Source organism: Nicotiana tomentosiformis, chromosome 12 (assembly GCF_000390325.3).
Source record: "Nicotiana tomentosiformis chromosome 12, ASM39032v3, whole genome shotgun sequence".
Lineage (NCBI taxonomy): Eukaryota > Viridiplantae > Streptophyta > Magnoliopsida > Solanales > Solanaceae > Nicotiana > Nicotiana tomentosiformis.
In genome coordinates, this window is record NC_090823.1 from 120,636,003 (window position 1) to 120,708,091 (window position 72,089).

At 38.4% G+C, this 72,089-nt stretch overlaps 1 protein-coding gene and 2 long non-coding RNA genes across 4 annotated transcripts in view; 2 read left to right on the forward strand and 1 right to left on the reverse strand.

The window, feature by feature from the left end:
• The window catches only part of LOC104117693 (uncharacterized), a 6,834-nt gene extending 3,508 nt beyond the window's left edge, over positions 1–3,326 (reverse strand). Inside the window, exons 1-2 of the long non-coding RNA XR_011412778.1 lie at positions 2,218–3,326; positions 1–557 (exon numbers count right to left, since the gene is read on the reverse strand). The exon at positions 1–557 is cut by the window's left edge and continues 3,508 nt beyond it. This is a non-coding gene — a long non-coding RNA (uncharacterized lncRNA). The remainder of the gene's footprint in view (positions 558–2,217) is intronic.
• Positions 3,327–5,564: 2,238 nt separating this feature from the next.
• LOC104117694 (uncharacterized) lies at positions 5,565–9,236 on the forward strand. Of its 2 annotated transcripts, XR_691111.4 has the most exons (3): positions 5,565–5,674; positions 6,384–6,522; positions 8,833–9,236. It is a non-coding gene; the product is annotated as an uncharacterized lncRNA (long non-coding RNA). The 2 variants fall into 2 exon arrangements; XR_001973529.3 differs by lacking the exon at positions 8,833–9,236 and having other exon boundaries at positions 6,384–7,039.
• Positions 9,237–17,954: 8,718 nt separating this feature from the next.
• On the forward strand, positions 17,955–57,279 carry LOC138903311 (uncharacterized). The gene is made up of 2 exons (XM_070191257.1): positions 17,955–18,380; positions 57,268–57,279. The coding sequence occupies exons 1-2, from the start codon at positions 17,955–17,957 to the stop codon at positions 57,277–57,279; spliced, it is 438 nt and encodes a 145-aa protein (XP_070047358.1).
• Positions 57,280–72,089: the final 14,810 nt, after the last annotated feature.

The following is a 72,089-nucleotide window of genomic DNA, read 5'->3' on the forward strand; positions in this document are numbered from 1 at the left end:
CTTGTAAATCTGACTATTTTTGAATTTCTCCCTTGGCTATTTGGCCTGAAACTTCAGTCCAACAAATAACTTTATTTCCTTTTTCTCAACCAAATTAAGTTGTTCCTGGATAAATCAATGTGTCACTTCCCAGACTTCCGAGTCCCTAAAAAAACAGTTGTGTAAAACCACCTATGGATAAAAAAATAATTCAGCATGTAATTACTATGGACCACTTTAAGAAGCAAAATGCAAAACCATCTAAATATTTTTGAATGGGAAAAATCACAAAATGACCCCAATTTCACATAAGGGACACTCAACTATATCCTATTCATTCTTTAGCAAAGAAAAACTTTCTCTACTCCAAAGTAATACCATTTCTTGCCTCTTAGAGCTAATGCTGCAACTGGATTTTAGTATCGATAAATGAATTAGTTGTAAAGCCATATTGTGATGTAACAAAATATGCCTTTTGCTATTTGATTTGTCCAAGGAATGTTCGTTATTCTCTATGGTTTAGGTGTTCCACTATATATATGACACCAACGGGAGCCATGGATAATACCTAATAATGCCTAAAACAAATTAAAAAAGAAATTAATTAACACAAATCCATATACTAAAAGTGAGCATAAGCATTCAGGAAGTATTTTGGTCCAAGGGCAAACGATAGATATTATCGGGTTAAAGGAATATATGTATGATACCAACTTGAAACTTGGCTGCACACATAAAGTAGGAAGATAAATACACTTAAGGAAGTGCAAGGTCATACTTAAGATTTAATAGCAGATAGAACTAAACACCAAAATTTAGATAATACCTTACTGACGCTAAGATACAGTAGCTATGCATAAGAGATCCTGGTATAGTTAATAAAAATATTCAGCCCAAAGTAAATATGCCACACTACACACTACATTTGCTGTATGATTAGCATTATATTTAACTTTGAAAAGGAAAGAAGAAAGTCGGGTAAATATTTGGAATATTCAAACAAACGAAAAAATGATTGAGAGCTTCCACTAATACCACTTAAGAGTTTCTCGGACTTAAAATTCAAAATCAAATATTCATGTATATAACTTATCCTCAGACATAATTTTAGGTGTTTCAGGACCAGAGGCGCAGCTCGGAAGACAACACTAACAAGCAAGCCATTGCACTCTAAATAAGTGAGTTAAGAGGTCTACATATCCTTGCACTTGAGCACTTTAAGAACAACATCTTCAATTTATCGAGTACTTTTATCAGCTTCAAGAGGTATTAACAAAAAATTGAGATAATTTCAAGTTACTACGATTCAATCAAGGACAACATAAACTATATCAATTGAAATCAACAAAAGCTGTCACCTACTGGATAGTCTGTGATCTCTAGAAAATTCTTAAAGTTTCTCATATAAAGGTGAACAAAAATATTTTATATAAAATGTGGACCTTTTGCCATTTTCCCTTGGAAATATCTTAGTGGAAGAGTTTAACAAAATCAAAAAGTTTTATAGAACTTTAAGTAGTTTACTGTAATAGATGCAATAATCTAACAATTAGAACTTTTATAAGATGCAGAAGCTGTGATAACCGTGTGGCTTATTCTTCAGGGTTGGACTCATCATATACTCCTTAGGCTATTTAAACTCAAAACTTCTTTTACATCCTTTTCACCCCTATTCTGCATTACCTAAATTAGTACTAAAATCCAGCAACTTAATTAACTAAACAACAGAGCAAAGCAAAGCAAAAAGAAGAACATATAAAATTCATGAGAGAAATTCAATATTATTGCAAACTGGTTGGAGAAAAGCTATTATACTATGTTAACTTTAACAGAGAGCACATTGAAAGTATGAGTACAATGAAAACTTCCACTCTGATGGTGAATTCATTTTCACTAATGAAACTATTTTCTAGCTTGTAGTTGTATCCATTTTGAAAATTATTTCCACTCCACTCCTATTCTGTATCGCTTACTCATATAACATGTAAATATCATCTCCATTGTTTACTATTTGTGATTATCAACGAAGCTTGCGTTTCATTTTCTCTGTTCAACCAAATAAGAAAAATGACTTGGCAAGTAATATCTTTAAGTAAAATATTTTCTAAAAGAATACTTTACACACATACACACATAGTCGCTCGCTCGTGCCATACTGATATGGGTATGTGTGCATGCGCATATAGGAATATAACAATTAAAAGATACACAAAATATAAGCCTAATATTAGTCCATACCTAATTAACGTTCAGCTATCAAGTCAGCATCACCTTGGCAATAGTTGTTTGATGTCATTTTCTTCGATTGCCTCTCCTGCCCCTTTTTCTCTTTTTCGATTATGACCAATGTTTTTTCTGCTGCTCTAGAATCTCCCTCGAGTTCATACTTTCTCTCCCTATAAGCATGCAAACAATCTGATTCGCATCTTGATAAATAAAAAAAAATGCATATGAAAGAAACCCGATCTAAATTGAGTAAGAAAATTATAAAATAAAGCCGAAGATATAAAATGGAAAACAATGAAATTACATAGAGGGAATACACTGACAAAAGCTTACCAATCAACAAAATGGGAATTCAAAGTGCAATCAGTAGTAGAAATCAAGTTGTACTAATTTAATCAGTGTCCATTGATATGTAAAAAGCTTGATTGATTGCAGAGAAGAGGTCAACCGAATTGTTGAAACTATCTTCTTTACATTGGAGAATTTCATCAAATACATTGGAATTTCATCAAACATATTGGTTGCATTAAAACTCTTCCGTTGTTAGTTTATTTTTCTCCCAGTGGCAATTTTCTGTAGCCGCTGTAGGGGAGCAGTCAGGTTACCAAAGCTGAAAATTTTTAAAGAGGCATTTTAAAAAATAACCACATGTATGAGTATGACAGAATCCATAAAGGAAACACGAAGAAAGAAGGAAAGTTTAATATCAAAATCAATCATCTCTAAACAAAATAGAATCAAATATTCATATGCTCATCAAGAAAGAAGCACTGAGCACAAAAGAAAACTAAGCAGAACTTAGCGAACCACACACATTTCGGAAAAATAGAGAAATTTTGAAATGGATCTAGAAGCCAAGGCCAAACGCAGCTGGAGCAGAAAAGCAAAAACAGAGGATGAATGATTAAAAGGGAAAATAGTTTTGTAGCTGAAAATCTTGAATACGAGGGAACCAAATTTTTCATTGAAGACATCTAGTGGAATTCCAATATGATCCAATCTTCCGGTTCTCTATCTTGGAAAAATCTAGATGAACTGATGAAATTATCTGTGCTGGACACGTAGAGTACACGTGTTTCTACAACAATTGAGTTCAAAAGGGAGCAGGTACTTTTGTCAATTTAAAAAAGTGTATACGCACAATTAATGCAAAATGTACAATTGGAAATAGCTTTGTTCGTCCTTTCCTTCACATTTATATTCTATTTTCTATTTCTTTTCACATCTTTCGTACCTCTGACTTGCGTTGACTTTTTTGAGTCCAGAACCAAAATGTAATTCTTTTGGACTCAAAGAACTAAAATGTGTGAAAAAAAATATAGAGACCCAAATATATATAATGCCCTTTTAAAGGGCGCTATACCTTAACGGTCATTTGCTCGTTAAGGTATAGCGCCCTTTTAAAAGGCGCTATAGTTGAACTTGAAAAGAGCGGGAAGATATAGCGCTTTTTATTAAGACGCTATAGTATAGTATCTTAATAAAAGTCGTTATACCCACATAAAAACATATCCCCTTCCCTTCCCCACCAAACGAGAAACTCCCCCCCCCTCCCCCAAAAAACAAAAAAAATAGCGGTCCTCCCATTATCAACGAAATTTTTTTTGAGTGGAGCCCATCGGTCCCACAAAAGTATAGATTCTCGGTCCCACATCTAGCTAAGGCGTATTCTAGTAGTGGGTTGCTCGTTTCGGCTCCAAATCTTCAACTTTCCAAAAATCTTAAATCGAGGTATTCTAACTTAGTTTAGGTTAAAACTCGTATAAAAAATGCATATTAGTTGTTTTTAATAGTCTCTATGTTATTTTGTGATTGTTTTGCGATTTAACTAATTTGTTATTTTTTATCCAGACTATAAGAGTAGTGTGCTAAAAAAATTAGTAAAATAGAAAAATTGTTATTAGTTGTTAAAAAAATATTAATTAGTTACTTTTTACTGTGGTATATGTATTTTCGTGATTGTTTTTTATTAAATTAATTTGTTATTATTATCCACTTTAGATTATTTATTTGCTAAAAGACCAGTAAAATAGATAAATTGTTAGTTTAGTTCCCTATAGTGGTATCTTGTGGCCTAATGTAGTGCTCATATTTGTAATGTAGTGCCCTTTTAGCGTAGTAAAATGTAGTGTCATTTAGCGTAGTATTCTTGTAGTTATTGAAATTAATCATTTAAGTATCTCTTATACCCAAAAATACGTCAAAAAACTGATAGTTCAAACACAAACTTTGTCCAATTCTAGTCAACGATCAAAAATTAATTATTTAATTTTATTATAGTCAAAAATAGGCGAGTAACAAACAAACATATAAAATAATAAAACTAACATGTAAAATAATAAAACTAACATATTAAAGTAAAATAATATAATTAATATTTTTCAATTAACAGTAGCCGACATGGAGGTTCCACTTTTGCATCCCGGACCTGCCACGCTAGAGCTACTGTTGCTATAGGGCAAGTATAAGTCGTCCTACATATAGGAGGAACAGTTACTGGCCCAGACTTTCCGCGCTAGGAGAGTAAATGATATGTGAGACTTTCTTAGAGCCCACCCTCTCTATCCCCGTATTGTCAGACGCCTCCAGGATACAATTTTTTATAGGATTGTAGAGATCGGCCGGCTGCAGCTGGATTGGTCATTGATCACGGCCCTGATAGAGCGGTGGCGGTCGGAGACGCACACATTCCATTTGTCCATTGGCGAGGCCACTATCACGCTTCAGGACGTGGAGGTCCGGTATGAGCTGCCCTTTGATGGACACCATGTTGCTTTACCGAATGCCATTAGAGAGTATACGGGTTTGTAGTACTTGGAGATGCTGCAGCGGCTCGCCGGTTTCCAACCATCGGATGAGACTGCATTGATTGGGGCCAGTCATTTGTAGTTGATGCCCGTCCGACAGCATTTCGAGGTGATGCACGCTGACATCACAGATGATACATCGGAGCTTCATATTCACCGATACACGAGATTGATGTTATTGCTTATGTTTGGAGGGATTTGTTCCCGAATACTACGGGAAATCTAGTTAGCTTGAGATTTCTTCGTTACATCATTACAGGTGGGTGCTGCCACACTCCAATAGTACAATCTAGAAACCCCTACTATGATCACTGATCATCGTTATTTGTGAGACCTTGAATTCGTTTTCTTACACATTTTTAAATTTGGTTCCAAGTTTTCATTTCTCTGTTTCTCAATTTGTGTGAGTTTTTTTACTTTTTTTTTTAGTTGGAGTGTACGAACAGGAGTAATTGGGTAATTATGAATGTTCGTCATGGGTATTTTGGAACTTTACTCTCCAACTAGAGTCCTTACTTTTTCCTCATTTAACAACACGTGCTAGCCCTTTTTGTTATTTGTATGAGACAAGTTGTCATCTATTATCATTTCTATTTTGGTGTCATCTACTCTTTCTTGGTTCTTCAATCTCTTCATCTAAAAGATGGTAAATTTCTCACCAGGTAGGCTACACCACACCGTTTGCAAATAGTTGGTGTGTACTCAACAGTCGCCTTTTGTGTGCTTTAATTCGGCTCTGTTTCGGGTCTCTTCATTATTACTCCGTCTCTCTCACTTTTCGCTTTTGGTTAGATTTTTAGATTTTCTATTTTCTATTTCTTTTCACATCTTTCGTACCTGTGACTTGCGCTGAGTTTTTTCGTTTTTTAAATATATTGCACTAATTCCTTGGCGATGGAGATATCTGTTAATTAGTTTTCCTCTTATTTTAAAAATATTTGGGTTATATTTTACATGCATGTCACTATTTTTACCTCTTCTTCACATGTTTGGGAATAAAATACTTGGGTGCATGATCTGTGTTTTCTCCATATGGGGAAAATTGATGCCTAGGTACATGATTTTGTACATTTGATGAATGGAAAATCAGATTTTGTGGTAAGCAATCTGATTCTTTTTGCACACTGATGCACCCATGATGTTTGATGGAATGCCTAAAAGAATAAGTAATCATCTAATTGCAGTAAATAAATAGTAATGTTAAATTAAGAGAAACATCTATTTACGGTATAATACTCAAATATATTCTTTCGGCTTCATCAGATATAAGCATTTTGATGATCCAACTTTGTTGATATGTCCATAATCCTATAAAGCTTTCAGTTTTACTTCACTCTAGATGCATTATGAACGGAAAGCTTGATTTAACAGGTATTGTCCGCTTGATGAAACCTTTTAATTCACAACCACTCCACCCTTTCTTTGGTGGAGACGAGACACTTCATGGACCAGTGGTGATTGGTGTGAGTTGGAGTTAATTGATTAGCATGAAATTAATAAAGAGTCGCAGGTATATAAGTTTTCTTCTAATTTTGATGCAGCTACCAATAAGTAAACTCTCTATTTCATGTCATTGACCATCTTTTATTTGGAAATTGGGACTTACTTTCCCAATTAATATGTGCTTCATTTCCGGACTTACCCCAAATGTCACTATAGATGAAACTGGATTTCTGAGAAATGATGGTGCTAGGCGTAAGATTGAATTGTTTAGTTTTTGATAGATATCTATGTTAATTCCTAATTCACTTGAAATGTCAAAAGGTGATACATGATAGTATCTGCTCATTTGTTTTAAAAAGGCAAATTATAATGCTCTCTGATGTGTAATTAGATAGCATATGTGCTTTGTCTACAATCCCTCAGGTACATGGTCACTTGTTTGCGACTTACTCATGAATCTGATTAAATGTTCTAGGGCAGTAATATGTCATGTTTCGCTAGAAAGGAACATTTTAAAGTTAGTTATATTATTAGATATGTTCAAAGATTAATACAGTCCATAAGATGTCTAGGGAATTTGAAAAGTAAGGTGTATGAATGCAAAAAAAAGAGAAAAATATCTAAGCTCTTCTAAATTCTGTGTTTCTGGGTGATGAATTGCATGAAATGGTGGAGTAGGATTCCTCTGTTAGTTGAGACTGCCCGCTCTTTATGTGTCTTATACGACATGGAGGGAATTAAAGGTATATATTGATGCATGATGTCACGACCCATTTTCTGAACAAGCCGGGACCGGCACCCGATAACTAAACATGACCGAGCGAACCATCTGTGCTTATCAAATCTATTATAACTTCAAACTTTATATGCCACAAGGCACTACTGTAATCAAATACTTTTAATTAATTTAAATATCTAAAATAAACCAACTCTAAAACTTTATTCGTAGTAACAAATGAAATATTGCTAAGTTATTATCAACCTGATCGATTAGGCCCAATCCACGAGGTGCCACTCGCTTCATGGTTCTCAGCACTCATGTGTCATACCTTAGATGGCTAGGTAAATTCTCAGCAATGAGACCCTCGGCTCGTGTGCTCCCTACTTTGGCACAAGTAGTTTCAGGAAGTCAACGCCTTGATCAGGACCCTCGGCCTGGACGATGATCCCTTCTCAGAATAGAGGATACTCCCAAAAATCTTTTCTTTCTAAAACTTCTTCTTGTGACTTTTCAAGTCTAAATCCTTTCTGGAACATCCTATACATATTCATACTGTTATTCTTAAATGTAAAGCATGACGTAAGAATGAAATAAACATTCAAAAGTATTTCTAAAGATTCTTGCATCTTCATAAATTTTCAACATGAAAATGGCATATAAGAATAACACAAAAATCTAAAATTTATGCACATATATCATAATAAATCATCTAAACTTTTGCTAGAACAATTCTAAGTTAATAGGTACTTACTCGCTCCAATTAAGTACATATAAATTCTTTTAAGCAATTCATCAAACACCTTGTATACATGGTTTTGTGAGTTAAACCACTTTAGTAAAGGGTTATATCAACTCACCTCAAAACTCCTTGAGCCAACCATTGTATTTGAATTAATTTCAAAGTTTCACACCTAAACATGGAACTTACTCTTGATACAAAAGAAGAAGGGAATTAACTATTCAATTCTTACGTACTACTACTTTAGGATAATTGACAATAGGGAATTTTATATACCTGAGTTTAAGAATTAGTGATTTGTAAAAAAACCTAGAATTTTTGTTTGCGTAAATAGTTTTGCTGCCAATGTTTCTCATTCTGTTTCTCTTTTCCGCATGAGGCTTGAGGCTTACGTGAGTTTAAGCCTTCTGTCTTGTTCCTACAAGGCTTCCTATAAGGCTTTTCGGCCTTCAGACTTTTGCTTTCAAGCCTTTTGCCCTTTTTAAAAGAAATACGTTTCTTACCATTCCAAGGCTTTAAGCCTTTTTTTATTATTATTATTTTTCTCTTTTTGTTTTGTTTTATTTTGCCTTAACTAATAATTAATGATACTCACTTTTAAAAATTACTAATATTAAAATTATTAATATTCCCCTAAATATATATCCAATTCTTTATAAATAAAGAAGTAACTCAAAAATCAATAACAAGGGTTTAAATCCGTAATAGAAGTATAATTTAAGATTAAAAAAAATTAATTCTATATTTAGCGAGTGTTGAAATTTCTATAGATTTGAGGAGTGTTACACCTGAGATACTATTATATGATGGAGGGCTAATATACTTTTTCTGGAATGTTAAATATAGGTAAAGCATATTGCATTATTTGAGTAAAATATTTGGGTGTTATTCTAAAAAAAAGTTTGTTTTCTCTTTAGACAAATAGAATATGTACGTGATAATGAATGCAACATTTGGACTAGCAGAAGAGAAGGTGAAAACAAATGCATTTCTAAGGCAATGCACTCGGATATGAGAAATCCGACCGGTTGGCCATAGATTCCAACCAGAGATGAAGGCAGCGGTGGAGGTAATGACGAGGCCGATCTGAATTGACGAGGCCGATCTGAATTGAGGAATTTGAGGTACTAAATTGAGGAATTTTCATAGCGGGTGAGAGAAGAGAGAGTACAAAGGAGAAAATAAATAAATATGAGGTCGGATGACAGTGTTCAGACGGGTTAGGCTGGCGGTGGTTCTCCACCGAGATTGTAACACAAGAGAGATAGAGAGAGTTTAAGGGAGATGGGGGAGGCGGTTAGGCTATAGTACGAAGATAAAAGTGGAAGAGAGGAAAAAGTTATTTTAGGGTTAGAAATCACTTAGAGAGGATATTTGCTATAAAACCCAATATGCAGTTATGTATTATAATTAGTTTAAAGTGTATTTATTTATGATAAATATAATGTATAATTTAATTATACCATGTAAAATTTTCTACTTTCTATACCGAAATTATTGTCGTTTTGTACCTCAGTTTTCTACAAAATGACCTCCTATAGCCAATTACAGTTTGAACATAAGAAAAAGACCTACAAAGATGTTCTATGGAGTATTTTACTTATCGATTTTCTGTGTTATATTATATCGATCTTCTGTGAAAATTGTCATATAAATAAAAGAACATTTATAATTGGCCATAAAGTTGACTTTTAGGCTATTTATGCCTTTTTTTTATGAAGAAAAACAAGACTTAAATATAAACTTGTGAACTCATTATACACGTATATTATTAATAAGAGTAACACAAAGAGCAAGTAATTTATACTAATAATTAAAAAGTATTTAAAAATTAGGTCACCTACAAGCCCCATCTACATTTACATGTAGGTTTATACATTTGAGAGTCATGCAAACAACATTGAGTAAAATGATTTTATACAGGTAGTTCATGAAACATATATTCTGATGTGAACATTTCAATGTGTTGAGGCATATGATACTTCACGTTGGTAAATAGGAGAATTTAGTAAGTTTTAACATTATTCTGCGATATACAACCAAAGGTTTATGTGTGCGTATATAAAAAAAACATAACTAGGCAATATTTACAGAAAATTTGCAAAACGATAGCAACATTAGTTAATTACATTTACGGCACCTAAATATTAACATATCATAACACCTTTCAAATAAATGTTCCTAAAATTCAGCCGGACAAGAATCAACCCCATTGCAAAATTATAGCAATTGTTCCTATTTTTTCGCTCAGATTTTTTATCTTCTATAACTGATGCAATCCTTCCATTCTTTTTTGTCTTCCCTTTTCTAATGCCTTTCTTCTTATTTTCTTTTTGTATATGCAAAATTCTTCTTTTCGTTTCCTTCTTTGGAGTTTAAATTTGGATAATAACATATTATAACTTCGATTGGTGGTTCTTATATATTTTCTATTACAATTGTATATGTGATAAATTATATAATAGTGTATATATAAAGTATAAAATACACAACTTTAAAGATTATGTATGGTATATTTTGTTTATTTACATATATTATGATATATATATATATATAATTTATATGTGGTATAAAATTATAACAACCCGACTTGTCATTTTAAGAATTAACGCCTCGTTCAGTGACTTAAGGTCTCGAGCAGCTTCGTAATATGTATTATGATCCGCGGATGTGGTCGAGTTTGATTTTCGGAAGATTCAGGGTTAAATTGAAAGAACAATTCTCATTTTTGAAGCTTAAATGAAAAGAGTTGACCAGAGTTGGACTTTTGAGTAAACGGCCCCGGAATAGAGTTTTGATTATTCCAATAGCTTCGTATGGTGATTTTGGACTTAGGAGTGTGTCCGAAAAATTATTTGGAAGCTCGTAGTTAAATTAGGCTTGAAATGGCGAAAATATGAAGTTTAAGTTGAAAGTTTGACCGGGGAGTTGATTTTTTGATATCGGGGTCGGAATCCAATTATGAAAATTTTTATAGGTCCGTTATGTCATTTATGACTTGTGTGCAAAATTTGAGGTCAATCGGACTTGATTTGTTAGGTTTCGGCGTCGAATGTAGAAGTTGAAATTTCTTAGTTTCATTAAACTTGAATTGGGGTGCGATTCGTGGTTTTGATGTTGTTTGATGTGATTTGAGGCCTCGAGCAGGTTTGTGTTATGTATTGGGATTGGTTGGTACGATTAGACGGGGTCCCGGGGGCCTCGGGTTTGATTCGGGGTGGTTCCAGATCAAGTTTGGGTGTTTTGATGTTGCTGGTTGCTGGTTCTGGTATTGATCTTCGTGTTCGCGAGGATCTGCAGATGCGAAAATTGGTTCGCAGATGCGAAAAAGCTGGGCAGAATACATAAAATCAGGTTTTAGCCATTTTTACTCATTTTTGAGTCTCGAATTTTGGCGATTCCAAAGGGTTTTTTCACGACTTTGAATTGGGTAAGTGCTCTATAACCAAAAGTGATTATATTTCATAAATCCATGTCTATATTCATGATTTATTTCGGATTTAGATGGAAGAAATTGGAATATTTGTAAAACTTTCCAAAAATGAAAAATTAAGATTTGAAGGTCCATTTGACATCGGAATTTGGTAATTTGTGTATGGTTGGACTCGTCTCAGAACGGGTGTTCGGATTTCGTAAGTATTTCCGAGATTCGAGACGTGGGCTCCACTGATGAATTTTTAGATGAATTTCGGATTTTAATTAGGAAAATTAGTAAATTCATATGGAATTAATTTCTATAATTTGTATTGAGTATATTGAATTGTTTATGGCTAGATTTGAGGATTGCAGACACGAATTTGTAAGGCAAAAGTTTATTGGATTCTTGAACTTGGTTGCTGTAACGACCCGGCCGGTTGTTTTTAGAGTTATAGCCCCGATCCCCTATTAACTGCTTCTCCCATGTCTATTTTTGCTATTGTGTCTTGTCGGGAGGCTTCGTTTTGGTTTTTGGAGTGTTTTGGGACACTTTGTCCCTAAATAGAGGTTTATGCCTTAGGATTTGGACCATAGTCGGAGCTGTGTGAAGACGACTCCAGAATGGAGTTTCCTCAATTTCGTTAGCTCCTTTGGGTGATTTTGGGCTTAGGAGCGTGTCCGGATTGTGTTTTGGAGGTCTGTAGCTCATATAGGCTTGAAATGGTGAAAGTCGAATTTTTGGAGATTTTGACCGGTGGTGGACTTTTTGATACCGGGGTTGAATTCTGATTTTGGAAGTTGGAGTAGGTCCGTAAGGTTGAATATGACTTGTGTGCAAAATTTGGGGTCAATCAGACGTGGTTTGGTTGGTTTCGGCATCGGTTGTCGAATTTGGAAGTTTCAAGTTCTTTTAGTTTGAATCGGAGGATGATTTGTGATTTTAGCATTGTTTGATGTGGTTTGAGGGCTCGACTAAGTTTGTATGGTGTTTTAGGATTGGTTGGTATGTTTGGTTGAGGTCTCGGGGGCCTCGGGTGAGTTTCGGGTGCTTAACGGACTAGTTTTTGGACTTGGAAGATATCAGATTTCTGGTGTTTTTGTTGCAGACAATCCTTCATCGCGTTCGTGAGAGAGGTCTCGCGATCGCGTAGAGCATCCGGGAAAGGCAGCTGTGTTGTTCTTCGCGTTCGCGGAGTCGTTCCCACGTTCGCAAAGGTATGGAACACTAAGGCTACGCGTTCGCGATAAGGACCTCGCGTTCGCGTAGAGTCAACGGTCAGGCGGGTTCCAGGCATGTTAGCCTACGCAATGAGTGTCTCGCGTTCGCGTAGGGTCAGACTAGTTGAGCTTCGCATTTGCGACTAGTGCATCGTGTTCGCAATGAGTATATTTTTGGTCTGAAGCAGCTTGTGCTTCGCGAACACGAGGCTTTGACCGCGTTCGCGAAGAAGGATCACCTGGGCAGTACTTAAACATTTCAAAATCGAGGGTTAGGCATTTTTATCAAAACTTGAGTTTGGGAGCTTGGATTTGGACGAGATTTTGAGGGATTTTAACAGATATCAATTGGGTAACGTTCTTAACTTGATTTTGATTATAACCCACTAATCTATCATTAATTGTATAATTTAATTTCGGATTTGGGGTGAAAATTGGGAAAAATTGAGAAGAGTTCTTAGACCAATTTTTGGGGTTTTTATCAAGATTTTGGTATCGGAATTGAGTGAATTTAGTATGGTTAGACTTGTTAGTGAATGGGTGTTCGTATTTTATGACTTTTACCCGATTTTGAGACGTGGTCCCGGGGAGGCATTTTGAGCGATTTTTCAATTTCTTGCATTAGCTTTGATTTCATTAGTTAGGTTAGTTTCTTGTAGCTATATTTATGTTATGTAATTGGTTTTGGCACGGATTGATTTGAGCTTGGTTCGAGGTAAGTGGCTTGCCTAACCTTGTGTGGGGGAACTCCCCTTAGGATTTGGTACTGTTTAATATGTAAGGGCCGTGTACGTGAGGTGACGAGTGCATATACGGTCTATTTGTTGTAAAACTCCCTTTTTCACTAAGTCATAACTTGTTTTCTCCTTATTTGAAATACACTAGCGTATGTAACTATCATGTTTAGACTAGAATAGCATGCCTACTTGTTTAACTGCCTATTTGAACTCTGTGCAACATGTTTAGTGAAATTACCTGCTTTTCCTTGACTTGAACTTAGTCTAAACTGTAGGATTTCTTGCTGTAATTGTTATTTCGGTTGGTTGCGCTGCATGTTTACTTTGGAACTACAAAACGGTATTCCGGGAGATCCCCATGTTTTGCATATTTATTTTGGAACTACGAAATGGTATTCCGCGAGATCCCCCTACATATTTATGTTTGGGACTACGGAACGATATTACGGGAGATACCCTTGTACATATTTATTTTGGGACTACAACACGGTATTCTGGGAGATCCCCCTGCACATTTACGTTTGGGACTACGAGACGGTATCTCGGGAGATTCCCCTGTTGTTATCATTGTGTTCTGAGCTGTTGTCTTTCATTGATTCTATTCCTGTTAGATTTCCGTATTTATTTAACTGCGATATTTCATTCTATCTTATTTCATTATACTTATACCAGTAGGGCCCTGACCTGATCTTGTCACTACTCGACCGAGGTTAGGCTTGGCACTTATTGGGTACCGTTGTGGTGTACTCACGCCCTTTCCTGCACATATTTTTCATTTGCAGATCCAGATTCATCTTACCAGCCTCATCACTAGTTGCAGTCGCTGGTGCTTATTGGAGACTTCAAGGTACATCTGCTCGTGCCCGCATATCCTCGGAGTCCCCCTCTATCCCCCATATGTTTATTTTTCCTTCTTTATGTGGAAATGATGTATAGAATGGTTAAGACTTCTTAGTAGCTTGTGACTTGCGGTATTCCGGGTTTTGGGAATTGTTTTGTACATTTTCAGAAGTGATAATTGTATATGCCTAGTGGCATTCAATTGCTTATTCGATATTTTGTTACTGTTGGTAGTTAATGTTCGCGTTTTTGTTTCATTTCCACAAAGTGTTAGGCTTACCTAGTCATAGAGACTAGGCAGTGTCATGACGGTTCACGGAGGGAGAAATTGGGTCGTGACAAGTTGGTATCAGAGCTCTAGGTTCATAGGAGTCGTGAGTCACAAGCCAGTTTATTAGAGTCTCGCAGATTGGTACGAAGACGTCTGTACTTATCTTCGGGAGGCTATGGAACTGTTAGGAACATACACACTTCTTTGATTTCCTTGTCGTGCGAGTTATTGGCATCAAATTCTAAAAACTTTCTATTTTATTCTTTCTCATAGATGGTGAGGACCCGTATTGGAGGATCTGACGACCACGTGGTACAACCAGAGCACTCGCGCGAGCTGCGATAGAGGAGCCCCCAGCAGTCCCAAATGGAGGGTAGGCACCCGAGGTTCCTATTGCTGCACCAGCCCTCCAGGAGACTCTAGCCCAGTTCATGAGTATGTTCAGCACCTTAGCTCGGGCTGGATTAATTCCGTTAGCTCCCGCCACATCTCAGGCCGGGGGAGGGGCATAGACTCCCGCATCCCATACTCTTGAGAATAGGCTCCAGGTTGATCAGGCTCCAGAGTTTATTCCTATGCCGCCGGTAGCCCTGGTTTAGCATGAGACTAGGACAACCACTTATGAGGCTGAGCAGCTCAGACTTGAGAGGTCCCAGAAGTACCACCCACCTACTTTCCGCGGATTGGCTACAGATTATGCTCAGGGTTTTCTGGAGGAGTGTCATCGTATTCTCTGTACTATGGGCGTAGCGGAGACGAGTGGTTTTTATTTTTACCACTTTCCAGCTTAGAGGAGCAGCCTATCAGTAGTGGTGTGCTTATGAGTTGAGTAGCCCGGATGAGGTAGCTTCACTTACATGGGCTCAGTTCTCGGACATGTTTTTGAGAGAGTATGTCCCTCAGAGCCTCAGGGACTCATGGCGCGCAGAGTTTGAGCAGCTGCGCTAGGGTGCTATGACTGTGTCAGAGTATGCAGTCCGCTTCAGTAATTTGGATCGACATGCACTGCCTTGGTTGCCACAGTTCGAGAGAGGGTTCGACGATTTATTGAGGGACTTCACCCCAGTATCAGGATTAGTATGGACAGGGAGCTGGAGATGGATATTCCTTACCAGCAGGTTATGAGTATTGCTAGAAGATTGGAGGGCATGCTTTCCCAGGACCGAGATGAGAGAGAGGCCAAGAGGTCTCGAGAGACTGGTTCTTATTCTGGAGCTCGTGCCCCAGCAGCCCTCCATGGTAGGGGTTATGTGAGTTGCCCCGTTCATTCATCTCTTCCAGCTGCCAGTGGTGTTCCAGCCCCTCTAAGCCCCAGGAGCCTTAATATGCACCGCTAGTATCTAGTGTGCCTCTTGCTCGGGGTACTTTTAGCGGCCAGTCCAACAGACCTAGCCCGAATCAGTCACAACAGCCACGCCCTCCGAGGGGTTATTTTCAGTGTGGCGATACCCGCCATATGGTGAGGGATTTCCCCATACTTAGGAGGGTTGAACCTCCACAGACTTCTCAGCCACCACATGCTCCACCGGGTCCTCATGCCATGATTCCAGCACCAGCTACCGCCCCACCTGCTTAGCCAGCTCAAGGTGGAGTTCGGGGAGGTCGAGGTCACCCTAGAGGGGGAGGCCATGCCAGGTATTGCACTCTTTCGGATCGTACAAAGGCAGTTGCTTCCGACTCTGTCATTACAGGTATTGTTCGAGTCTTTCATAGAAATGCGTCGGTATTATTTGACCCAGGCTCTAGGTATTCATATGTGTCCTCTTATTTTGCCCCATATTTGGGCATACCTCGGGATTCTTTGAGTTCCCCTATTTATGTGGCTACTCATGTGGGAGATTCTCTTGTTGTGGATTGCGTGTATCGGTCGTGTTTGATTGCTCTTAATGGTTTTGAGACCAGAGCTGACTTATTATTATTCAGTATGGTAGATTTTGATGTTATCTTGGGCATGGACTGGTTGTCGCCTAATTATGCTATTCTTGATTGTCACGCTAAGACCGTAATGCTGGCTATACTACCAACCGAGTTATTTCATTTCTTAAAGCTCAACGAATGGTTGAGAAGGGGTGTGACGCGTATTTAGCTTATGTGAGAGATGTCAGTATTGATACCCCTACAGTTGAGTCAGTTCCAGTAGTGAGGGACTATCCAGATGTGTTCCCAGCTGATCTTCCTGGCATGCCGCCCGACAGAGATATCGATTTCTGCATTGATTTGTTGCCAGGCACTCAGCCTATCTCTATTCCTCCATACCGTATGGATCCTCCTGAGTTTAAGGAGTAGTTGCATGAGTTACTTGATAAGGGCTTCATTCGGCCTAATGTGTCACCTTAGGGTGCTCCTGTCTTGTTTGTGAAGAAAAAGGATGGTTCTATGCACATGTGTATTGATTATCGCAGTTGAACAAAGTCATAGTGAAGAACAGATATCCCTTGCCTCGTATTGATGACCTATTTGATCAGCTACAGGGTGCCAAAGTATTTTCCAAGATTGACTTGCGTTCAGGTTATCATCAGTTGAAGATTCAGAGGCAAGATATCCCGAAGATAGCTTTTAGGATTCGGTATGGACATTACGAGTTCCTTGTGATGTCATTTGGGCTGACCAATTCCCCAGCAGCCTTTATGCACTTGATGCATAGTGTGTTTTGGCCCTATATTGATTCTTTCATCATCGTATTCATTGATGACATTCTAGTGTATTCCCGGACTAGGGAGGATCATGAGCAGCACCTGAGGACAATGCTTCAAACTTTGAGAGAAAAGAAGTTGTATGCAAAGTTCTCAAAATGTGAGTTCTGGTTTGATTCTGTGGCATTCTTAGGACATATTGTGTCGAGTGATGGCATCAAGGTGGATCCGAAGAAGGTGGAAGCAGTGCAGAGTTAGCCCAGACAGTCCTCAGCTACAGAGATCTAGTGTTTTCTTGGGTTGGCGGGTATTACCGTCGGTTTGTTGAGGGATTTTCTTCTATTGCAGCACCTATGACCAGGCTGACCTAGAAGGATGCTCCATTCAGTTGGATAGAGGAGTGTGAGGAGAGCTTTCAGAAGCTCAAGACAGCTTTGACTACAACCCAATATTGGTATTGCCTTCACGTTCGGGGTCTTATACAGTTTATTGTGATGCGTCGCGAGTTGGCCTCAGCGCGGTGTTGATGCAGGACCGTAGGGTGATTGCCTACGCATCCAGATAGCTGAAGGTGCATGAAAAGAACTATCCTGTCCACGACCTTGAGCTAGCAGCTATTGTTCAGGCCTTGAAGATTTGGAGGAACTATTTGTACGACGTTCTTTGTGAGATCTACACTGATCACCCGAGTTTGCAGCATCTGTTCAAGCAGAAGGATCTTAATTTGCGTTAGAGGAGGTGGTTAGAGCTGCTTAAGGATTATGACATAACCATTTTGTACCATCCCAGGAGAGGCAATATTATTGGGTACGGACTTGGTTCAAGATGCCTTGGAGAAGGTGAAGGTGATTTAGGACAGACTTCACACAGCCCATTCCAGACAGAAGAGCTATGCATACCGGAAGGTTCGCGATGTTGCATTCATGGTTGGAGAGCGGGTCCTGCTTCAGGTTTTGCCTATGAAGCGCGTTATGAGGTTAAGAAAGAGGGGAAAGCTGAGCCCAAGGTTTATTTGCCCCTTTGAGGTGTTGCGGCGAGTTAGGGAGGTTGCTTATGAGCTTGCCTTACCTCCCAGCCTAGAAGGAGTTCATCCGGTATTTCATGTTTCGATGTTCCGGAGGTATCATGGAGATCCGTCTCATGTGTTGGATTTCAGCTCAGTCCAGTTGGACAAGGATCTATCCTACATTGAGGAGCCAATGTCTATTTTGGACAGGCAGGTTTGGAAGCTGAGGTCAAAGAACATTGCATCAGTAAAGGTTCAGTGGTGGGGCCATCCAGTCAAAGAGGCAACTTGGGAGACCGAACAGGATATGCGCAACCGTTATCCTCACTTTTCACCACTTCTGGTATGTCTCTATGCTCGTTCGTGTATGAACGATTGTTTTACAAGGGGGAGGATGTAACGACCCGACCGGTCATTTTTAGAGTTATAGCCCCGATCCCCTATTAACTGCTTCTCCCATGTCTATTTCTCCTATTGTGTCTTGCCGGAAGGTTTCGTTTTGGTTTTTGGAGTGTTTTGGGACACTTAGTTCCTAAATAGAGGTTAGCTCCGTTGGATGTTTCAAGTTCTTTAAGTTTGAATCGAAGGATGATTTGTGATTTTAGCGTTGTTTGATGTGGTTTGAGGGATCGACTAAGTTTGTATGGTGTTTTAAGATTGGTTGGTATGTTTGGTTGAGGTCCCGAGGGCCTCGGGTGAGTTTCAGGTGCTTAACATACTAGTTTTTGGACTTGGAAGATAGCAGATTTCTGGTGTTTTTGTTGTAGACAATCCTTCATCGCGTTCGCGAAAGAGGTCTTGCGATCGCGTAGAGCATCTGGGAAAGGCAGCTGAGTTGTTCTTCACGTTCACGGCATCGTTCCCGCGTTCGCGAAGGTATGGAATACTAAGGCTACACGTTCGCGATAAGGACCTCGCGTTCGTGTAGAGTCAACGGTCTGGTGCGTTCCAACCATGTTAGCCTATGTATTTGCGATGAGTGTCCCACGTTCGCGTAAGGTCAGGCTAGTTGAGCTTTGCGTTCGCGACCAGTGCATTGCATTCGCGATGAGTATATTTTTGGTCTGAAGCAACTTGTGCTTCGCGAAAGCGAGGCTTTGACCGCGTTCGCGAAGAAGGATCACCTGGGCAGTACTTAAACATTTCAAAATCGAGGGTTAGCCATTTTTATCAAAATTTGAGTTTGGGAGCTCAGATTTGGACGAGATTTTGAGGGATTTTCAGAGATATCAATTTTGTAACGATTCTTAACTTGATTTTGATTATAATCCACTAATCTGTCATTAATTTTATCATTTAATTTCGGATTTGGGGTGAAAAATTGGGAAACATTGAGAAGAGTTCTTAGACCAAATTTTGGGGTTTTGATCGAGATTTTGGTATGGGAATTGAGTGAATTTGGTATGTTTAGGCTCGTGAGTGAATAGGTGTTCGTATTTTGTGACTTTTACCCGATTCAGAGACGTGGGTCCGGGGAGGCTTTTTGAGCGATTTTTCAATTTCTTGCATTAGCTTTGATTTCATTAGCTAGGTTAATTTGTTGTAGCTATATTTATGTTATGTAATTGGTTTTGGCTAGATTTGGGCCATTCAGAGTTGGATATTTGTGGAAAGAGCATTGTGGCAGATTGATTTGAGCTAGGTTTAAGTTAAGTGGCTTGCCTAACCTTGTGTGGGGGAACTCCCCTTAGGATTTGGTCTTGTTTAATATGTGAGCGTCGTGTACGTGAGGTGACGAGTACGTACACGGGCTATTTGTTGTAAAACTTCATTTTCACTAAGTCTTAACTTGTTTTCTCTGTATTTGAAATACACTAGCATATGTAGCTATCCTGTTTAGACTAGAATAGCATGCCTACTTGTTTAACTGCCTATTTGAACTCTGTACAGCATGTTTAGTGAAATTACCTGCTTTTCCTTGACTTGAACTTAGTCTAAACTGTAGGATTTCTTGCTGTAATTGTTATTTCGGTTGGTTGCACTGCATATTTATTTTGGGACTACGGAACGGTATTCCGGGAGATCCCCCTATTTTGTATATTTATTTTGGGACTACGGAATGGTATTCTAGTAGATCCCCCTGCACATTTACATTTGGGACTTCGGAATGGTATTTCAGGAGATCCCCTTGTACTGCATATTTATTTTGGGACTACGAAACGGTATTCCGGGAGATCCCCCTGCACATTTACATTTGGGACTGCGAGACGGTATCTCGGGAGATTCCCTTGTTGTTATCACTGTGTTCTGAGCTGTTGTCTTTCATTGATTCTATTCCTGTTAGATTTTCGTATTTATTTTACTGCGATATTTCATTCTGTCTTATTTCATTATACTTATACCAGTAGGGTCCTAACCTGATCTTGTCACTACTCGACCGAGGTTAGGCTTGGTACTTACTGGGTACTGTTGTGGTGTACTCATACCCTTTCCTACACATATGTTTCGTTTGTAGATCCAGATTTGTCTTACCAGCCTTAGCACTAGTTGCAGTCACTGGTGCTTATTGGAGACTTCAAGGTACATCTGCTCGTGCCCGCAGATCCTCGGAGTCCCCCTCTATCCCCCTATGTATAGAACAGTTAAGACTTCTTAGTAGTTTATGATTTGCGGTATTTCGGGTTTTGGGAATTGTTTTGTACATTTTCAGAAGTGATAATTGTATATGCCGAGTGGATTCAGTTGCTTATTAGATATTTTGTTACTGTTGGTAGTTAATGATCGTATTTTTGTTTTATTTCCGCAAAGTGTTAGGCTTACCTAGTCATAGAGACTAGGTGTTGTCACGACGGTTCACGAAGGGAGAAATTGGGTTGTGACAGTTGCAAAGCGAGGTAAGTATCGTGGTTAACCTTGACTTGAGGGAATAGAATCCCTGAATTATTTGCTATGTGAATTTCATATGCAACAATGTATAGGCTAGGTGACGAGTGCCTATACTTTGTCAATTTAATTGTTTGCTTAATTATTTAAACATCTTAAATTGTTTTAAGACACGAATTAGTTGCTATAATAATTGTTTCTCTCCTATTTCTTGTCAAATATTAATTCTTGAATTTCTGTAATAATTGTCACATGCTTATTTGATTTATGTGTCTTAATTGCTACTTGATATTTAGCATATTAAATATTATACTGCCTATTTTCTCCCTGATTTCCATAATTAATTGCTACTTGTCATTGTTTGTTTCATAAATGAATTATAATTATTGTATGCCTTGATGCTTAATAGTTTCTCATTGAACGTGATATTTATTGGAGTATTTTTATTACATTTAAGAGTTGTCAAAATATATTGATATGGGGGGGATCGGGTTGCACGCCGCAACGGAAATGAAAATAAATATATAGGGGGCTTGGGTTGCACGCCGCAACAGAGTTGTTTAAAGTTTATATTGGGGGCTCGGGTTGCACGCCGCAACAGATTTATTTAAAGTTTATATTATTGGAGTGGGTTGCACACCGCAACGGAAATTTATTGAGGAACTATATTGTTGGGGTGGGTTGCACGCCACAACAAAATTGATTGAAATAAATATATTGGAGGAACCGGTTGCACGCCGCAACATAATTAATTGAAATGAATATATAGGAGGATCGGGCTGCACGCCGCAACAGAATTGAATGTGAATATATTGTGGCATCGGGTTGCACGCCGCAACGAAAAATTAATTGAAATAATAATTGGTTATGACTGCCGAGTTGGCTTCAATTGTTGAAAAGAGATACCTATTTTATTTCTATTATTGTTGTTATTGTTATTATTGCGTACAGATTAATATAAGTGACCTGCCTTAGCCTCGTCACTACTTCGTAGAGGTTAGGCTCAGCACTTACCAGTACATGTGGTTGGTTGTACTGATACACACTCTGCACTTCTTGTGTAGATTGCGGAGTTGGTCCCAACGGCGTACCATAGACTTGCTTAGATTTTAGCTACCCAGAGGAGACTTGAGGTATAACTGCACAACGTCCGCAGTTCTGAAGTCTCTGTCTACTTTATTTTAGTTGTGTTTTTTCTTTCAGACAGTTTTAGTTTATTCAGACCCTAATTTATATCATTATAGAAGCTCATGCACTTGTGACTCCAGTTCTTCTATGGTATTTAGATATCGCGATTATTATGGATTATTTCAGACATTATTTCCGCATTTGTTTCCTTGGTATTAATTAATTTAAAATTGTAACGACCCGACTTGTTATTTTAAGGATTAGCGTCTCGTTCAACGAATTAAGGTCATGAGCAACTTTGTGATATGTATTATGACTTGCGTGTGTGGTCGAGTTTGGTTTTCGGATGATTCGGGATTAAATTGAAAGAACAATTCTCATTTTTTTGAAGCTTAAAATGAAAAGAGTTGACTGGAGTTTGACTTTTGAGGAAACGACTCCGGAATAGAATTTTGATGATGGCAATAGCTTCGTATGGTGATTTCGTACATAGGCGTGTGTCTGGATTTTGATTTAGAAGTCCGTACGACAATTCGACGCATTTTGGCGAAAGTTGGAAAATAGAAGATTTTTGGAGAGTTCGACCGAAGGTTAAATTTTTGATAACGAGGTCGGATTTCAATTTCGGAAATTGGAACAGCTCCGTTATGTCATTTATGACTTGTGTGAAAAATTTGAAGTCAATCAGACTTGATTCGATAGGTTTTGGCATCGGATGTCGAAGTTAGAATTTCTTAGTTTCATTAAGTTTGAATTGGGGAATGATTCGTGATTTTAGCATTGTTTTATGTGATTTGAGGCTTCAACTAAGTCCGTAATATATTTTGAGACTTGTTGGTATGTTCAGACGGGTTCCCGAGTGGCTCGGGTGAGTTTCGGGGTGGTTTCGAACCATTTCTAGGCCATTTTTGGTTGCTGGTTTTTGGCCACAGAGGTATGCATCGCGATCGCGGATAAACGGTCGCGATCACGAAGAGCAATTTTGCTGTCTGGACACTGTGAATCGCGATCGCGGACACCCTACTTTGGAATCTCATATCACGCAATCTATAAGGAATTTGGAGATGATCTAAAAATGAAAGTTGTAGCCTTTTGTATCTAGTTTTCATAAATGTAAACCATGTGTCATTTGAAGTTGTGTACAAAATGTTATGGTAGATATACTACATGCTATCTAGGAAGAGTTTGAACATCTTTGTTGCATAGGGCTGACTTTGGAAGCTTATATATAGAAATCTATAAGGAATTGGGAGATGAGTAACAAAGGAACGTTATAGCCCTTGGAGTCTAGTGTTCAGAAAGTTAAACCATTAATCACTTGGAGATTTGTACAAAATGTTATAACCATTATACTAGAGGCTGTCTAGAAGGGCTAGGGACTTGTTCTTCGCGATCACAAAGAATTTTTCGTGATCGCGAAAGGAAAATTTTGGGATGAGAAACATTGTGCTTCACGATCACGAAGAGTAATACCTGGACAGTAGCTATATTTCGAGGTTTCAGCCATTTTTAACATATTTGGAGCTATGGAGCTCGGATTGAAGCGATTTTGAGGCGATTTTCACCATATGGATTGGGGGTAAGTGTTCTATATCCTAAAGTAATTATACTTCATGATTCTATGGTTATATTCATCATTTATTTCATATTTAAATGGAAGAAATCAAGATATTTGTAAAATAATCCAAAAATGAATATTTAAGATTTGGAGGTCGAGTTGTTTCCGATGAGTTTTAATGAAGTTATACAATTAATTTGGATAGATTTGAGCTGTCCGGAGGTCAATTCAAGCAAGAAGGCAATTTTAGAATATCGACATAACTTCAAAAAAGGTAAGTATCTTGCCTAACCTTGAGTGGGGGAATTACCCCTTAGGCATTGAGTCTTATGTGGAAATTGTGTAATTGAAACCATATACGCGAGGTGACGAGTACGTACTTGGTTTATATGTGCATATTATATCGGTTGAAATTCGTAGACGCCCTTAAGTATTAAATTGGAAAATTGTTGTAACTTATTAAATCCCTTATTTGTCATGCCTCATTCCTTGTTTGCCGAGGTTATTTTTATATGATAATTTGGTGTGATTGCCACTTGACTTTTATGTGAACTCTGTGTTTGTTTGAGTTTCCATTTTATGAAAAACACTTTTATTATTGATTTTACCTACAAATAATTTAAATGGAAAATTTAGTCAATAAGATGAATAAATCTATTTATTTCTTGAAGTTGTGATTTAAAAGAGGTGTTGTTCCTTGATGAATTATTTTTCAGTTCACGTTGTTGAAAATTTGGTATTGAATTATAAAGGTCGTGAATCATATTGAGGCAAAGTGCCAAATTGTAAAATATTATTCGGTTGAGTTGTTCACTCCCGAACATTTTGTTAAGATGTTGTACATATTATGATCGAGTCGTGGACTCCTTATTGTAGAAAAATAATGTATTGTTGATTTCTATGAAAAGTTGTAATATTTGAGCAATTGATGAGCAATTTGTGATATGTAGTAATATTTGAGCACTTGATATGCAATTTGTGATATGTTGTAATATTTGAGCACTTGATGTACAATTTTTGATATGTTGTAATATTTGAGCACTTGATGTGCAAGTTGTATTATGCGGTGATATTTGGGCACTTGAGGTGCGATTTGTGAAATATTGTGATATTGATACACATGCAGTGATATAAGGTCAGGGTGTTGAAACGCATGCGGTGAGATAAGGGTGGCTTGAAATGCGTGGCTAGTAGAGGAACTACTAGAAGTCATGCGGTATGATAAGGGTGGCTAAAATGCGGGATGCTATTTTGGAAAAAATGATTTCTTTAAACATTAAATGTGAAGGCTCCCGCGGTGATATAAGAAAATGAGATATTGTGAATTTATTTATGATTTAGGACTACAGGGCGGTACCTCGGGAGTGCCCTGCTGATATTTCTTTATTTATGTTCTTATCTTGGGTGATTTTGTTTCATTTAATATGTAAATTATTTTCTTCTTTTGTGATGTACTACTTGACTTTATTATTATGTGTTTTGTGCTCCTAGTTGTATTGTGTTGGCTTTGGCGATTTAGCACGAGACTCTGAAAAAGTATATTTATGATTTTTCTTACTGATTTTCGATGATTGAGTTAATTTAAATAAAAGAAATTATTATTATATTTTAAATTAAATAGTTTTACATCCAAATCAGTAGTTTATCCGATTCTTTAATTTAAGTGCAATGTTATTTCCTTCACCCAAATAATTTCTAAAATAAATTCATTTCTTTGTTGATTTCTTACTTGATTTAAAAATTGTAAACTCACTTTAGTGAAAATAAATTGATCATGTGGATATTTTATACATTGATATTATTGGCACGTGAGTTGTCCGTGCAGTTGTGATAAAAATATGGGCACGAGGTACCGTGGAAATATGGAAGTGGGCTGAGACCCGTATGTTTATGATTTTGAAATGAGGTGTCACAAGGTGACTTTTATTTGAAAGAATTATATTCAAAATATTATTTCAACGAATTATATTCGAAAGAATTATATGTGAAAGATTTATATTTGAAGGACATGTTTAATTGGTTGTACTTGTGTTCCTTATTCGTTCGAGTGCTAATTATGGTGTTCTTGTTGCCTTGCTGTTTATATCACTGGTTAATTTTGTTGTTATTATTGCTAGTTATTTTCCAGTACTATTGTATACTGCTATATTGCTCTTGTTATTTGACTAGTGAGTGATTTGACTGTACCTCGTCACTACTCCACCGAGGTTAGTCTTGATACTTATTGGGTACCGACCGTGGTGTACTCATACTACACTTCTGCACATTTTTGTGCAAAGCTAGGTATTGGAGATATAGGACTCGGGCAGAGTTAGTGTGTTAATCGCAAGGATTCAAGGTAGAGCTGCTTGGTCGTCGCAGTCCCTTGGAGTCTTTCCATTTTATTGTACTATTAATTATTATTTGAACAGTATTGTATATTCGATCCTTGAGATCATTTCATAAATCTAGTTAGATTTCGTAACTCAGTATTACCAGTCTTGGGAGGGGTTATATTTGTAAGTATTTCCGCTGTTGGTTTATACCAAATAATGGCTTGAATTTTAATTATAATCGGCTTACCTAGTCTTAGAGACTAAGTGTCATCACGACGCCTGTGGCGGGATTTGGGTCATGACAAGTTGGTATCAGAGCTCTAGGTTCATAGGTTCTACGAGTCACGAACGAGTTTAGTAGAGTCTTGCGGATCGGTACGGAGACGTCTGTACTTATCTTCGAGAGGCTACAGAGCTAGTAGGAAAATTTCCACTTCTTTCATTCCTTATCTTGCGGTATTTATTCAGCTTGAAACATATATCTTATGTTCTTTTGCATCCATTCGTGTATGAAATTGCGCACTCGGTATCAAGTATGCGCCAACGGTTCATGATACTACATAGGGGTTATAAGGGATCCAGGGTTGCTCAACCATTGTTATAATGTGTCGTCCAGATCGAGGATGAGGAAGTATTGAGAGATCATTCAGTTGTGCACATGGGGGTGCAACAGGTTCTGATGTCTGGTTGATAAGTATGATGTTGAGAAGGTTTAATTAATTGCCTAATCGTCACAATCGTGGTAGGTTCATGAGGAGGATGTAGATCTGAAGATAGTTAGTGATATTAGAGACTATGTAGTTTGTCTGGGATTTCTATTTAGCGAAGGGTACATACTTGCAGCCAAGGCACTCGAGGAAGAGAGTTTAATTATCACGAGGATGACATGCGCCAAATAAATGGCTTGAGTTCGCTTATGACAGGTGTCGTACGAGCGATGAAGGTTAGTATTGTATATCATCGGACTGTGTCCTATAGCTTCGCGCCAAGTGAGGGGAGTCCACTATCAACGATCAGATTGTGGGGTTATGTGTTATATCAGTTTTGGCCTGAGATGCATTTATGTAGTATTGAAAGGTTCTCCGAAATTTGTATATGATTAAGAGCTGAGATTTGTATGGGATGATGCTGGGACTTTCGATATGCCCGCTTCCTTAATAATTCTACATTTCAGTACCAGCGAGGTCACAGAAACAATTTCAGAATACTCGGGGTGCTACAGTAAGTTCTTTTAATGCACCACCGGCACGAGGTTCCTATAATGGTTGTTCCAGTTATCCGACAGAGACTCGGTACGAGCAGCCAAACCCATATAGGGGTTGTTATCAATATGATTGTACTAGGCAATTCATGAGAGAATGTCCCAGACTTGGGAGAGACGGATTTCATCAGAATACTTAGGCTACAAGCTTTATTCTAGTTAATACTGCACGTGCATAACCAGTTAGGGTGGAGGACAGGTGGGTTGAGGGAACCTAAGAGGGGGAGGCCCGACCCGTTGATATAGTTGCTATGACTTGGTTGAGGCCAATACACCAGATGGTGTCGTACATGCATGATTTAATTTATAATAAAATGAGAACTATTCTTATTTTGATTCAATCCTGATTATGGAGGTGAGACCTCCTATCGTGCTCTATATAGGGCGAGTTTGTGATTTGTGCACCACTCACGCGTTTACCCCTGTTGGGAGATTTGATGATGTTAGCCCGTGTCTATTATTTTTATTTTTGTTCACTATTGAGGGCTATAAGTCCAAAAATAACTTTCTATTACTCACTACAGTGGATTTTGATGTGATTTCGGAATAATTGATTTTAATTTTATGAATTATGCGCCCTATTGGTATGGTGGTTCATTATGTATTGTGAAAACTGTTTACGGAATTTATTGAAAAGAAGAAAGAGAGGGAATGGAAAATTTCAGTTGGCACAATGTGCAAAATACCTATGAGGACGAGATCTTCGCATTTTTATATGATGTGAAATATTTAAACCAAACTTCAAGCCATAGTGAAAGTTAAATAAGGACGAGGTCCTTGTGGTAAAATATTTATGTGTTTAAATTCTTCCTTTATGAAATTTAAATTTGTACTATAGTATTAATAAGGAGTCATGCCTGTTAGACTTATTCGATAATTTTGTATGTATCTTCTGTGCATATTTAGCCATATTTGTGCTGTAAATATTGAGTGTTAGCCTACGAGGTGAGTGCCCAGGTGACGTTAAATGTGACTCGTTAACTCAGGTAAATAATTATGAGGTGTTCATGCCTCGTGTCTTGTTATAGTAAGGTGAAGGTCTGAAACGAGATTTTTGTTAACATGAGGTTAATTGACGATGTTGTAATTGATTATGAACAACTATTATGACTAAAGATGTGATTGTGGGCATACGTATAATGTGTGTGTAGGCACAAAAAAATATTGCTATAGCCGGTTGAGACTAACACAATGTGTTAATATGAAAATCGAGCCTTTTTGAAATTATTGGAGTGTAGGAAATTGTCTTCAAAGTTTATAAATGAGGATAAAAGAAATAATCTCATCTGCGGTGGCGTTGTCGGATCCATGTTACATTTGTGGTAAAGTAGAATCACTCGCGGGTATGTGTGTAATAATACACTCAGTAATTTAATGTCCTCAAAAAGATTCTTGGCACGTTCGAGGACGAACGTATGTTTAAGAGGGGGGGGGATGTAATGACCCGACTTGTCGTTTTAACGATTAACAAATCATTCAACAACTTAAGGTCATGAGCAACTTTGTGATGTGTATTATGACTTGCGTGTGAGGTCGAGTTTGGTTTTCGAATGATTCAGGATTAAATTAAAAGAATAATTCTCATTTTTTTGAAGCTTAAAATGAAAAGAGTTGGCTGGAATTTGACTTTTGAGGAAACGACCCCGGAATGGAATTTTGATGATGTCATTAGTTTCGTATGGTAATTTCAGACTTAGGCGTGTGTCCGTATTTTGATTTGAAAGTCCGTAGGAAAATTCAACGTATTTTGGCGATAGTTGAAAAATAGAAGATATTTGGAGAGTTCGACCGAAGGTTAAATTTTTGATAATGTCACGACCCCAAATTTTCTCCGTAGGAGGTCGTGATGGCACCTAGTCTCTAAGACTAGGTAAGCCTATCAATGCGGAATAATAATAGAAATCTGAAATAAATAAATTATAATTTAAACAATTTCAACTCCCAAAATCCGGTAGAAATAAGTCACAAACTTCTAAGAATTTATCCTCAATGTCTCTATATATCAAGGACTAAAGAAATAAGGAAACAACATGATAATGATAGACGGGGACTTTGGAGTTTGCGGACGCTAACAAATATACCTCGAAGTCTCCGTACATCGGTAACTCATTGATGTCTGGGCTGGTTAGATGTACCTGGATTTGCAAAAAAGGATATGCAGAAGCATAGTATTAGTAGACCACATCGGTACCCAGTAAGTGCCAAGCCTAACCTCGGTAGAGTAGTGATGAGGTCAGGTCAGGCCTTACTGAAAAAATAAATAATTGCATGGTAAAAATGTTTAACAATATAATAAGATAAAATGACAATGAAAATGAGTCAAGTAGTATGTCACCATTTAATTACACCAAATAATGGCAATTAATACCACGCGAAAACAAAACAGAATTTATTTTCAACTTTAAGAAAATTCACAACAATAATCAAAGGCAACTGCGGCCATAAATCAATATCAATAAGGGCACTCCCGAGATACCGCCTCGTAGTCCCAAATCATAAATAAATTCACAATATCTCATTTCTTTATATCACCGCGGAAGCCTTCACAATTTATTTTAAAGAAAATATTTTTTTCGAAATAGCATCCCGCGTTTTAGCCATCCTTATCACACTGCATGACTTCTAGTAGTTTTTTCTACTAGCCACGCGTATCAATCCACCCTTATCTCATCGTATGCGTTTCATAACCCAGACCTTATACCACCGCATGCATATCAATAACATAATATATCACAATTTGCACCTCAAGTACCCAAATATTTCAATTTGCCAAAATAAATCAACAACAATATTTTTCCATAATAAAGAGCTCACGACTCATGCCAAAATAATTCAGCAATAATATTTTTCCACAATAAAGAGCTCATGACTCCAACACAATGAGTACGAAATCTCACAAAAATATTCGGGAATAAATAACTCAACAAAATAGTATTTCAAACTTTTTGTACGTTGCTTCAAAACCAAATTTAAAATTTCAAATAATTCATATTAATAATATTTAATTTAAAGAAAATCAACCTTCAATAATGCACAGAATAAAAGAAACCAAGTTTCAACTAAATCGGTAAAACAATTAGCAGGAAAAGATCAAACAAATTTAAAATATAAACATTTAAATCAATGATGAAGAATATAACAAGGTAAAATTATTTAATTAATATGCAATAGCGATCTACACAATTTAAAGACATACCTCGTGTACACGACTTTCAACACATTTCAATTTATCACTTCAATACCAATCCTAGGAGAAATTTTCCCCACACAAGGTGACAAGTCACTTACCTCGACTTGCTCCAATTTAACCAAGTAGTATGCTTTTTTCTCGATTTTCCGACTTCGATCGACTCGAATCTAGTCATAATTAATTCGATACAGTCAACAAAAATTATAGAATCAATTCCATAAGAAAATACTATATTGTTTAATAAAAATCCGAAATTAACTCAAAAATTATCCGTGGGGCGTGGGGCCCACGTCTCAGAATCCGGCGAAAGTTACGAAATATGAACATCCGTTCAACCACGAGTAACCATACCAAAATAACTAAATTCCTATAACAATTCGACCCTCAAATCTATCCAAGAGGGTTTTCAAATCTTTCCAACTTAAATCACCAATTAATTGTTAAAACTAGTGATGGATTCGGGTAATCTAACCAAGATTGATTTAAGAACACTTACCCCGATGTTTTCTCTGAAAATCTCCCAAAACTCGCAACAATCCGAGCTCCTAATTGTTAAAAATGGAAAATGGGACGAAGTCCTATATTCAGAACTTAAACATTCTGCCCAGGCTTTTTCTTCTATGTGATCGCGGCCAAAGGCACGCGATCGCGAAGAACAAAATAAAGTTGCCCAGAATTAACTCTACGCGATCGCGGATATCCCCACGTGATCGCAAAGCACAGATTTCCCAGCTCTATGCGATCACCGCCCTCTTCACGCGATCGCATAGAGCAAATGCGTGACCTTCACTTCTGCTCCGCTACTCTACGCGAACGCGACCTTCTTCATGCGTTCGTGAGTCACAAAATACCAAAGATACGCGATCACATCCCACTTCACGCGATAGCGAAGCACAAAACTCAGCAGCCCTCAATTAACCCTACGCGATCGCATACCTTCTCACACGATCGCGTAGAGGGAAACCAGAATCTGCAGAAACCAGAACTTCAGCTATCAAGCCAAGTCCAAAAATGATCTGTTAGGCATCCGAAACTCACCCGAGCCTTTTGGGACCTCAACTAAATATACCAACAAGTCCTAAAACATCATACGGACTTAGTCGAGTCTTCAAATCTCATCCAAAAATACTAAAAACACGAATCATACATAGATTCAAGCCTAATGAACTTTGAAACTTTCAATTTCTACAAACGATGCCGGAACCTATCAAATCATGTCCGATTGACCTCAAATTTTGCATGCAAGTCATAAATAACAGAGCTATGGAAATTTTCGAAACTGGATTCCTACCCCAGTATCAAAAAGTCAACTCCCCGGTCAAACTTCCAAACTTAAATTTCTATTTTAGCCATTTCAAGCCTAATTTAACTATGAACTTCCAAATAAAATTCCGAACACGCTCCTAAGTCCAAAATCACCATACAGAGCTATTGGAATCATCAAAATTCTATTTTGGGGGTCGTTTTCTCAAAATGTTGACCGAAGTCAAACTTAGCATTTTTAAGTCCAACTCAAGGAACCAAGTGTTCCGATTTCAACCCGAACACTTCCAAATCTCGAACCAAACATCCCCGCAAGTCATAAATTTATAAAAGCACATATGTAGAGTTTTATTTAGGGGAACGAGATTCTAAAAGTAAAAATGACAGGTTGGGTCATTACATTCTCCACCTCTTAAACAAACGTTCATCCTCGAACGGGTTTAGAATTATACCTGGAGTGGTGAAAAGATGAGGATAGCGCATCTCATGCTCGATCTCCCAAGTCGCCTCCTCGACCGGATGACCCCCCCACTGAACCTTGACGGAAGCAATGTTCTTTAACCTCATCTTTCGAACCTGCCTGTCCAAAATAGCCATTGGTTCCTCAACATAAGATAGATCCTTGTCCAACTGAACTGAACTGAAGTCTAACACATGAGACGGATCGCCGTGATTTTTTTGAAGCATAGAAACATGGAATACCGGATGAACTGCAGAGAGACTAGGTGGTAGTGCAAGTATGTAAGCCACCTCTCCAACTCTTTCAAGAATCTCAAAAGGCCCAATATACCTAGGGCTCAACTTGCCCTTCTTCCCGAACCTCACCACACCCTTCATAGGCGAAACTCGGAGCAGGACCCGCTCACTAACCATGAATGCAACATCACAAACCTTCCGATCCGCATAACTCTTCTGTCTAGATTGGGCTGTACGAAGTCGATCCTGGATCATTTTAACCTTTTCCAAGGCATCCTAAACCAAGTATGTACCCAATAGCCTAGCTTCGCCCGGTTCGAACCAACCCACTGGAGACCGGCATTGCCTACCATACAAGGCCTCATATAGAGCCATCTGAATGCTCGACTGATAACTGTTATTGTAAGAAAACTCCGCAAGTGGTAAGAACTGATCCCAAGCACCCCCAAAATCTATCACACACGCCCGAAGCATATCCTCCAATATCTGAATAGTGCGTTCGGACTGCCCGTTCGTCTGAGGGTGAAGCGCTGTACTCAACTCTACCCGAGTACCCAACTCTCACTGTACAACCCTCCAAAACCGTGAGGTAAACTATGTACCCCGGTCAGAGATGATAGATACTGGTACGCCGTGAAGTCTAACAATCTCGCGAATATAGATTCAAGCCAACTGCTCGGAAGAGTAGGTAGTCATCATATGAACGAAATGAGATGACTTGGTCAACCTATCCACAATCACCCAAACTGCATCAAACTTCCGCTGAGTCCGTGGAAGTCCAACAACGAAATCCATAGTGATCTGCTCCTATTTCCATTCTGGAATCTCTAACTTCTAAAGTAATCCACCCGGTTGCTGATGCTCATATTTCACTTGTTGACAATTTTGACACCGAGCTACATACTCCACTATGTCTTTCTTCATCCGCCTCCACCAATAATGCTGCCTCAAGATCTGATACATCTTTGCACCACCCGGATGAATGGAGTACTGCGAACTGTGAGCCTCATGGATAATCAACTCATGCAAACCATCTACATTAGGCACACATAGCCTTCCCTGCATCTGTAATACATCGTCATCTCTCATAGTGACCTCCTTGGCATCTCCGTGCTGAATTGTGTCCTTAAGAACAAGCAGATGTGGGTCATTGTACTGACGCTCCCTGATATGATCATATAGAGAAGACTGGGAAACCACACAAGCCAAAATTCAGCTCGGCTCAGAAACATTCGATCTAATAAATTGATTGGCCAAGGCCTGAACATCCAAGGCTAAAGGCCTCTCTGCTACCGGTAAATATGCTAAGCTTCCCAAACTCTCTGCCTTACGACTCAAGGCATCAGCCACTACATTAGCCTTCCAGGGATGATAGAGAATGGTGATATCATAATCCTTAAGCAACTCCAACCATCTCCGCTGCCGTAAATTAAGATCCTTCTATTTAAACAGATGTTGTAGACTCCGGTGATCGGTGTAGACCTCACAATGGACACCGTACAAATAATGACGCTAAATCTTCAAGGCATGAACAATAGCTGCTAACTCAAGGTTGTGGATCGGATAATTCTTCTCATGTACCTTTAACTATCTGGACGCATAGGCAATCACCCTACCGTCTTGCATCAACACTACGTCGAGATCAATATGCGACGCGTCACAATACACAGTATAAGTCCCTGAACCCGTAAGTAATACCAATACTGGGGCTGTAGTCAAAGTTGTCTTGAGCTTTTGGAAACTCTCCACACATTCCTTGGTCCACCTGAACGGAGCACCCTTCTAGGTCAATTTGGTCCTAGATGCAGCAATTAAGAGAAACCCTCTACAAATCGGCGATAATACCCTGCCAAACCAAGGAAACTCTGGATTTTTGTAGCTTAGGATGGTCTGGACTAACCCTGCACTGCCTCAATCTTCTTCAGATCTACCTTGATCCCCTCACACGAAACTATATGACCCAAAATTCCCACTGAATCAAGCTAGAATTCACACTTTGAAAATTTAGCATATAACTTCTTTTCTCTCAAAGTCTAAAGCACAGCCCTCAGGTGCTGTTCATGATCTTCCCGACTCCGGGAGTACACCAGAATGTCGTCAATAAACTTAATGACGAAAGAGTCAAGATAAGGCTGAAATACACTGTTCATCAGATGTATAAATGATGCTGGGGCATTGGTCAGCACAAAAGACATCACAAGGAACTCGTAATGACCATACCGAGTCCTGAAAGTAGTCTTCGAGATATCGGGTTCCCGAATTTTCAACTGATGATAGCCTGAACGCATGTCAATTTTAGAGAATACGTGGCAATGGATACCTTTTCTTCACTGTAACCTTGTTCAGCTAACGGTAATCAATACACATCCGCATAAAACCATCATTCGTCTTCACAAATAAGACAGAAGCACCCCAAGGCGATACACTGGGCCGAATGAAGCCTTTATCAAGCAATTCCTGTAACTGTTCTTTTAATTCTTTCAACTCTGCTGGGGCCATATGATATGGTGGAATAGAAATGGGCTAAGTGACCGATAACAAATCAATGCCAAAGTTAATATACCTGTCGGGTGGCATACCCGAAAGATCCACTGGAAATAAATCAGGTAAATCCCTTACTACAGGAACTGAGTCCATGGTAGGTGTATCAATACTAACATCTCTCACATAGGCTAGATATGCATCACACCCCTTCTAAACCATTTGTTGAGCTTTAAGAAATGAAACAACCCTACTACGAACATGATCCGAGGTACCTTTCCACTCTAGACGTGGTAGACCTAGCATAACCAGCATCACCGTCTTGGCATAACAATCAAGAATAGCGTGATAGGGCGACAAACAGTCCATGTCCAAAATAATATTGAAATCCACCATACTGAGCAATAATAAATCAACTCTGGTCTCAAAACCACTGATAACAATTAAACACGACCGATACACATGGTCCATAATAATAGATTCACCAACGGGTGTAGATACATAAATAGAAGAACTCAAGAAATCATGTGATATACCCAAATACGGGGCAAAATAAGATGACACATAAGAATAAGTGGAGCCTGGATAAAATAAGACTGATGCATCTCTATGACATACCAGAATACTACCTGTGATAATAGAATCGGATTCAACGGCCTCTATCTTAGCAGGAAGGGCATAATATCTGGCCTGGCCTCCACCGGTCCGACCTCCACCTCTAGCTGGTTGTGCAAGTGGAGTGGCAACTGGTGCAGTAATCATGGCCTGAGAAGTCTGAGGGCCCTATGGAATAGGTGGGGCTTAAGAAATCTATGGAGGTGTGCCCCTCCTAAATCTGGGAAAAACTCTCATAATATGACGAGTGTCACCACACTCAAAACAAGCCCACAGAGGATATGACTGCTGGTACTGGCTCGGGCCTGATCGACTAGACTGCCCGCTAAAAGCACCCTGTATAGGAGGTACAGTAGACATTGTCGGTGTATAATATAGAGCTTGAGGTGTGGGAGTTGCCGGAATACCACTAGAAGCTGGAAGTGCTGAATGAATAGGACGGCTCACATAACCTCTACCATGACGGGCTACAACTAGGGCACAGGAATTATTATATGTGCCAAAATCTCGGGGTCTCTTAGCTTCCCTCTCTTCCCTCTCCCGAGTCCGCATACTATCCAATATTCTAGCAATTGATACCACCTATTGGTATGTGATGTTTATATCTAGCTCTCGGGCCATACTGAATCTGATACTAGGGTGGAGACCCTCAATAAATCTGCGAACCTGCTCTCGAACAGTAGCAACTAAGGCTGGTGCTAGGCAACTCACTAAATGGGACCGCATACTCTGACACGATCATAGAACCCTAGTACAACTGCTCCAACTCTGCGTGCCATGCATCTCTAAGACTCTGAGGAACATACTCCCTTAAGAACATATCTGATAATTGAGTCCAAGTGAGTGAAGATGCCTTAGCGGGACTATCCAACTCATATGCCCGCCACCACTGGTAGGCTTCTCCTCTAAACTGGAATGTCATGAAATAAACCCCATTGGAATCCACAATACCTATAGTACGAAGGATAGAGTGACATTCCTACAAAAAACCCTGCTCCCCCTCTGAAACTGCTGTCCTAATCTCAGGCCGAACTGGCAGCACTGGTATAACTTTTGGGCATGGTCAACTTGGGCCCATGGCTCTGGGGTACGAGCGGCGAGAGTCTTTGCTTCTCCCCCGGCCTAAGATGTGGTAGGAGCAAGTAGAATTAACCCTGCCTGAGCTAGAGTGCCAAACATGCTCAAAAACTGGGCAAGAGTCTCCTGAAGTGCATGAGTAGTAACAGGCATCTCAGGTGCCTGCTCTCCAACTGTAGCTACTGGTGGCTCTGGTGCATCTGCTCGTGCAGGTGCTCTGGCTGCACCACGTGGTCTTCCTCGATCTCTGGCTCAGCCTCTGCCCGGACCCCGACCTCTTGCGGCTCTAACAGGAGGCGCGAGTGTCTGATCATCAAATCCAGTTATGCGTGTCCTCACCACCTGTGAGAGAATAGAAAGATAATGGTTTAGAACTTTGAAATCAACAATTACGCACGATAAGGAATCAAAGAAGTGAATATTTTTTCTAACAGTTCCATAGCCTCCCGAAGATAAGTGCAGACATCTCCGTACCGATCTGTAAGACTCTACTAAACCTGCTTGTGACTCGTAACACCTATGAACCTAGTGCTCTGATACCAACTTGTCACGACCCCAAATTCCCTCCGTAGGAGGTCGTGATGACACCTAGTCTCTAAGACTAGGTAATCCTATCAATGCAGAATAATAATAGAAATATAAAATAAATAAATTACAATTTAAACAATTTTAACTCCCAAAACCCGATAGAAATAAGTCACAAGCTTCTAAGAATTTATCCTCAATGTCTCTATATATCAAGGTCTAAAGAAAAATGTAACGATTCGACTTGTCATTTTAAGAATTAATGCACTGTTAAGTGACTTAAGGTCTCGAGCAACTTCGCAATAAGTATTATGACCTGCGGGTGTGGTCGAGTTTGATTTTCGAAAGATTCGGAATATAATTAAAAGAACAATCCTCATAATTTAAGGTTTAAGTTGGAAAAGTTGACAAGATATTGACTTTTGTTTAAACGACCTCGGATTCAAAATTTGATAATTTTAATAGCTCCGTATGGTGATTTTGGACGTAGGAGCGTGTCCGAAAAATTATTTGGAGGTCCGTAGTGGAATTAAGCTTGAAATAGCGAAAGTCAAATTTTTGGAAAGTTTGACCCGGGGGTTGACTTTTTGATATCGGGGTCGAAATCTGATTATGAAAATTTTAGTAGATTTGTTATGTCATTTATGACTTGTGTGCAAAATTTGAGGTCAATCGGACTTGATTTGATAGGTTCCAGCGTCGTTTGTAGAAATTAGAAGTTTCGAAGTTCATTAGGCTTGAATTGGGGCATGATTCGTGGTTGTAGCGTTGTTTGATGTGATTTGAAGCCTCGACTCAGTTTGTATTGTATTCTGGGACATGGTGGTATATTTGGTTGAGATCCCGGGGGCCTCGGGTGAGTTTCAGATGGTTAACGGATTTATTTTGGACTTGAAACTTTGCTCGTTTGCTGGTGCTGATATTGTTCTTCGCGAACGCGAAGGGACTCACACGTTCGCGAAGAAAGGAGTTGAGGGGGAAGCTGATTGCTCTACGCGAACACTAATAGAGGCTCGCGAACGGGTAGGTGAACCTGGCAGTGCTTCGCGAACGCGAAGGCCCAACCGCGAACGCGAAGGCCCAACCGCGAACGCGACGAGTTGGACGTGAGCGCGAAGCATGTATTTGGGTAGTAGCATTTTTGTGCTTCGCGAACGCGAGGCAATGGCCACGTTCGCGAAGAAGAAACAACTAGACAGATTCCGAGAATTGACCTCCGGATATAGGCGAGTTTTGAGAGTTTTTCAAGGAGAACAACAGGGTAAGTGTTCTTAACTCAATATTGGTTAAATTACCTGAATCCATTGTTGTTTTTAATATTTAATGGGTGAATTAAGTTGGAACGATTAGAAAAACCTCTTGGTTTAATTTTAAGATTTGGAGGTTGATTTGTTATTGGAATTCGATAAAATTGGTATGGTTGAACTCGTATCGGTGTGGGTGTTCGGATTTCATGAAAATTATGTCAGATTTCGAGAGGCGAGCCCCGCGTTGACTTTTGTTGATTTTTTGGAATAAATGTTTTAGTCAATGTTTCATTATTCAGAATTGTTTCTGATGAATTTTAATTAAGTTGTACAATTAATTTGGATAGATTTGAGCTGTCCGGAGGTCAATTCAAGCAAGAAAGCGATTTTGGAAAATTGACATAACTTCAAAAAGGTAAGTGTCTTGCTTAACCTCGAGTGGGGGAATTACCCCTTAGGCATCGAGTCTTATGTGCCATTTGTGAAATGTGAAAAGCCGTGTACGCGAGGTGACGAGTACGTACTCGGGCTTATATATGCAAAATTTATTGAGTTAAGGTCTTGGGCATATTGCATTGTAAATTGGATAATTGTTGGCATATATTTAATCATCTGTTTGCCATGCCTCAAAACACATTTATCGAATTTGTTTTTTATATGACAACTTGATGCAATTATTACTTGTATATTTATGTGAATTCCGTGAGTTTGATGGTTTGATATTCTTGAAATTTAATTTCATTATGAATTTTCCTTATGCAAATAATTAATTAAGCAAGCTTAAGAAGATGTGCTAATATATTTATCTAAATTTGGTTTAATGAATGCTTTGCTTTGTGCTGAATAATTTCTATCTCTGTTGATTGATTTTGAGATTTTATATACATTGTGTGGAGCCTTGGGCTATTTGTTGTGAAATTAATTGGTTTTAATATATCCTTGGAATTATTGTGGCCATTGGGCAAATTGTGATATGAATTGATTTTGTTATGTTGCTGTGATAACTTACCGTGTAAATTGTTGTGTTGTGTGAGTTGTTATTTTGAGGATATAAGGGTGGCATTCCACTGTAGATATTATGCGGGTATAAGGGTGGTATTTCACTGTTATTGTATTTGTTGGAATATTGTCTGGGCGGAGCGATAAGGGTGGCTATAGGAGAGATAATGGTGGCAATAAGAGCGATAAGGGTGGCTATTGATATTGTCAGGGCGGAGGGATAAGGGTGGCTATTGTCAGCGACGATATGTGATGATGTGGAGTCGTGGTGTTGGTGATTTTCACGTGATGTTATGACTTTCTTGTGTCTATTTTTATACCTTGTGCAATTTGTCTTGTTGTTGGTAAATTGATAACGATCTCTTTATGTTGAAATTGAGAACATGTGGCTATTGTCAGGAGGATTATAAAATGAAGTGTGGGCACGAGGTGCCGTGAGTAACTAATGAGTAAATTGGCACTTGAATTGTCCGTGCAATTGTGATATGAAATATGGACACGAGGTGCTGTGTGTAAATGATAATGATATTTGGCGCATGCATTATCCATGTAGTTGTGATATGAAATGAGGGCACGATGTGCCGGGGAAATATGATGATTTAATTATGGGCACAAAGTGCCATGGAAATATATGAAAATGGGTTGAGACCCGTATTTTTAAGATTGTGAAACGAGGTGTCACATGGTGACTTCTTAATTGAAAGAATTATAATCAAAATATTTATTTGGAAGGATTTTGCTTAGAAAGTATTATATGAAAGAATTGTATTTGGAAGACATTATTTGAGGAAATTATATTTGAAGAGATTTATTGAAAGAATTATATTTGGAACATAATTATTTGAGAAACTTATATTTGAAAAAGAGTTATTTGGAAGAATTATATGTGAAAGACATTTATTTGAAGGACTTGATTTAATTGGGTGTAATTGTATTTATTAATTATTGAGTGATATTTATGGTGTTCTTGTTGTCTTGCTGTGCATATCACTGGTTGTTTTATCTTGCCCTTATTGTTATCTGTTTCCTATTATTTGTTTATTATATTGCACATGCTATTAGACTAGTGAGTGTCTTGACTTTACCTCGTCTCTACTCCACTGAGGTCAGTCTTGATACTTACTGGGTACCGCCATGGTGTACTCATACTACACTTTCTACACATTTTTTGTGCAGAGTCAGGTAATGGAGATATCAGACTTGAGCAGAGTTAAAGAGGGATCGTAAGGATTCACGGTAGAGCTACTAAGTCGTCGTAGTCTCTTGGAGTATTTTTCATTTAATTGTAATTTTAATTTTAATCAAACAGTATTGTATATTTGGTTCTCGTGATCTTTCTATGTATTCAGTTAGAGTTTGTGACTCAGTACTACCAGTCTTGGGAGATTGTATATTCATATTTGTTCCGCTGTTAGTTTTGATTACTTATTTAATTAAAGAAAAAAGCTTCAAAATGTAATTGAAATCGGCTTACCTAGTCTTAAAGACTAGTTGCCATCATAACGCCTATGGTGGGATTTTGGGTCGTGACAAATAAGGAAACAACATGATAATGATAGAAGGGGACTCCAGAGTCAGCGGACGCTGAGAGATATACCTCGAAGTCTCTGTACATCGGTAACTCACTGAAGTCTGGGCTGGTAAGATGTACCTGGATCTGCACAAAAAGATGTGCAGAAGCATAGTATGAGTACACCACAGCGGTACCCAGTAAGTGCCAAACCTAACCTCGGTAGAGTAGTGACGAGGTTAGGTCAGGCCTTACTGAAAAAATAAATAATGGCATGGTAAAAATGTTTAACAATATAATAAGATAAAATGACAATGAAAATGAGTCAAGTAGTATGTCACAATTTAATTACACCTAATAATGGCAATTAATACCTCGCGGAAATAAAATAGAATTTATTTTCAACTTTAAGAAACATCACAACAATAATCAAAGGCAACTGCGGACATAAATCAATATCAACAAGGGCACTCCCGAGGTACCTCCTCGTAGTCCCAAATCATGAATAAATTCACAATATCTCATTTCCTTATATCATCGCAGGAACCTTCACAATTTATTTTAAAGAAAACATTTTTCCCGAAATTGTATCCCGCGTTTTAGCCATCCTTATCACACTGCATGACTTCTAGTAGTTTTCCCTGCTAGCCACGCGTATCAAGAAACTTTTATCTCACCGCATGCGTTTCAATACCCACACCTTATACCACCGCATTCATATCAATATCACAATTTACACCTCAAGTGCCCAAATATTTTAATTTGCCAAAATAAATCAACAATAATATTTTTCCATAATAAAGAGCTCACGGCTCATGCCAAAATAATTCAACAATAATATTTTTCCACAATAAAGATCTCACGGCTCCATCATAATGAGTACGAAATCTCACAAAAATATTCGGGAATAAATAACTCAACAAAATAGTATTTCAAAATTTTTGTACGTTGCTTCAATACCAAATTTAAAATATCAAATAATTCATATTAATAATATTTAATTTAAAGAAAATCAACCTTCAATAATGCACAGAATAAAAGAAACCAAGTTTCAACTAAACAGATAAAACAATTAGCAGGAAAAGATCAAGCAAATTTAAAATATAAATATTTAAATCAATGATGAAGAATATAACAAGGTAAAATTATTTAATTAATATGCAACAACGATCTACACAATATAAAGACATAATCTTTCACATTTATCCTGTGTACACACTCGTCACCTCGTGTACACGACTTTCAACATATTTTAATTTATCACTTCATTACCAATCCTAGGGAAAATTTCCCCCATACAAGGTTAGACAAGTCATTTACCTCGACTTGCTCCAATTTAACCAAGTAGTATGAATTTTCCTCGATTTTACGACTCCGATCGACTCGAATATAGTCATAATTAATTCGATACAGTCAACAAAAATTATAGAATCAATTCCATAAAAAAATACTATATTTTCAATAAAAATCCGAAATTAACTCAAACATTGCTCGTAGGGCCCATGTCTCGGAATCCGGCAAAAGTTACGAAATATGAACTCCCGTTCAACCACGAGTCTAACCATACCAAAATGACTAAATTCCAATAACAATTCGACGTTCAAATCCTCAAATCTATCCAAGAAGGTTTTCAAACTTTTTCAACTTAAATCACCAATTAATTGTTAAAAACGGTGATGGATTTGGGTAATCTAACCAAGATTGAGTTAAGAACACTTACCCCGATGTTTTCTCTGAAAATCTCCCAAACCTCGCTTCAATCCGAGCTCCAAATCGTTAAAAATGGAAAATGGGACGAAGACCCATTTTCAAAACTTAAACATTCTGCCCAGTCTTTTTTTTTTCTATGCGATCGCGGCCAAAGGCACGCGGTCGCGAAGAACAAAATAAGGTTTCCCAGAATTAACTCTACGCGATCGCGGATATCCCCATGCGATCACAAAGCACAGAGTTCCCAGCTCTACGCGATCGCCGCCCTCTTCACGCGATCGCATAGAGCAAATGCGTGACCTCCACTTCTACTCCGTTACTCTAAGCGAACGCGACCTTCTTCACGTGTTCGCGAGTCACAAAATATCAAAGCTACGCGATCGCATCCCGCTTCACGCGATCGCGAAGCACAAAACTCAACAACCCTCAATTAGCCCTACGCGATCGCATACCTTCTCACGTGATTGCGTAGAAGGAAACCAGAACCTGCAGAAACCAGAACTTCAGCTACCAAGCCAAGTCCAAAAATGATCTGTTAGGCATCCGAAACTCACCCGAGCCCCTCGGGACCTCAATCAAATATACCAACAAGTCCTAAAACATTATACGAACTTAGTCGAGTCTTCAAATCACATGCAACAATACTAAAAACACGAATCACATATAGATTCAAACCTAATGTTGCATGCAAGTCATAAATGACATAACAGAGCTATAAAAATTTCGGAATTGCATTCCGACTCCGGTATCAAAAAGTCAACTCCCCCATCAAACTTCCAAACTTAAATTCCTATTTTAGCCATTTCAAGCCTAATTTAACTACAGACTTCAAAATAAAATTCCGAACACACACTGTCACGACCCAATTTCACCTATAGGTCATGATGACACCCAACACTACAGCTAGGCAAGACAACTAGTAATTTAAACACATATTCAATTCTTTTAAAATTAAACGAGTAATTAAACTCTTCTTAATTGCAGGAATTTAAAACCATATGAAAAGATTCTAGCAAATAAAAAATAATCAAGTCCAAAAAATTCTACTAGTGTGTGTTACAAGACCTGGTATCTCAATTTTATGAACATCTAGTAGATTATACAAAAATTATAAAGACTGTCTGAAATAAAATAGACAGAATAAAACTCTCAGAAGAGGCACTAGCTGCTGCAGAACGGCTCAGAAAGTAGCTCACCACTAAGCCTTTGGATAACGCGGGCGCGCACCGATAGGTCCAACAATTGCACCTGCTTGAGGTCCTGCACAAAAAGTGCAGCAAGTGTAGCATGAGTACGTAAACAATGTGTACCCAGTAAGTATCAAGTCTAATCTCGAAGAGGTAGAGACGAGATGACCGACTTTGACACTCACTATGGGTCAATAATAATAATTGAAATAAAACTAGAATATCTAAATCAATATAATTCATAGAGTTAACAATAATTTATTTAACCAGCAAAATTAATTAAATTCCTTCAAATGCAATAATTTCCAAACTATTAATTAAATTCACAAACTGCAATTGAAATGCCAAGATATCGTATAATTAATATTATTAGGCACGATTTCTGCCGAGGTCGTACGATCCGATCCAGAGTGTCGTGTATACTGTCAAGAGACGTGCGACGCGATCCATAGATGCATCTATCCTGCCGAGGCGTTCGGCCCACTCCACAAGAAAGGAGGACATTTTCTTATGTACCTCCGGAATGAGAGTATATTTATTATAAGATCAATTCGAGAGGCTAAACAATTTTTTTTAACAATTAATTAATTTAAATATAAAATTAAGCATATGAGATTTTCATCTTTTAATATTTTCCCCCAACAATTCACAATATATACCAAATAATTTAATTAAATAACGGATACAATTTACACAAGTAATTCATGCTTTGAGTCCTAAACTACCCAGACTTTAGCATTAATAGTTGCTACGTACGAACTCTCGTTATCTTGTGCGTACATGGCCCCCGCAATTAGCAACAATTATTAATTTAATTACCTATGCGGTAAATTTTCACCTCACAAGATTAGACAAGAGACTTACCTCAATTTGCTCCAATTTAATCCAATAGAAGGCCTTTTTCACGATTATCCAACTATGTCTGGCTCGAATCTAGCCAAAATAATTTGATACAATCACTAAAAATTATAGGAAATCAATTCCACAAGAAAATACTACATTTTTTCAATAAAAATCCGAAATTAATTCAAAAATCATCCGTGGGGCCCACGTATCGGAATCCGGCGAAAGTTACGAAATATGAATGCCCACTCAACCACGAGTCTACCCATACCAATATTACTAAATTCCGATAATAATTCGGCCCTCAAATCCATAAATCTATCCAAGAGGGTTTTCAAACTTCTCCAACTTAATTCACCAATTAATTGATAAAAACAATGATGGATTCGGGTAATTTAACCAATATTGAGATAAGAACACTTACCCCGTTGTTTCCTCTGAAAATCTCCCAAAAATCGCCTCAATCCGAGCTCCAAATCGATGAAAATGGAAAAGTCCCATTTTCAGAACTTAAACTCTATGCCCATTGATTTCTTCTATGCGATCGTGAACTTCCTCACGCGATCGCGTAGCACAAATTTTTACTGCCTAGAAAATAACCCTACGCGATCGCAAACAATGCCACGCGATCGCGATGCTCAAGGTTCCAACTCTACGCGATCGCATCCCTCATCATGCGATCTCATAGAGCAAGCGCGTGGCCCAACTTCCTCTCAAGTTTCCCCTACGCGATTGCGAATAACGCCACGCGATCGCGATGCACAGACTGGCCCAACCTACGCGATCGCGGACTTGCCCACGCGATCGCATATAACAAATTTTTCTGTTGCCCAATTAAGCCTACGTGATCGCAACCCTATTCTCGTGATCGCGTAGAACAAAGTCGCCTCTGCCCAAATTACTCTACGCGATCGCAGACAAACTTACGCGATCGCGTATAAGGAAATTAGAAGAAAAATACCAACAACTATAAGCAGTCTCCCAAAGGCCAAAAGTGATCCGTTAGCCGTCCGAAACTCACCCGAACCCCTCGGGACCTCAACCAAATATACCAACAAGTCCCAAAATATCATACGAACTTAGTCGAACCCTCAAATCACACCAAACAACTCTAAAACCAAGAATCATCCTCCAATCCAAGCTTAATGAAACTTAAAATTTTCAACTTCTACATTCAGTGTTGAAACCTATCAAATCAAGCCCGATTGACCAAAAGTTTTGCTCACAAGTCATAAATGACATAACGGAGCTATGAAAATTTTTGGAACTGGATTCCGACCCCGATATCAAAAAGTCAACTCCCCGGTCAAACTTCCAAACTTAAATTCCTGTTTTGGCCATTTCAAGACTAATTTAACTACGGACTTCCAAATAAAATTCTGAACACGCTCCTAAGTCCAAAATCACCATACGGAGCTATTAGAACCATCAAATCCCGATTCTAGGGTCATTTTCTCAAAATATTTACCGAAGTCAAACTTAACATTCTAAGGCCAACTTAAGGAACCAAGTGTTCCTATTTCAACCCGAACATTCCCACATCCCGAACCAACCATCCCCGCAAGTCATAAATTAATAAAAGCACATACAAGAAGTTTTATTTAGGGGAACGAGGTTCTAAAAGTCAAAATGACCGGTTGGGTCATTACACGCTCCTAAGTCCAAAATCACCAAACGGAGCTGTTGGAATCATCAAAATTCTATTCCGGGGACGTTTTCTCAAAATGTTGACCGAAGTCAAGCTTAGCATTTTTAAGGCCAATTCAAGGAACCAAGTGTTTCGATTTCAATTCGAACACTTCCAAATCCCGAACCAACCATCCCCGCAAGTCATAAATTTATAAAAGCACATACAAGGAGTTTTATTTAGGGGAACGAGGTTCTAAAAGTACAAATGACCGGTTGGGTCATTACAGATAACGAAGACGGATTTTGATTCCGAGAATTGGAATAATTCAGTTATGTCATTTATGACATGTGTGCAAAATTTGAGGTCAATCGGACTTGATTCAATAGGTTTCAGCATCGGATGTAGAAGTTTGAATTTTTAGTTTCATTAAGATTGAATTGGGGCATGATTCATGGTTTTAGCGTTGTTTGATATGATTTGAGGCTTCGACTAAGTCCGTAATATATTTTGTGAATTGTTGGTATATTCGGACGGGGTCCCGAGTGGCTCGGGTGAGTTTCAGGGTGGTTTTAGACCATTTCTAGGACACTTTTGTTTGCTGGTTTTTGGCCACAGAGGTATGCATCACGATCGCGGACAAACGGTCGCGATCGCGAAGAGTAATTTTGCTGTTTGGACACTGTGAATCGCGATCGCGGATGCCTTTTCGCGATCACATAAGGGAAACTTCTGCTGCACTGACGCGACTTTGGAAGCTCATATCTCGCAATTTAAAAGGATTTGGGTGATGATCCAAAAATAAAAATTGTAGTTCTTTGTGTCTAGTTTTCAGAAAGGTAAATCATTTGTCATTTGGAATTGTGTACAAAAAGTTATGGTAGATAAACTACAGGCTATTTGGGAAGAGTTTGGAAATCTCTGTTGCATAGGGCCGACTTTGGAAGCTTATATCTCAAAATCTATAAGGAATTGGTAAAATGAAAGTTATAGTCCTTAGTGTCTAGTTTTTAGAAAGTAAAACCATTCATCATTTGGAGTTTTGTACAAAACGTTATGACCATTATACTAGAGGCTGTCTGGAAGAGCTGGGGACTTGTTCTTCGCGATTGCGAAAGGCAAATATTGGGCTGAGAAAAATTGTGCTTCGCGATCGCGAAGCGTAAATACCTGGGCAATAGCTATATTTTGAGGTTTCAGTCATTTTTAACATATTTGGAGCTTTGGAGCTCGGATTGAAGCGATATGTACGGCGATTTTCACCATATGGATTGGGGTAAGTGTTCTATATCCTAAAGTGATTGTACTTCATGATTCTATGGTTATATGCATCATTTATTTCTGGTTTAAATGGAAGAAATCGAGATTTTTGCAAAATCTTCCAAAAACGAAAATTTAAGATTTGGAGGTCGAGTTGTTATCAGAATTTGATAAAATTGGTATGATTGAACTCGTATCGGAATGGGTGTTCGGATTTAGTGAAAATTACGTCGGGTTCCGAGAGGCAGGCCCCGCGTTGACTTTGGTTGATTTTTTAGAATAAAATTTTAAGTCGACGTTTTATTATCCGGAATTTTTTCCGATGAATTTTAATGAAGTTATACAATTAATTTGGATATATTTGAGATGTCCGGAGGTCAATTCAAGCAAGAAGGCTGTCACGACCCAAATTATCCCTCTGTAAGGTGTCTTGATGGCACCTAGTCTTTACGACTAGGTAATCCTAATATTGCGAAAAATTATAAAGAAAACACAACATTTTAAAGATAAATAACATATTATAAATATCCAAGAGTAGCACCACTCGGTATATACAAAATAGTTTTCCAAGACTCGGAATATCACTAAGTCACAAGCTGCTATAATCTATGTAGCTCTATACAAAAGTCTGAAGATAATAAAGAAAGTCTCTAGGCAAGGGAGTAGAAGGGGACTCCGAAGATCTGCGGACGCAAGCAGAAGTACCTTGAAGTCTCCTAGAATCAGCATCATGCACTAACCCTAAGGCTGATAGCTCGTACCTAGATCTGCACACGAAAACATGTGCAGGAAGGGCATGGGTACACCACAATGGTACCTAGTAAGTGCCAAGCCTAACCTCGGTCGAGTAGTGACGAGGTCAGGTCAAGGCCCTACCAGAGTAAATATAATAAATTAAACAATAAAATATATAAAATTTACGGTAACACAATTAAAGAAATTCTCGAAAATTTAATAGTTAAGGGAGCCCTCGGCTCAAAACAAGGTAAACACAGTGGAAAATCTCCCGGGATACCGTCCCGTAGTTCCGAATGAATATGCAATACAGGGGGATATCCCGGAATACGTCCGTAGTCCCAAAGTAAATATGCAGTGCTGGGGGATCTATCGGAATACGTCCGTTAATCCCACAGTAAATATGCAGTGCTGGGGGATCTCCCGGAATACGTCAGTATTACCAAAGTAAATATGCAAGACAGGGGGATCTCCCGAAATACGTTCGTAGTCCCAATTTAAATATGTAACGCAAGATGAAATAATATGTATGGCATCGAGTTATATAGTTTATACTGAACACAGATAAGGAAAATAGGAATTTAACTAAGCATGGAGCACAAAATGTCACATAGGCAGTTAAAACACGTAAGCATGCCTTTCTAGTCTAAACTAAACAATTAAACATATTAGTACAATTTAATAAGAGAAACAATTTATGATTTAAAAAGGATAAACGGGATTTGTGAAATAACAGGCTGTGTACGTACTCGTCACCTCACGTACATGGCCCCCACACACCGAATAATTTCAAGATATCCTAAGGGGAAAGTCCCCAACATAAGGGTAGGCAAGCCACTTATCTTGAACCGGTCAAATCAACTCGATATCACGTTCTTGACATGAGTATCCGACTTCAAATAACCCAAATCTATTCAAAACAGTACAATACCATCAATACGCGCTAATGGAATGAATCCCGCAAGAAAAACTATAACAAATAGGCCAAAATCCGAAATTGGCTCAAACCCGATCCTCATGATCAAAACCCGATAAAATTTCCAAAACTAGAAAGCTCATTCACTCACGAGTCTAATCATATCAAATTTACTAAAATCCGACACCAAATGGTCCTCCAATCCACAATTCAAACTTCCAAATCCCTAGCCTCCAACTTCCAATTTTTACCTTAAATACACATAAACTAGGTGGGAAAATACATGGCAAGGCAAGATTATTGACCAAAAATAAGCACAAGGAACTTACCTCAAGAAATGCCTCGAAAATGTTCTCAACAATTGCTCTAACCCAAGTTTGCAAAGCCAAAAATGATAAAAATCACGAAGCCCTTCGGTTTTAATCACTGCCCAGGTATTCCCGCACCTGCAGAACTTGGGTTCGCACCTGCGGGTGCGCTTGTGCGGAAAACGTGCGCATCTGCGCAACTCACTTGTCCCCTCTACCTTCGCACCTGCGACGAAAGGGCCGCACCTGCGCGCTCGCGCCTGCGGACATCCCTTCCGCTTCTGCGCATCTTGCGCATTTGCGAGCATAGCATATGCGGAACTTCCTCGCACCTGCGACCCAAGGCCAACTCTCGACTTTCTCGCATCTGTGCCTACAAGCCTCTCTTCTGCGAGGCCGCAGCTGCGGACTCCCCACCGCAGGTGCGAAAACACCAGAACCAGCAAAAATCAGAAATTCCTCTAAGTCCAAGCTTTCACCCGTTAAGCATCCGAAACACACCCGAGGCCCCCGGGACCTCAACAAAACATGCCAACCAATCCTAAAATACCATACGAACTTAGTCGAGCCTTTAAACCACATCGAACAACACAAAAATCATGAATTAAGCACGGATTCAAGCCTAAGAATTTAAAATCTTCCAAATTCTACAACTGATGCCGAACTACATCAAATCTAGTCCGAATGACCTCAAATTTTACACACAGGTCACAAATGGCATGACGAACCTATAGCCACTTTCGGAATTCCATTCCAAGTTTGATATCAAAATTTCCACTATCGGCCGAAATCACCGAAAGACTAACTTTTACCAATTCAAGCCTAAATATACTACAGACCTCAAAAACACAATCTGGATGAGCTCCTAACCCCAAAATCACTCAACGGAGCTAACAGATTCAATAGAATTCCATTCCGGATCGTCTTCATACAGTTCTGGCTATGGTCCAAATTCTAAGGCGTAAACTCACAACTAGGGACTAAGTATCCCAAAACTCTCTGAATTCCATAACCAATTACTCCAGCAAGTCCCAATAGCGGAAACAAACGTGGGGAAAACAGTTATTAGGGGATCGGGGCTCAAATTCTCAAAACGACCGGCCGGGTCGTTACAAAGGCAATTTTGAAATATCGGCATAACTTCAAAAAAGGTAAGTATCTTGCCTATCCTTTAGTGGGGGAATTACCTCTTAGGCATTGAGTCTTATGTGGAGATTGTATAATTGAAACCCTATACGCAAGGTGACGAGTACGTACTTAGTTTATATGTGCATATTATATCGGTTGAAATTCGTAGATGCCCTTAAATATTAAATTGTAAATTATTGTAACTTATTAAATCCCTTATTTGTCATGCCTCATTCCTCGTTTGCCGAGGTTGTTTTTATATGATAATTTGGTGTGACTGCCACTTGTCTTTTATGTGAACTCTGTGTTTGTTTGAGTTTTTATTTTTATGGAAAACACTTTCATTATTGATTTTACCTACATATAATTTAAATGAAAAATTTAGTCAATAAGATGAATAAATCTATTTATTTCTTGAAGTTGTGATTTAAAAGTGGGGTTATTCCTTGATGAATTACTTTTCAGTTCACGTTGTTGAAAATTTGGTATTGAATTATAAAGGTCGTGAATCATATTGAGGCAAAGTGCCAAATTGTGAAATATTATTCGGTTGAGTTGTTCACTCCCTAATATTTTGTTAAGATGTTGTACACATTATGATCGAGTCGTGGGTTCCTTATTGTGAAAAAATAATGTATTATTGATTTCTGTGGAAAGCTGTAATATTTGAGCACTTGATGTGCAATTTGTGATATGTTGTAATATTTGAGCATTTGATGTGCAATTTGTGATGTGTTGTAATATTTGAGCATTTGATGTGCAATTTGTGATATGTTGTAATATTTGAGCACTTGAGGTGCAAGTTGTATTATGCTGTGATATTTGGGCACTTGAGGTGCGATTTGTGAAATATTGTGATATTGATACGCATGCGGTGATATAAGGCCGGGGTGTTGAAACGCATGCGGTGAGATAAGGGTGGCTTGAAACGTGTGGCTAGTAGGGGAACTACTAGAAGCCATGCGGTGTGATAAGGGTGGCTAAAACGCGGGATGCTATTTCGAAAAAAATGATTTCTTTAAAAATTAAATGTGAAGGCTTCCGCGGTGATATAAGGAAATGAGATATTGTGAATTTATTTATGATTTGGGACTACGAGGCGGTACCTCGGGAGTGCCCTGTTGATATTTCTTTATTTATGTTCTTGTCTTGAGTGATTTTGTTTTATTTAATATGTAAATTCTTTTCTTCTTCTGTGATGTACTAGTTGACTTTATTATTATGTGTTTTGTGCTCCTAGTTGTATTGTGTTGGCTTTGGCTTTTTAGCATCAGACTCTAAAGAAGTATATTTCTGGTTGTTCTTACTGATTTTCGATGATTGAGTTAATTTAAATAAAAGCAATTATTATTATGTTTTAAATTAAATAGTTTTACATCCAAATCAGTATTTTATCCGATGCTTTAATTTAAGTGCAATGTTATTTTCTTCACCCAAATAATTTCTAAAATAAATTTATTTCTTTGTTGATTTCTTACTTGATTTAAAAATTGTAAACTCACTTTAGTGGAAATAAATTGATCGTGTGGATCTTATATATTTTGATATTATTGGCACGTGAGTTATCCGTGCATTTGTGATAGAATATGGGCACGAGGTGCCGTGGAAATATGGAAGTGGACTGAGACCCGTATGTTTATGATTTTGAAATGAGGTGTCACAAGGTGACTTTTATTTGAAAGAATTATATTCAAAATATTATTTCAAAGAATTATATTCTGAAGGTATTTATTCGAAAGAATTATATGTGAAAGATTTATATTTGAAGGACATGTTTAATTGGTTATACTTGTATTCCTTATTCGTTCGTGTACTAATTATGGTGTTCTTGTTGCCTTGTTGTTTATATCACTGGTTGATTTTTTTGTTATTATTGCTAGTTAGTTTCTAGTACTATTGTATACTGCTATATTGCACAGGTTATTTGACTAGTGAGTGTCTTGACTGTACCTCGTCACTACTCTACCGAGGTTAGTCTTGATACTTACTGGATACCGACCATGGTGTACTAATACTACACTTCTGCACATTTTTGTGCAGAGCTATGTATTGAAGATATCGGACTCGGGCAGAGTTAGTGTGTTGATCGCAAAGATTCAAGGTAGAACTGCTTGGTCGTCGCAGTCCCTTGGAGTCTTTCCATTTTATTGTACTGTTAATTATTATTCGAACAGTATTGTATATTCGATCCTTGAGATCATTTCATAAATCCAGTTAGAGTTCGTGACTCAATATTACCAGTCTTGGGAGGTTGTTATATTTGTAATTATTTCCGTTGTTGGTTTATAAAAAAAATGGCTTGAATTGTTATTATAATCGGCTTACCTAGTCTAAGAGACTAAGTGCCATCACGACGCTTGTGGTGAGATTTTGGGTCGTGACAAAATTTTTGTTAAAATGGCTAATTATATTCTAATGTTGGCTTGCCTAGCAAGTGAAAATGTTAGGCGCCATCACGGTTTCGAATGTGAGAATTTCGGGTCGTGACATACGTGTTTGGATTTAAGTGTTGAAATTGATAATAAGCAGTTAAAGTTTTTGGTAAATAGGTGTTGATAAGAATTTTCTTGTGATGTAATGACTTAAATGCCCCTTAAACTGTTTACACTAATAAATATATAATTATACAAGATTTCAGATTCTAAATTGATTTAAGTATAAATTAAATTATGAATTTACCTTAGGTTCAAATTGATTAGATTAAATTTTAATATTTAGTAAGTATATATTATTTTAGCAAAAGTGAGCTAAAGTACAATAAGAAGATCATTATTACATCGTCGTTTTTCATTACCAACACAATGCAATTAAAAATAGCTAATTTAGTTCATATTTCACAATAGAATTTTGAATGATGCAAAACAGCCACGTTTTCAAAGAGAGGAAGAAAGTCGATTTATAGAAGATAGAATTTTTCTAACTGAAATTTATTTGATTGATTTATGGTGGACAATGTTTCTGGCAAATAAGACCGGAAAAAGATAACAGAGTTAAGTGAAGAATAGAGTTACGAGTTTGTAACGATCCGACTTGTCGATTTAAGAGTTAATGCCCCGTTCAGTAACTTAAGGTCTCGAGAAATTTCATAATAAGTATTATGACCCGCGGGTGTGGTCGAGTTTGATTTTTCGGAAGATTCGAAATTATTAAAAGAAACAATCCTTAATTAGAAGCTTAAATGGAAGGAGTTGACCGGAGAGTTGACTTTTGAGCAAACGACTCCGGAATGGAATTTTGATGATATCAATAGCTCCGTATGGTAATTTTGGACTTAGGAGTGTGTCCGGAAAATTATTTGGAGGTATGTAATGGAATTAGACTTAAAATGCCAAAAGTTGAATTTTTGGGAAGTTTGACCAGGGGTTGACTTTTTGATATCGAGGTCGAAATTCGATTTTGGAAATTGAAATAGGTCCATTATGTTATTTATGACTTGTGTGCAAAATTTAAAGTCATTCCGAATTGATTTGATGTGTTTCGCCACAAGATATAAAATTTGAAAGTTCAAAGTTCATAGATTTTGATTTGAGGTGAGATTCATCGTTTTGATATTGTTTGATGTGGTTTGAAGTCTCGACTAAGTTCATATTGTATATTAGGACATGTTTGTATAATTGATTAAGGTCCCGAGGGCCTCAGGTGGATTTCGGAAGGTTAACGGAATGGATTCGGACAAAAGGAGCTGTTGGAATATTTTTGCTGCAGAAGTTGTTTTTGGACAACAACTGGTTCAATCGCAGAGCCGACTTTGAAAGCTTATATCTCACAATATACAAGGAATCAGAAAATGTTTAAAACTTCATAGTTGTAGCCCTTTGAATTTAGTTTCTAGAAAGTTAAACCATTCATTATTTGGACATTCGTACAGAAAGTTATGATGGATTGAATGAAAGCTTTTAGAGCAGTTTCCCAAGAAATTTCGCCAGAAATTTCTGATGCGTGGAGCCAAATTTGGAAGCTTATATCTCGCAATCAATAAGGAATCTGAAATTGTTTAAAACGTAAAAGATGTATTCCTATGAATCTAGTTTCCAGAAAGATAAACCAATCATTATTTGGACATTCGTACAGAAAGTTATGATGGATTGAACGAAAGCTATTAGTGACTTGTATTAATGACTCTTAGTTATTTTTATTAATATCTTTATTACTTCGATTTATTTTATTACCTACCATATATATTCTTCGTTGACATCGTTTTCTAAGGCCATTGAATGTGATACTCCTAATTGTATACGGACTAATGTTTTGTTTTGTTTTGTTTTCTTATGAATGGGGTTCTCCAAATATATCCATGTACTTTCGAAAATGGTCTAAGAATACCCCTCGTTATACTATTGAATTATTTATACCCCTGCAGTTATACTTTGGGTTCAAATATACCCCTCATTTAAACGGAGGGACATGTGTCATCGTCCAGTTGGCAAATTCTAAATATCTCCTAATTAATTAAAAAGACCCATTATTTGGTACCCGAAAAGTAATTTTCTAAAGAATTTTTTTTTTTTTTTGTAAAAACTGGAAAACAAATGAATTTGTTATACTAAAAACTGAAAAAAAACGAAAATATTTTTTTTCAGTTTTTACAATAAAACTGAAAAATATTTTTTAAAATAATATTTTTGTAAAAACTGGAAAAAAGCAATTTTTAAGGCAATATTTTTGTCAAAACTTGAAAAAATAAATATTTTCTAGTTTTTAGAAAATCGAAAATATTGTTTTCCAGTTTTTAGAAAAATATTTCTTAAAAAAAATGAAAAACAATTTATAAAGCAATTATTTTTGTAAAACCTAAAAACAAAAACTGAAAAGAAATTTTCCACAACAATATTTTTGTAAAAACTGAAAAAATAAATATATTTTTTTCCAGTTTTTAGTTAAAAATATTTCAATTTTTTCTAGTTTTTAATTGCTTTAGAAAATTATTTTTCAGTTTTTTATTTTCAGTTTTTACAAAATTATTGTTTTAGAAAATATTTTTCAGTTTGTTTGTAAAATTATTTTCGTTTTTTTCAGTTTTTTTTCAAATTTTTTTTTAGTTTTTACAAAAAATAATTGCTTTAGAAAATTACTTTTCAGGTACCAAATAATGGGTCTTTTTAATTAATTAGGAGATATTTAGAATTGACCAATAGGACGATGATTGCAGGGGTATTGATAACCCAAAAGTATATCGTGGGATATTTTTAGACCATTTTCGAAAGTACAAGAGTATATTTGGACCTTTGCCGTTCTTAATTAATGCAACTATTAATTAATCGAAAAATGGTCAAAATTGTCCTCGAACTATCGAAAATAGCTCAAATATACCCTTCGTTTGTTTTTGGTACCAAGTTTTTTCCCGCCGTCTAAATATTGGACCATTATTGCCTTAAAAACTAACGGCTGCCACATCAGCTTTTGGACATATTTAAATATTACGGAAAAAGGGTTAAAATTATCCTCGAACTATCGAAAATAGCTCAATTATATCCTCTGTTTGTGTTTGGTACCAAATATGTCCTTGATGTCTAATAATTGGACCACTACTGCCCTAAAAACTAATGACCATCACATGAGCTCATGTGAACAACAAAAGTCTATGTCCAACAGACGGTCTTCCATCTTGACAAAAGCCCCCACGGATAAAATTTCTTTCTCCACTTTCATTTGTTGACTCATTTAAGTATTTCTCCTTCCAAATAATTAAAGTTACACTAATCTTATTATGAGAAATTTAGTTATGCTATTCTTAAGATTCACAAATCTATAAAAAGAATTCAATATATTATACAAGAAATAAAATACCAACTTTTATCACTTAAAATTAGAAATCTTATCACAAAAATAGTGGAGAACAACAAAAGCTGCATATTGTAGTACTCCCATGGCTAGCTATCCAAACTCATAGCTCAAAAAGGTCACAAATTAGTTGTAGAGATATATCCTCTTAAAAATAACTCTAGTAAGAAACTCGAAAACCATTAGAATGAGACCATCCTCTAAACTATTGTACCCTTCCACTTCCAGCCTTCATCAACAGAAAAGAAAAGAAGATCGACGATAAATAAGACCTAGACCCAAAACCTCACAAAAAGATACACTTTTTAGACACCACCTAATCCTTCCCCTCCTTATTGGCCTAGCTAGCAGGCCACCTGAAGTGCTTCACTATGCCTTCACGGGAAATGCAGCAACCCCTCGCAGAAAATGGGTTCTTGCGGGTGGAGAAGGTTTTATTTTTGTCATGTTGTACTGGCATGTCAACATGATTATAATATTTAAATAGGTCCAAAAGTTGATGTGGCAGCTGTTAGATTTTAGAGCAAGGACATATTTGGTACCAAACACAAACGGAGGATATAATTGAGCTATTTTCGATAGTTCGAGGGCAAATTTGACCCCTTTTCCGTAATATTTAAATATGTCCAAAACCTGGTGTGACAACCGTTAGTTTTTAAGGCAATAATGGTCCAATTTTTAGACGGCGAAGACAAATTTGATACCAAAAATAAACGGAGGATATATTTGAGCTATTTTTGATAGTTGGAGAATAATTTTGACCTTCCGTTAATTAATTTCTATCGTACTCGCACATGTTAAATGTTAGATAAGTGCTGATAATCCTAAGACAGAAACTAGAAGATCTTTCGCGCACACATCTTGACTAAGTTTATCGCATGTCATATTTTTAAACGTTACGACAAAATCACTCCATTTAGAAAAAATTAAGAGAATGTCATTTAAATGGAAAGTATGAATAAATTCAACTTTTACTCTTTGGTCAAAAAACTAGGTCTGCAGCTAAAATGTAGTCTGATTTTTTCCTTTATTGGATGTATCTTGCAGGCCTTTAAGTGAAAACTGAGAAGGCCTCTGATTTTTGGTCCAAGTTAAGGAGGGTCTAGCTCTGTCTACTACAGTCCCCTACTCAAGAGTCTTAAGAAGTTGTCTTTGTTATCTAGTGAAAATAGTTTTAGTTTTGTTTCTTGTTTCGGTTCTAGTCCTATAGCAGAATATTTCTGATGAAAGGGTGTGCCACCCATAATCATCAATGAAAAATATTACTACTAGTTCAAATGATCCGTTGGGGGTGATCAAGTTGGTTGAGCAGGGCCTTTCCAAATAGGAGATTTAGTGTTTGAAATTCACTTACATACTTGTTCGATTGAGTTCGTCGTACGAAGCTTGTCTAGTACAGTCTATATCATTTGTGATTTGTAGACTATTATATAGGAACTGAGTTTATCCTGTACACACGAAGAATATCAACCGGGGGTTCCCTTGTCAAATAACGTAATAAGTCAAATTCTTTTTCTATTTCTCTATCTAATCTGAATTATTTTCGCATATTTGCCCTTTGGTTAGACAATCAAAATTATTCTTTTATTCCCATAAAGTCAATACTCAAGTAATTCTTCCAGTCCACTTCAAGTGATTTTTTTGGTTGTTTTCACACATATTAAGAAATTCAGCCTTTTGCATTAATTAACAATATAACTGACCGTATTAATCTTAATTTGTTCATGGAAAATACAATAAATACTCCTATACTCTTTATTTCAAGAGCAACTTTGGAAAACAGAAGTTAATTCTTTCTTGATATTTGAGAAAATCAAATATTGTGTGTATACGAGTAAAACCGAGTCTGAAGACGACCCCATTTTCCCGGAGAGGCAAACGGAGCAAGGACGTGACTGCAAGGAATTAGAATCAGAACCAGGAGCCTCTCGTATCAGGGCCCGAGCAAAACACCTACCCTCAGAGCCATCGAGACCACGTTCCCCGGGTCTGGTTCGAGTCCCAAGACCTCGTAGAGCATTACCAAACGACCGCACACGATTAACAAAGGGTTATGATATCCGTGCCCAACCAAATATCACGGCGTGAATCTCAGACCGTATCGGCAGAAAATCAGTGACTAGCGAAAATGAAGAATTTTACCTTTCTTAGATTTGTATCTAGGGTAAAACTTCACTACTATATAAAGGGAAAGCTAATTATTCACTAGACACATTGTAACACGCATACCAAGGCAATATTCTTATGTTCTCTCTATTATTCAAAGTTCTTGTTTTCATTCATAAGTTCTTCATAAGTGCAAGTTCGGAACCGAAGGTAGGTTCCTTGTTAATACCCTTAACCGAGCTCGGACTCACTACCATCATTGGTTTGGCTATTTGCTATATCTTTTACTTGCTTTATCTAACGTCATTAATCACTTGTATTGAAACTGTCCACATATCCTTAAAATTACGTAAAAAATTAATTGTTATGCATTTTTAAGGGTAAATAGTTTGGCGTCTACCGTGGGGCTAAGAATAATAGTGGTAATTTGATATAAATTTTTATAACACACTGTGTTTTACACTTGTTCTTTGAGATTTTAATTTCAGGTCAGCTTAAGAATGTCAACTCTCAATCTCCTCACTTGAACGTTGATGCTGAATCTGGCACCATGGCAAAAACCAAAATATAGTACCCAGCAACGAGGTGCCCCCTATTGACCCCAATAGAGTTTCGGTTGCGTACCCAATTGACTCCAAATCACATATGGCCATCGATGCAAACCTACCGACCGATTCCGAGATTAGCGTTCGCGGAGGAGCCCGATCAATAGCCTGGGTTACGTACGACGGTGAAGGCGATGTGATCAATTTGTGGGTGATCTTCAAAAAGTTACAAGCTCAACAATGGCGATAACCCAGCTGCAGAACCAAAGTTGCGCCCCCAGCAGAGTTGAACCCGAACCATACAGGGAAAAATACCTGAAGGAATGAACAAACCATAGAAAGGTCGGGTGAAGTTTAACCCAGGACCTACCCTGAACTAATAAAAATGGTTGAGGAACTAACAAAGCGGGTGGAATCGGGGGGAAAAATATTGAAGCCAACGACAAAAAAATGGAAACCTATAATTTCATAGTTGATCAAAGCCCAGGATCACCCCCGATATTGAAAGGTCAGGATTTCAAGAAATTTGTCCAAAAGCCTTTCCCCCCGAGTGCGGAACCGAAACCAATCCTGAAGAAGTTTTGTATGCCCCAAAGTCCAAAGTATAATGGAACCACATATCCAAATGAACATGTGACCTCTAACACATGTGCCATCAAGGGAAACGACTTAGAAGATGACGAAATCGAGTCGATTTTGCTGAAAGGGTTCGGAGACCCTGTTGAAATGAGTAATGATATGGTATCACAACTTACCCCCGAATTCTATTAATTCGTTTGCTATGCTTGCAGATGCCTTTGTAAAAGCTCACGCCGGGAACATCAATGTCAAGACCAGAAAATCGGACCCTTTTAAAGGAAAACAAAGAGATAATGAAATGCTCAGGGAATTCGTGTCGAGATTTCAAATGAAATGGATGGACATGCCTCCGGTCGCGGACGATTGGGTCGTTCAGGCATTCACTCAAGGAATCAACCCCCAAATCTCCTTGGCTTCACAACAGTTGAAACAAAATTTTATAGAATACCCGGCGGTAACCTGGGCCGACATCCATAATGGATATCAATCAAAAATCAGAGTCGAGGATGATCAGCTTGGTGTCCCTTACGGATTTGTTTATCCCATCAGAACTAACGACAAGTCTAAGAGAGTTGTCGATCATGAACCAAGACCGAATAGAGACCGGTACTAACCGTATAGTGGAGATCGAAGGGGCAGTGGATCTAGGCATAACTCTACAATAAATGAAAAATGGAATGATTGAGGACATAATGGCCGGGGACTCATGAGCAAAACCGGTTTCGACAGGCCACTCAGGGCCATGGAGGTACCGAGATTATCAGAATGCAACTTCAATGTCAATGTTGCCAGCATCGTGTCCGCCATTGGGCGCATCAAAGAAACCAAGTGTGCTCAGTCATTGCAGTCTGACCCTGCCCAAATAGACCCCAACCTGATGTGCACGTATCATGGCACTTATGGCCATATGACCGAGGACTGCCAACCACTAAGAGAAGAAGTGTCCCGGTTATTTAATAGCAGGCATCTCCAGGAATTCTTGAGGGATCGAGCCAAAAATCACTTCAGGAATAGGGACTCCAACAAACAGACCGAACAAAAGGAACTTCAGCATGTTATTAACATGATAATTGGTGGAGTCGACGTTCCCTAGGGACCAATGCTAAATCTCACTAAGGTGTCCATCATAAGGGGAAAATGAACCCGAGATTATATACCGGAGAAAACCATCTCTTTTAATGATGAGGATGTTGAACGCGTCGTGCAACCGCATAATGATGCATTGATAATATCTGTACTCAAATAAATCTAGAGTTAAGCGTGTGTTAATTGATCCAGGTAGCTCGGCCAATATCACCAGATCGAGGATCGTAGAGCAGTTGAGCCTGCAAAACCAAATAGAGCATGCATTCCGAGTTTTAAACGGATTCAACATGGCCTGCGAAACTACTATAGGAGAGATAACCCCGGCGGTGAACACCACCGGGAGCATTCAGGAAACAAAGTTCTATGTAATTGAAGGGGATATGAGGTATGATGCTCTATTCGGAAGGCCATGGATTCACAACATAAGGGAAATACCCTTGACACTGCACCAAGCATTGGAATTCCCCACACCAGGAGGGATCAACATGGTTTATGGAGAACAACCGGCCGCAAAAGAAATGTTCACGGTCGATGAGGTGATCCCGGTGTCCGCATTCTCAACATCAAAGAACACGGAGCTGGCTAGGAAGGGAGACGCTAAATAGCAATCTCCGATACTGGCCCCGACAGAACCAGAAAAGTATGAAGTGGGCGAGGATGATGATTACAGAGTTTCTAGGTCGTTCATCGCCCCTGACGATTTCGATGCCACCAAATGGAAGATCGAGGAGCTGGAGCAAGTCATATTGATCGAAAACTTGCCCGATCGGAAGGTATACCTGGGCACGGGGTTAAGTCCCGAGCTCAGGAAAGAACTCATTAAATTCCTTATAGTTAACATAGATTGCTTCTCTTGGTACCATCTTGATATGATAGGATCCCGCCAGAAATAACCACTCATAAGTTGAGCTTGGATCCAAAGTTCCACCTAGTTAAATAGAAGAGGAGGCCTCAGTCATAAGTCAAGAACGCATTCATCAAAGATGAGGTATCTAAACTCCTTAAAATAGGTTCCATTCGGAAAGTTAAATACCCGTACTAGTTTGGCTAACGTAGTAGTAATGCCTAAAAAGGGAAATAAATAAACAATGTGCGTAGATTACAAAGACTTGAACAAGGCGTGCCCCAAGGACACTTTTCTTTTGCATAACATTGATCGTATGACAGTCGGGCACGGGATACTCAGCTTTCTCGACGCCTATTCCGGGTACAACCAAATCCGAATGGACCCGGGCGATCTAGAAAAAACTTCCTTTATCACATAATTCGGCACCTATTGTTATAACGTAATGCCGTTTGGACTAAACAATGCCGATGCCACTTATCAACGCCTAATAAACCAGATGTTTGAAGAACAAATAGGAAAATCAATGGAATTTTATATTGACAATATTTTAGTTAAGTCCCTGCGAGCACTGCGAGTAGAGGACCATTTGAAATATTTACAGGAAACCTTCAACATACTGAAGAAATACAATATGAAACTGAACCCGGAGAAATGCTCATTCGAGGTCGGATTTGGGAAGTTCCTTGGATTCATGGTGTCCAACCAAGGTATTGGTATCAATCTCGATAAAATGAAAGCTATAGAAGATATCACTGTAGTGGACAGTGGCAAGGTGGTTCAGAGGCTAACCGGGGGCATAGGCGACTTGGGCTTGTTCATATTGAGGTCTTCCGATAAGATCCACCCGTTCTTCTCATTATTGAAGAAGAAGAATAAATTTTCTTCGACCCAGGAATGCCATCAAGCCTTGGAAGAACTCAAACAGTATCTTTCGAGTCCACATTTTCTCCATACTCTGAAAGCGGACGGGCAACTATGCCTGTACTTAGTGGTATCCGAGGTAGCGGCAAGTGGAGTCTTAGTCCGGGAAGAGGAAGGTACTCAATTTCCTATCTATTATGTTAGTAGAACTCTAGGCGAGGCCGAAACAAGATATCCTCACCTAGAACAATTAGTGCTCGCTTTGCTAAGCGCTTCCAGAAAGTTAAAGTCGTGTTTTTAATGCCACCCCATATGCATCGTAACTTCTTACCTACTAAGGAACATAATGCACAAACCTGAGCTCTCCGGCCGGTTAGCCAAATGGGCCGTAGAAATTAGCGGGTACAAGATCGAATATCGACCCCGAACTGCCATCAAATCATAAAATTTGGCAGACTTCATGGCCGACTTCATGCCGGCCTTAACACCTGAAGTCAAAAAGAAATAGTTGTTAACCTCGGGAATTTCCTCGGGAATATGGACTCTCTTTACGGACGGTGAATCGAAAGTAAAGGGGTCTGGACTCAGTATCATATTTAAGCTGCCTACGGGTAATGTAATTAGGAAATGTATTAAAACTGTGAAATTGACTAACAATGAGACCGAGTATGACGCCATGATTGCAGGTCTCAAATTGGCTAAATTCCTGTGAGTCGAGGTGGTCAAAGCTAAGTGCGAATCCCTCCTTGTGGTAAATCAAGTCAATGGGATGTACAAAGTAAAAGGGGAACGAATGAGAAGGTATTTAGACAAATTGTAGGTAAAGCTGCATCGATTCAAGGAATGGACCCTACAACACATACCCCGAGATCAAAATAGCGAGGCCGATGCTCTGGATAAGTTGGGGTCATCGGTTGATGAAATCGGTAGTGGAAGAAGGCCATGCCGAAATAAGCTCAACAAGTTTAACTTGGGATTGAAGAAATGGGTATATAGACAACTTGAAGACTTGGAAGTTGCCCTAGGATCCTAAAGAATCTAGATCTCAATGCACAAAGGTGGCTAGGTTCAGCCTGTCCGAAGGTACCCTGTTCAGAAGAACGTTCGATGTCCCGCTCGCCATATGCTTGGGGCCGGGAGACACTGAATATGTTTTGAGGGAAGTTCACGAAGGCACCTGCGGAACCCATTCAGGGGCAAAATCTTTGGTTCACAAGATAATTAGAGCCGGATTACTGGATCGACATGGAGAAATATGCAAAGGACTTTGTACGAAGATGTGACGGCTGTCACAAGCATGCACCGATGATCCATCAACCTAGGGAGCTGTTGCATTCATTCTTGTCAGCTTGTCCGTTCATGAAATGGGGAATGGACATTGTCGGTCCCCTGACGTGGGCACCCGATAAGGCCCAATTCATACTTCTTATGACCGATTATTTTTCTAAGTGGGTCGAAGCGCAAATGTTCGAGAATGTCCGGGAAAAAGAAGTCGTCGACTTCATTTGGGACCAAATAATATGTCAGTTCGGAATACCGCCCGAGATAGTGTGTGATAACGGGAAGTAGTTCATCAGCAGCAAGGTAAACATATTTTTAAGATAAAAAAGATCTTGTCAACATCGTATCACCCTAGTAGGAACGGGTATCCAGAATCAACAAACAAGACCATACTTCAGAACCTAAAGAAAAGGTTGACTGATGCCTAAGGGAAATGGAATGAAATTCTTCCTAAAGTCCTCTGGGAATACCGTACAACCTCTAAATCTAGTACCGGGCCCACTCCATTTTCATTGATCTATGGTGTCGAAGCACTAATACCTTTCAAAGTAGGAGAACCGAGCCTTAGATTCTGATATGCGACCGAGGAATCAAACAGTGAGGCGCTAGAGCCTAGAACTATTGGATAAGAGGCACAAATCCCTAGTTCGGTTGGCCACCCAGAAACAGTGGATAGAAAGGTATTACAACTGGAGAGCCAACATTCGACACTTCAATATCGGGGACTTCGTGTTAAGAAAAGTAATACTGCACACCCAGAACCCGAACGAAGGAAAGATGGGCCGAATTGGGAAGGACCATATCGAGTCATCGGAATTACCTGTAAAGGCTCATACAAGCTCGAAGCAGGAAACATCGAGCAACTATCTAACAACTAGAATGTGACACACTTAAAGCGGTACTAATGCTAAGGTACGATCTCATTAACCTTTTTATAATATTGCGAATCAGACCAACACTTGCAAGAAACATTCAAAGGAGAATGAGACTATAAGGTTTGAAAGCACGCGTTGCACTCTTTTTCCCTTGAACCAGTTTTGTCCCAAATGGGTTTTCTGGTAAGGTTTTTAATGAGGCAACAGTAAATCGTGCTAACTTAGAATCGAAGACCGGTTTTAAATTGAGTTTAATGGTCTCATCAACATTATTTGAGACCTCTCAAGATCGACCTCGAATACTGGGGGCCATCACCCTCGGGTCAAGCTTCTTAGCAAGGAAAGAAGGAAACTTCATGCTTGAACAACCTAGGCTCGGTGGTTAGGATTTATTGCAAGGGACGAATAGTCAAGTGAACCGTGCCCATATAGCCACCTTAGCCATAATACAAGCTTTTACACACTTTCAATCTTGTACTTTATACACATAAATGAAAGAAAGTTTCTACCTTGCTATTGCAAATATTTGCCTTTTAAAGCATCGAGACAAAGGGCTATCCCTACATGGGGATTATCAAGCCTAAGGGCTACCCTCATCCGAGCCCAAGGGATACCCCCACTCGGGGATTGTTGTCCGAAATACATTCGGGCAACTGGGGTTGTCTAAACCCGGAGCGCAAAACCTATCAGGTAGTGCCTAAACCTAAAAGGCTACAACCGCCCTAAAAAATGGCTCAGAAACGTCCGAAGCCCGTAATCAAAATGTAAGGCCTTCAATAAAATTCAAACCCTGCCAAAAGGTTACCCTCGGAAAATACATCATATAAGAACACTTAAGCATCTTGGGAAAACTTTCGTTCACTCCGAGTTTTCAAAAGTTTCGAGCAAAAATTGCATCGAGGTCAGGTTCTGTACATACCCCCAAAAAATAAATGACTTATTACTATGTTTGATTATATGCTAAGGCATTGGAAATATTTGTAATTATGAAAAGATGCTAAAATAATAGAGACTTGAAATTTCCAAAAGGGAAAATTTTATATATTCTAGAATATCTTTACAAAGGCCCAAAAAAACGACTTTGAAATGAACAAAAAATATGTACAAAATACAAAAACTAAAAAATGGAGCCCGATTCGTCGCCAGAACCATCGGGGTCTTCGGATTCTTCAGAGCCCTCAGAACCCTTCACACCTTCGGGGTCAAATAGCTTATTCGCCTCAGCCTCAAGCCTATTTACTCGACCTCGACCGACAGGTCAAATCCTCAGGCATGGATCTCTTTGAGGACCTCCCTTCGGGACTGCCGCCTTATATATTCGGCATTGGTCTTTAGACGGGCCTCAGATGCCTCGACATCGGCCTTATACTGGGCCACCATCTTATCGACATCGCCGAGGTTGCCTCCAGCTTGGACCTCGTCGCTTCAAGCTTTTTATCAAAGTTATCCCATTCTACAGTGGCCGAACTTAGCTGTGCTCAGAGATCCTCATTTAGCCGAGACCGTTTATTAGCTTTCTCTTTCGCCACCCGAAGTTGAACCTCTACCAAAGACAGCTTCGCTTGGGCGGTTTTCTTCTCCGAGGCCAGCAGATCCATCTTGCTTTTCCACCCGTCGGCCATTACTTGGATTTCGTCCATCTCCTTTCGGAGTTCGTCGATCTGGTCGATCTTCTGCTGGACCTGCAAGGTATTGTCGTTAGCCACTATGATCAATTCCTCGTTTCTAACTTCAAAGACCATTACCTTTTCAACCAAGTGTTGATACCCAATTTTGTCCTCATATTTTATAAATAATATTTTTACTATTTGTTAATTACTTCTTATAAATTTTCTTTTATAATTTTTGTGTATTTAATTTGTAGCCCAATTTGGAGCCAAATGCGGACCAATTTAATGGCCCAAACGCCTAATCCCCAGCCCAAACAAAACAACCCCTTTAATTAACCCGACCGGAACCCATTTTAAACCACCCGCCCCGCTCTTTCTTTCTATCTCAGACATTGATTTCTGAGATCAACGTCCCACATGCCATCACCCATATTTAAACTATCTAACCACAATTCCTAACACCCATTTCCCTGAGATGCCGCCTTAAAATCCTCTAGTCCTCTCTTCTCTAAAAGAAACCCTAGCCGCCCCCACTCAAATCCCAGTCCCAATCCGATATCACTTGGAAATCTTCCATGATTCCTTTCCTTTCTTGCACACACGGAGATTTTTACCATCTCCTAAACATTACAAGTATTTGGTACTCAATTATTTATGGAAGCTGAGTCATTAGTGTTCGATCAACTCTGATTCTGTACTATCTTTGTGTTTCTGACCTGATACACTCACTACCATGCCATATCTGTCTGATTCAGTGAGATTTTTATTGTTTTTGTTCTCCGTTATGAACTAGGGTTTTTTCGATTCCTATTTTATTGATTCTGAATCGATTTTGCATACTATTATTTCCTTTTTATGTTTAAATGAGTGTTTTTCCTTGTTTGTGTGTTTAATTTTGCTATTATATAACCCCCCCCCCCCAAATTCCCCGAAGGAGAGGGAGGAATCACTGAAAATAACTACTACTCTCTTATTCTTATTCATATTATACTACTCTGGGGCTCAATTTCCTTGCCGGCTGAAAGCCAAAGCCACCAGAATTCGATTATCGAACCTTTCTCAGTGTGAGCACTACCCGGGGTATATTTGAAACCCTTGGCAACTCTGACGCACTAAGATTCCTGGGTTCTACTATTTCGTTTTGCTATTGACACTGGAGTATTGCTAAAATTATTCCTCGTGTTTACTTGTTCATTAATCTATAACGGGTAAGGGCCCATGACCTTTGTAATTCCATTCTCTTTCGTTTGAGTTCTTGTTCAGCATATCTATGTCTTTGAGATTTTTATGAATCAACATGCTATTGTATACTATGAAGCTCTTCTCGAGGCTCTATATCTTCTAGTAATCGAATTTGCCTATTTGTTACCTTGATTGTGTTTTCTTAAGCATGTTTGCTCTAATGTGTGTGTTCGACTGCTTATTACTGTTGCTTGTTCTTAGTTTGGCTTCTTGCCTTGTTCTGTACTCTTGTGAAGAGTTGAGTTATGCCCAAACCTATTCTAATTCTTGTTCAATCATTCATATGTAAAATAATACTTTTCTAGAGTTAACTCCTGATCATGTCATTAGTCTAAATATGCTTTCTCTGCTACTTGTAAACTAATGTGTGTTCCCTGCCTTGTCCTGTATCTTTATAATAAATCAATGCATGTGTTTCAGACCTTGTTGGGTCATTCCTGTCCAACCTGCTATGTTTTTTAGATTGCATTGATTAGCTAAGGCATGTTTCCATACTATTTTAGTTTTAATGTATGTTTTGACTTATGCAATCCTGTGATCTTCATTACTGTTTGAGACCATAGGGTAAACGTCATGCCTGGTCTTTCTCCTATATGTGGCCAACTAGCACAAAGTTTGATGCTTGCCCGTCCTGTTAATCTGAAATTGACATGTTGCTTGTTTACCATAAGAGTTCCTGGTATTGACTCATAGTTAGGATGTATAGGTATCTCACATTAAGTTTTTGCTCATGATTCTGTTCTGCTATGCTACTCTCAATAGGCTCTCATGTTAGACATTCTATTGTATCACACTTGTTCTTGTCTATGACTCTGCTATGTTCTCATATTAAGTCTCTTAGCTAAAGTCTCCTCAACTAGTTCTAGATCATGCTTTAAGCTTGGTTTCTGAAACTTGGCATTGTATGTGCTCACTCTAAGTAAATATTCCAACAAAGTTTTCTAGTGTTTGACTAGTTGCCGCATCTTACCCCTATTCTTTTGTTGAATAATGGCTCATATATGAACTTATGTTGTCTTCTGTGTAAAAACCCTGTTGAAGATTAGGCCCTATTGATTCTCCTAATTCTCATGTTCTTTGCCTAATCAATCTTGTCACTCTTGCTTTCTGAAAAGCCCATGTGTTTAGGTGAATCTTGCTAAGTGTCATATAAATCATGTCTCTATAAGGTATTTCTTCAGGATTGTTTAATTTATTTTCATATGTGGTTCATTAATTGGTTTAGGTGGTCAATCTATTTTTGTTGGGCTTGGCATGAGTTCATGTATGGCCTCGAGCTGTGCAAAATGAGCATAATATCCTATTTGAGATGCGTTTGGATCTGGGCTTTCTATTCGTGTGAGAGAAAGCCTGTTGAAGACCAGTCAATACTGGGTTACTTTGTTTGGTTCTATTCTCAGGCCTGCAGTTGTTCCTATATGTAATTTTACTAATTATTTGGGCCTGTAATAATTTGTAATAATGAATAATAAGGAGATTACTAAAAAGGGGGCTGGGGTATTCTAATATCTGCGTGAAAGTGTAGAAAACATGCCTATAGGGTATGTGTGTTATATTTGCTATTTCAACATGCCTTATTTGTTATTTCGTTCAGTATGTTGCACACTAACAGAAATCATGCCTATAGGAATCATGCACACCTCACTTGTACATTGTTCAGATACGTTAGTCTAGGTATCTACCATACTCATTTTCTATGTTGCTACTATACATTTAGCCAGCACGCCTATAGGATGTATAACATATACTTTGTTAACCTAGATACCATGCCTATAAGACATCAAATAATCAATTGGTCAATTACTTTAGTGTACTGCCCATCCAGATATCATGACTATAAGATTCTAATCTTTTAATCAACTACCTCTATTGTTTTAATTACATTACCCCGCCTAGATGACATGTCTATAGGAATAAAGTGTTATAAAAATCAAGTCTGATTGTCAATTGTTAGAAATACTGCCTATATGATATTGTCACTAGCTTAGATTTGTTCATGAGGTCAATGTTGTTAAAGCTAGACTTTCCAAATTGTTTCATTTCTTAGTTATGCCACTACTAGAAACCATGCCTATAGGACAATATCATCTGCCTAGACACATATTTATAAAATCAGCGGTAATAACTCTGAGTATACAAATAGTTTACCACCTCTTTGCCTAAGCCATTGAGAGCAATAACGTTGCACATACGATGCTGGAATTCAGAATCACCTAGAAACCATGCCTTAATGACTCTAAGTCTTAACTCTAAAATTGTCTATTGCCTAATATAAGAATCTGATAGCGTGCTTTTTTGCTTATGTGTGGAGGTAAACTTGAGCCTTTCACTGCAATTGTGTGCAGTCCTATCTATTTTGAATGTCGCCTAGTTTTATCATTTTGAGCAACTTAAGTAAAATCTAGAACCACCTAATAGTAGGTCCAAAGCCTCCCGGACCGTAGGCATGGGACGGGTAGCGCACACATAGGATACGGTTTAGAATTAAACCAGAACACCTTAAGTAACAACTTCAACATAGTAATCGGGTAGCAGGAGATAATAGTCTGTGCCCGCTGAATAATATCAGCAACCCCTACCTTAAGGGAGTTGCGAAGTATTATTTATGTTGCATGTGGTCATCCTTTAGGCTAAAAAATTTAGGACCCCCCCCCTCCCTTTTGTTTTTTCTTTATATACTTGTTATTCACACTTAGTCATTTAATGTAGGCTAATGCAGTTGTACCCTTGTAACCTTTAAAATGTGTAATGATAGTATATTCTTATGTGTTATAATAAAGTCTTTAACTTTTATACCTTTCCTCGTTTGTTTGATCACCTAGCCTAATCATCTAATCCACATAGATTAAATTTCGGCCAGGAACCATAGTGTTGGACCTCGAAGAGTGCCTAACCCCTTTTCTTTGAGGTAATTTGAGCCTTTACCCGATCTTTGATGATACGTAGACTAATCAAACAGAGTTGTTTGCAAATAGGTGCCCTAAATCACCTTAAAAATCGTTAGGTGGTGACTCTTCTCTTTTAATACCTCTCTTAAAAGAGTTGTCACACGTCGAAGCCCGCCTTCACGAGAAAACGGGACACGACAGCATGACGACTCTGCTAAGGAATTACACTTAGGCTCTTACCATAACGAAGTTGACTTATGTGGATCAACTGATTTATTTGATGACATGTACATCCTTTCCCTTATCTTCCTTTATTTGTTTAATTTTCTATAACATGAACATCTCCTCCCTTATTTCCCTTTATTTGCTATGACATGTATGTCCTCTCCCCGTTTCCCTCATCTTGTCTAAGACTGCTATATCATGGCTCTCACATTGCTGTTTCTCTATCTGCTTCATTACATTATTGCACATTTTTATGAGTTAAATTGACTTTTCTCTTTTTTCCTTTCTTTTCTTTCTCCTGTTCATATTTACCATATTATTTACTGTTTTATGCACTTTTATCATGCAAATACTTGATAACTGGATACTATATCTACATAAAGCATGCTCCACATCATACTCCACTCGTGCTTATTATCAATATAAAGGCGATGAATGAGTGTCTGCGCTTTCCTGAAAACACCCCTTTAAACCTGAAAGGCCTATTTGCAGTAGGCTAGTCGATCGGCGGTGTAGTCGACAACCCCGTGCCTTTCCCTCTTAAGTTGTCCACTTGAGAGTACCAGTCTAGACCCTTCTAGAAACCACACTCCGATTTGAAATGTACATGCATCATGCTAAATCTAGTATGGATTGAGACGTCATTGACGTAACAACCCGCTTAGATAAAACCTTGTCCAAAGTCTGACGGGGTTTCCATAATCCAAAGGACACTATCATGTTATGTGCATTACTTGGAGAAAATATGTCAACACACTGATGGTTAGTGCGTAAATAGTCGAATCTGTAATGGGGAAAGGGTTAACTTTTATTTGTTTGCAGAACATGAAGCACGGAGTCCCTAGGTTTGGTATGGTCCAAAATATCCCACAATTGCTAATTGACTGGTGGAAAGAGCTCTCACCTTGTGATAAAAATCATATGAGGAGAGTATTGGGTAACCTGCCATCTTTGCTGAACATTCAACCAAACTGGGAATTGATTGAGGCCACTACCATGTTCTGGGACGAGAAAAAAGTTGTTTTTCGATTTGGCAATATAGAACAGACTCTACTCCTAGATGAAAAACAAGGTTTCGCCAAGTTACCATGGGAGAGTCCGAGACTGCTAGTGCCAGAAAATTGCACTCCCCGTGGTTTTCTGAAAATGATGGGTTTTAAGAAGAATGACGAACTGCTTTGTCTAACAAAATCATACATCCCTTTTGCATTTTCTTATGAGCGCTACTGTCATAGCACATCATACCGTCTTTATCATGATGAACTAGCCATTACTTCTTGAGGATGGGTGCATCACCAGGTTTATGTTTTTATTGTCTGCTTCTTGGGGTTGTTGATCTTTCCGATGCAAGGAGAAAGGATTCACACTCACTTAGACATGGTCGCCAGGACCTTAATGGATGGCATCGAGGGACAATCTTATACTATTGTCCCAATGATCTTAGCTAAGATATACCATGCTTTGGATTGGTGCAAGCATGGATTCAGACACTTTGAAGGTTGCAATCTATTGCTACAAGTCTGGATGTTGGAACACTTTCAGAGGGGTGAGTATCATCAACAACTTCTGCAAAGGCCACTGAATGACTACATAGCCCATCATCACCCAATAAAAATGACGTTTATTCCAGACAGGTTTGCAAAGCTTGGAAATGCTATAATGGGTGTGTTTCTTCAACAATCTGACAGACGAGCAAGTGGATTGGATGTTTGAGTGGTTTCCCC

What these genes read in the sequence shown, in the direction of transcription:
- LOC138903311 (XM_070191257.1), top strand. Translation starts at nt 17,955, where the DNA reads ATGGTTGGAGAGCGGGTCCTGCTTCAGGTTTTGCCTATGAAGCGCGTT.